This window comes from Daucus carota, chromosome 9 (assembly GCF_001625215.2).
Source record: "Daucus carota subsp. sativus chromosome 9, DH1 v3.0, whole genome shotgun sequence".
Classification (NCBI taxonomy): domain Eukaryota; kingdom Viridiplantae; phylum Streptophyta; class Magnoliopsida; order Apiales; family Apiaceae; genus Daucus; species Daucus carota.
Window position 1 is genome coordinate 6,647,726 of NC_030389.2, and position 71,541 is coordinate 6,719,266.

Consider the following 71,541-nt stretch of genomic DNA (forward strand, 5'->3'; position numbering starts at 1 on the left):
GACATTGCTACTCAGTTCCAGTTCTGGAAAGATTTTGTTTTTGCTGGTAAGACTGGAAACTCTCCTGAGAAGTGTAGTTCTGGAAGCCTTGGGTATGAGTTACGCAAGAGGATGTTTGGTTCTTGCGGGTCCTCTGATGTCAAGTTCTCTTTTACTTCTACGGATGAGGCTACTGAAAGTCCACGCCCACGCACTGCAATGGATGCTCTTAAGGAGGCTGCAGGCACTGATTCTGTGTATGCTGCTGCTGGAAATTTGATGATGGAACAGAATCGTGTTGCTGAGGAGCTTGCCAAGAAGCTGGATTCTGAGAAAGAGAAATCTGTGGACAATGACGAGGCTTAAATTTTTCCTCTTTTTAATGATTAAGGGGGAGAACATTTAGGAAAATAAAACTTTGTTGCTTAAGTGTTTATCTGCTATGCTTAAGTACTTATTGGCCCTATGTTCAGACTAAGTTGTTTTTGAATTTGGTTGGATATCAGGTGGTTTATCCTGATTGAATTTGTTAAGTTTTTTTTGGATATTTGTTGGTTGCCAGGTGGTTTATCCTGGTTTAGGATTCTATTTGAATTATCTATGCAAGTATTTGATTTAATAATTTTGTTTGCATAATCTGTTTAGTATATTATTAACTGCTTTGCATGAAATATTTGTTATATCTGGTGTATGTACTGAATTGATATATTTGTTAAGTTTTAATGATATTAGATTGCTGTATTCAGGGGGGGGGTATTATTACTTTTCCTAAATATGGTGTAATCATCAAAAAGGGGGAGATTGATACTCTCAAGGTTTTGATGATCACACTGCCAGCAAGCTAATAGCATAAAACTGGTGCTTGTTAGCGAGCTATCAATAATATAGGCATGTGCTAACAGCTTGATAAGTTTCAGTGTTATGTTCAACTGTCAGCAAGCTTACAGGTTATCATTCAGGCTTATCAGCGAGCTTACAGCGTGAACAGAATAACAAATGGATAAGGATCAAAGTCGAAAAGCAAGGAGATTTATTAGGAATCGATTTGTAAGGATTTTAATATTTATATATGACTTATATAAATATTAGAGCTCAGTTTTAAATCAGTATTTCAAACAAAAACGATTTCCTAACTTGTAGGAGTGGTTATCTCTATTTCGATCTTATCTTTAACAACTCCTATCCTATTTCAAATTATGGATTTTATATAAACGTTTTACTGAGTTTTGTTTACAACGTTTCTACGCTTTTTACTCAGTAATCTTCACAAGTTTAAACGTTCAAATTGAGAACAAATTATACGTGAGTTCGGTTGGAACAAGATCGTTGGAATTTGTTAGCAAATTGACCGTTGGATCTTTGTGTATATATATACTTGAGTGTGGTTGCCGTTTTCTAAAAAAAAAGGAGAACACACTTCAAGCTTCTGAAATACAACACACTTACATTGCAAAATCTTTACTTGAGCTCTAGTGCTTATATTTGATTATATATTTATATTGAGTTCATAGTTTCGGTTGTATTACACTCATACATTGTATTGTTCAAAGTGTAAAGTTTTGTTGCTGTGTATCGAGCTTGTGAAACAAGGGAACAAGGGGACTAGTTAGCTAGAAGAGTATACTTGGGAAGTATAGGTCTTGGAGAGCTTTTGGTTCGTGGTTCAAGGGTTTCAGCAAGCTGATAACAGGAACAAGGGATAAAGGGAGTTATATTATTGAATCATTGTAATTGTTAACATTATTGATTAATAATATAATCTCTTACCAGTTGGTAGGGGACCAGGACGTAGACCATTAGGGTTAGGGGTCGAACCTGGCTAAAATTCTCTGTGTTGCTAGCTTACTGATTATATCTGTTTTGCATTGCATCTGCATTGTTAGCTAGCTGACTGTTTACTCTGAAATTAACAGCAAGCTGTCTGTGACAGTATAACTATTCGGTAACAATTAAAAATCGGTCATATTAGCCATAACACCTATTCACCCCCCTCTAGGTGTGTAATTTCAAAGTAGCTTTCTGTTCTACTATTTAAGAGGATTATCTATTCTTTTGCATCTCTCTGTATGTTATAAAACAGATAAGGTAATGAGTTGATTAAACACCTGTAAATTAATGACAATATATTCTATTGAATCATTGAGACTCTGGGAATTTTGTAGTGTTCTGGATCATTGAGAATCTGGTTTTGAATTGGATGCGTTGACAGAGGTTTTGTAAAGGTTTTGTCAAAAGGTTTAAGGAGTTATTAGTCTAAAATAATGCATTAAATCTGAAGGTTATGATAAAGAAGAACACCAGACGAAATGGAAGGTTCAATTATATCTCAGTGCTAAATTTTAATGTACTTTATATGCTGAAAACTGAGTTTACTTGCAGGCTGCAGTTCATTTGTCCCTCATCCTAAAACAGATAAAATATTTATATGGTATGAAACGAAAATGACTAAATGAGTTCTATCAATGGAACTCCAAATTATCTAAGTAATTGCAATGAGTTCTATCAATGGAACTCTAAATAATCTAAGTAATAGCAAAGCTTTAGAAACAAACAAGGCCTTAGGAAATGTTACTCTTTGCAATTTTTATGAAGAACTGCTTCAGAACTTGAGCAAAATCTGGATTTTAACTTATTACCTTCGAATGAAAATAGCACCAACTTTAAACTTTATGGGAAAAGAATTTTTGTTTGTATCTTCTAATCGAACTGTTATAATGTATCTACTATATTGCTATCAACTTCTTCGACATTTTCTTCACGATTATGTTTTAGTTTAAGTTTAAAATAGTAGCCATCAACTTCTTAAACGCTTACTTTCAGGAGGAAGAAATTGTTTCAATCTGATAAGCCACTATGAAGGTCATGAGGAGTAAATAAAACGCAATTGTAGCCAATTTTTTACGGTAGTTTTAAAAGTGGTTTAAGGTTGAGAAAAAGTAGCTCAAAAAACCAGTGATCATATTTCAGACTTCAGTTCACATATGGTGCTGGGGTCTTTCTCAAATACTCGAAAGTGCTTTTATTGCAGCTCAGGTTGCAGCAAAAAAAAAAAAAAAAATTACACCTGGGAACTGTAAAATGTAACAGAGTTCCACCGAAGTCTAGTTTACCTACATAATTTATGCCAGTATATTCTATTCCCCTGAAGCTGTGGTGGGAATTTTGTAGTAGTGTTCTGGATCATTGAGAATCTGGTTTTGAATCAATGGATGTGTTGACACAGGTTTTGTAAAGGTTTTGTCACACAAGGTTCAAAGAATTAGCTTATGACCCGTGAAATGCACCGTTAATATATTAGTTATATTATCGTATATATTTTAAATTAAACTAATTTTATTGTGAAAATAAAATTCTGATAGAATAATATCGTTAAATAAATTTTCTATTTAATAGCTGAATAAATTCTTAATAGTTAAGTCCGTCAAATGGCTAATTAAAAATTAGGTGGAACATATATATTAATATTAATGAGAATGTTAAAATATGTATTTTTACATGTTATAATTTAAGGAGAACTATAAACCAGATATAAATCAACCTAATATTTTGTTATTAATAATTAATAATACAGTATAGAACATATTATAAATTAAAAAGACGTGTAAATCTAAAACTGAGCCTCATACTAACCTAATTTTTAATGATTCAGTTTAATAGATAATAAAATATATATTATAGCATGTTATAAATTAAGAAGGTCTGTGTGTCGAACACCAACTGGCCAGTCAAACTGGACAAACCGACCAACCATCTGAATTTCATGCGTCAGACTTTAATAGTATATTAATATATACTCCCTCCATCTCATATTATGTGTCTTGTTTGACTATTGAAGAGTCAAATTGACTAAACTTTGACCGCAAATTACACATATTATCCGACTTCAAAAAATTAAAATACTTACTTTATTTGAAAATATATCTAATACCCTTCAAAATCCATTTTTCAGATTTCTAAAATAATTAATAATTTTTATTTAATTAATGGTCAAATTGACCATCTAAGAGTCAAAGAGGACACATAATATGAGATGGAGGTATCTTTCCATAATGAGATGAAACATTAAAATTACATTAAACTTGACACCTCAGATATAAAAATCCATAATAACGGCACATATATGGTTACATTATTTAATCCAAACACCATAGTCCTCATCAATTTTAGTTATATGTAGAATATTGATAAATAAGTATTTAACAAATGAAATAATTAGATTAAATATATTTTTTTTTGTTAATAACATAGAGTAAAGTTATATGAATTTTGCATTTTAACGAGAATACTGGAGTGTGCAATCTTCAAACGTGGATAAAATATAATCTAATGATTCGAATTATAATTTTTTTTCCAAAGACATTTTTAAACATCCAACAACAAAAAAATTATACTATAACGTAATCAACATGCATAATAACTACTTTTATAAATCATAACACACTATGTTCAACATTATAACATATAAAAAGAAAAATGATCTTCATGATTATTATAGTTGAAAAATACTAATAATTAATTGCCAATGATATTTAAGATTACTTATAAGGACTAAAATTGTACAGAGTCCATATTTAAATTGGAGTATTAGAGTTCACATTTTTTCAAAATAGATAAAAAAATAATGTATTGGTCCACCTTTTAATTTAAGAGTCAAATGCATTTTACACCTTTTTGGTTTTAGTTAAATACACTTTGTACCCAATAGTTTTACGATAAGCACTTTGCATCTTTTAACTTCAAAACTCGCCACACTTTTTGGATGCGATTAATATGCCGCCTCCCTCTTTTCTTTTCATCCCGACAGGACTTCCACCGCTTTTTCGGTGGAAAGCCCCAAATCTTTCCGTTTAATTGTTTGTTCTTTGATTGTACTTACTTGTTTTATTGATTCTTAATAAATCTCCTTCTTTGGAGAAAGTTTTCTCAGATCTATAAGACCGAAACTTTTGACTTTCGTTCTTATTTGATTCTAGAAGGCTTTTTGGAATTGTGAGTGGATCGATTATATGTGTGATTTTTTTCTCCTTTTGTGAGAGTTGGTTTGAATTTATCGATAAAAATCTTCCAGAAATTGCATTTGTAGTTGATAGCTCAAACGGATTACTTGAAAAAGATGGTGAACACAGAGTAAGGATCTATAAATATATCATCGTCAATTTCAATATCGTTTTTTTGTCTCATCTTGGATATGAAGACAGACATGCTAATATATTCTATATTTGTTTGACTCGATCATTCTTGTAAATGCCGTATTGTTGTTATTTATTGAATTATCTCTTTCCCTTCAAAAAACAAAAACAATACCTCATCGATATTAATAGAGAAAATGGTTAATGGTCATATAAGTAAAACTATTGGGTCTATAATGTATTTAGCCAAAATCTAAGAGTTATAAAATATAAATAATTTTTTTCTCAATATAAAATATACAAAATATCTCCAATTTACTAATCATAACAATCAAAACATAACGAAAAAGTGTTTAAGGTTTGTAGCGAAATTTGAAGTTAAAGATGCAGCTAAAATAAATTGGATGAAAAATATTATTCGACTCTAAATTTAATCAAGCATAGCAAGTGGACCCATGAAGCTGAGGTGTTAAGCTCCCATTTGTCGCAACACACGAGTCCATGTTGTCACCCCAAACCACTTGATCAAAAACATTACACACACATGTATACACATACACACACTAAACACACACACAAAACAATATATCATCGCATGTGACCGGAAAAAATGCTCCGGCGAGTTAAAACCCATCGAAAAATCCTCACCATTCTCACACTTGTCCTCTGTATCTATCCTGTATCTATATACTCCAGACCCTTCGTCCTCGTCCTCTCTCAAGACGATCTCAAAGACCCATCTCCCTCCGATCCACTCTCGCCTGAACCGGCCGATTCCAACTCGGAATGGGACGAGTTCGGGGACTCCGATTCCAAATCCGACGACGAGCTCGACCCGGGCACATGGCGCCCCATCTTCGAGCCCGAATCCGACCCGACCCGTGACCCGAATTGGGAGGATGGTTACTACTCGGGGGTCCGGAGGATGATGGGGGCGGTGAGCAGGGGTGACGTCAGGATGATGGAAGAAGGGGTGGGGGAGATAGAGGAGGCGGCGCGTGGGGGGCACGCGCATGGGCAGTCAATGATGGGGTATTTGTATAACATGGGGGTGTTGAGAGAGAGGAGTAAAGCAAAGGGGTTTATGTATCATTATTTTGCTGCTGAGGCTGGGAATATGCAGTCGAAAATGGCGCTTGCTTATACTTATACTCGACAAGATGTATGAATTTGCTTATGTTTATATTTCTGTTGCTCTGGAAAATGTTGATGAGACAGGGAATTATTTTTATGCGTATAATGTGGATAGAAGCTATGTTTAGGGAATTTTTTTATGATGGTGTTTGTATATGTGGAGTTTGCTGGTTAGAATGTTAGCTTACTAACTCTTTTGAAAATTGTAAGGTGTTTTGCGGATTTGATGTGTTTATTTAGATATAGAAAATTTGGTTGACGATAACTTTGAGAGAGACTTATTTTTTAGTTACTTGAGTCTTTTCTTGTTAAGAACTGGAGGCCGCATTTTTGAGTTGGGAGCTGGTGTTATTTCGTATATTATGATTAGGGTTGAAGTGTCCTTCCACTCAAAAGTCCATTTTGTGATGACTGACAAGAGAATAGAAAGTGTCTTGAGGATGATCTTTGACTTGGTGTCTGTATATTATTTGGTGATTGGGGCTCGAGGTTTTGAATTGAAACCGGCTGGTTAAATGTTAAGTTGCAAACTCTTTAAAATATTAAGGTGTTTAGAGGGCTTAATCTGTATATCATGAATTTTCATATATTTTCGTAGATACGCACTTGTCCCTATAGATGGATTGGTAATGTACCTTTGGAATTGTTGCCTTTCCCTAATTGTGCTTGTCCAGCAAAATGTTATGTTCTGGTAGCTAATGTAGATTAATGTTACTTTTCAGATGCATGACAAAGCGGTGAAATTGTATGCTGAATTAGCAGAGGTAGCTGTAAATAGTTTTTTGATATCAAAGGACTCGCCAGTGATTGAGCCAGTCAGGATCCACAATGGGGCAGAGGAGAATAAGGAGGCTCTTAGGAAGTCTAGAGGGGAAGAAGACGAGGACTTTCAGATTTTGGAATATCAGGCACAGAAAGGGAATGCAGGAGCCATGTACAAGATTGGAATATTTTACTACTTTGGACTTAGAGGTCTTAGACGCGATCACTCCAAGGCATTGTATTGGTTTTTGAAGGCAGTGGAAAAGGAGGAGCCGAGGTCAATGGAACTTCTTGGGGAGATCTATGCAAGAGGGGCTGGAGTTGAGCGAAACTACACAAAGGCACTTGAGTGGCTAACGCTTGCATCAAAACAACAACTTTATTCAGCTTATAATGGAATGGGATACTTGTATGTTAAAGGTTATGGAGTGGAGAAGAAGAACTTTACCAAAGTAAGAGGCCTACTTATAGTAATTACATGTTCACCATATTTGCATTCTTTATCGTTTTGGGGATTGCATTAGTAGACATTGCATAGTCTTGCTATCTTATAAATAGTCTTCATGGTACAGTCTGATTTATGTTTTACCATAAAGAAGCTATCATATCTCATTTAAGTTGAGCTAGCCTCTTTCTGGGGTTCCATACCTTGGGACTTTTATGTTCATAATGATGTCTTACTTTAGCAATATATCGTAGTGTTATCGTTGTCAAGGCAGCTTTCAATTTAGTTTGAATAGTACTGATTTCTAGTTTTATACCCTATTTACAGTATAACTACAGCTTATAGGTGCTAAGAGTCCTATAAATAATGAAATACATACCTTGTTCTCTGATTGCACACCATTATTTGCCATCTTATTCCTGCTCAGAAATTTACTATGATGCAATGCACTTTTTTTTGCGCATGATTGTCTTCTTATCTACTGCGAAAATCCAGGTGTTGTCTTTATTCTAGTTATTTTGTATGTCTGTGTGTGTCTGGATGGTGGGGCTTTTAGATTGAAGAACTGCAATTGTGTCAAGTTCCGTAGCAGTTGTGGTTATAAGCATTATTAAGAACTCAAGTAGTTGTCAAGATTAAGCAGTCCAAGAAGTTAAGACCACTGATCCAGTTGTATTGTTCCTATTATGCCTTGAATTTATGAATTGATGTATTTTTAACCCAACCCCCCCCCCCCCCCCCCCCCCCTCCCCGATCTCTTTCTCTCAATCTATTCTAATGATCTGTTCTTTATGTTAAACTCTATCTTTATAAACGAGAATAAATAAAAAGTCACTAAACAGTTCAGGGCATCTCCAGTGCCACACTAAAACATTAAAATAATGTAAGTTCGACATTATTTTAGTGTAAAATCCACTCCAATGCAACATTATTTTGGTGTATAATTCACACCAAAAATTGGTCAACTTTACACCAAATTTGGTGTCAACCGTTCATTTGGTGTATTTTTCACCAAATTTGGTGTCTTTTGAAATCCCTACAATGCCCTCGGATTTGTGAACAAAACAAATTTATTCCATTCTGTAAGTTACTGTGAACTCATTTCTTTCTTCTTCTTTTTGGTTCTATTTCTTCTTTTTGACTTTTAACCATTTGTATATTGGACATTATCTTTTTTTTATTTGATAATATATAAGTGAAGGATAGATTTTACATAATATAATTATAAATGGATCATCATAGCATTAATATAAGTAAGAAATTACAAGGTAGTAATTTACTAAACTACAACTTAACACACACACACACACATATTAATAAACTGAAACTTCATATAGTAACTTTAACACATTTAAGACGTGATATATCGAGGCTGAACATAGAAATCCAATGGCTAAGATTAGTAGCATGTGCTTGGTAAAAATTAATATTCCATTTTATATGTAAAAAATTCTCTTTTGTGTAAGATATAGTGTCAATGAATTGGAGTAGGATTTATGGATGCGATGATTTTTACACCAAAGTAGTGCAAAAGTTGCACAATAATGATGTATTGCATTGGAGGTGGTCTCAGGAATGCATCAATTTCTGACAGAATTAGCTCATTGTTATATTATATAAGCTAATTCTACTAAAATAAACAAATTTGTCCCCGAAAACCATGGACAGACAATGCTGCTTAAAGGCATATAATTATTTCTATTGCATGTGCAGAATATTGTGTTTACATTATTGAAAAACTCTTCTCCCTTTATGCATTGAATATATGATATTTTACTAATATGTTGGTGCAACAATTGCTGATCCTCTTTCTTGCAGGCAAAAGAATACTTTGAGAAAGCTGCTGACAATGATGAAGCCGGTGGGCATTACAATTTAGGGGTACTATATCTGAAAGGGATTGGAGTTAAGAGAGATGTGAAGGTAGCTTGCAAATACTTCATAATTGCTGCTAATGCAGGTCAACCAAAAGCATTCTACCAGTTGGCTAAGATGTTTCACACTGGGGTGGGGCTTAAGAAAAATCTTCCTATGGTAAGTCTTTAAATGGTTTTACCTATTTGTTTGCATGCTCATGTTGCTTTTTTATGCTGACATTCGCAGGCATTCTATAGCTTTCTTGTTGTCATTATTCTACAGAAGCCCTTTTAAATTTCCCATATTTGTTCTTATGCTTTGAAGTAAACAAAATTTAGCAAAATTATAGACATACTATGCAGTTCTTTCTTTTGCTGTCGGGATCTTTTTATCTTCTATTATATATGTGTAATTCTGTATCTAAGCGACCAGTTGGACTGTTGATTGGAATAGGTATTTTAAATAAAGGGAATGAGATGGGTGAACATATCAATGTTGATTAGGAATCCCAAGGTTTAAGTAGGGACTGAGTAACTCTGATAATGGCAATGAAATTTCCCTGCTAATCGATTGACTCTCAACCAAAGACTAAGACTTTCCAATTCCTATCAACCAGGTTGAAATACCATGAACTAACCGGCCCTCTAAATGTGTTGTTTCATTCCTCGTGATAAATTCTTACTTTTTTATATATAATTTTGGTCGATTTAAGACGGTTATACTTGGTAGAAGGGCTGACTAAATTATATATTTGCCCAGCAAAGCTGTGCACTCCTTCCTTGTTTATTGGAGTGGAGAATTTTGCCTGTGAGAGTGAGACATAGTAATGGTGTAGATTTTACGGGGAGTTGTTCTTTAAGCATGGATGACAAAGCCTTGTGGGGTTATTCTCTAAAACATTCTAATTCATTAAATGGTTGAAGTTGGCCGATTCAGGTTGATTTACTAGGCAGAAAATAAAGAAATTTTTATTTTATACATGGATGAAATTGGTTGTGGTTTTTCTTGCCTTTATACTTTTACATGACTATTGAAGTTTTTCCTGTGATGCTATTTGTTTTGTTGCGCTATTTCTTTAGTTCTCAATTCTGAGTGATCTTTGATACAACTTCGACGTGTGTCTTTATAATGCTGGAGCTCACTTTGTTCCAGGCAACTGCATTGTACAAATTAGTAGCAGAACGAGGACCTTGGAGTTCATTATCTAGATGGTCCCTCGAAGCATACCTGAAAGGTGATGTTGGAAAAGCCTTCCTTTTGTACTCAAGGATGGCAGAGTTGGGATATGAGGTGGCACAAAGTAATGCTGCCTGGATACTTGACAAGTATGGGGAAAGAAGCATGTGCATGGGAGAATCTGGATTTTGTACAGATGCAGAGAGGCATCAGATTGCCCACTCCTTGTGGTGGCAAGCTTCTGAGCAGGGTAATGAACATGCTGCACTGCTGATTGGGGATGCATATTACTATGGTCGGGTAAGTTTTTTTTAAAACTAAATGCCTATCGGTTTGAGGGATTTTTTGATACTTGTGAATGTCTTTACAATTCTTATTTCATACTCAAAGTGGTTTATTAATCATGATTTCAGGGAACAGAGCGAGATTATGATCGTGCAGCAGAGGCTTATATGCATGCCAAGTCCCAGTCGAATGCCCAGGCTATGTTTAATCTGGGCTACATGCATGAACATGGTCAAGGACTTCCTTTTGATCTTCATCTTGCCAAGCGGTACTATGATCAAGCAGTAGAAATCGATCCATCAGCCAAGCTTCCTGTAACCCTTGCTCTTGGTAGCTTGTGGGTTAGAAAAAATTGTGCTGACAGTTTCCTGGTGAGTTCGTGATGTGTGGCATATATGCTTATGTTGTTTAATAGAAAACTGTGATGCGCATATTAATTGTTAAAACTAGGAGACAATTATATTATTTGACATGCACATTTGATTGTAATTTTAAACTGATTTCAATTATAGCCTGTTTGGATAAATGATTTCATAATAAACAATGGAATTCTCCAAATCACTTGTTTGGGAACCAACTGACGTTAATCAGAATTTGAATTTAATTCCACATTTATCTAGATAAATATCTTAAGACTCATCATTTTAAATACTAGATGATTGCTGTAATCTGAAATACTCTCTTATGTTGCTTTCTCTTCCCCCAACCTCTATTATCTACTATCAGTCTACCACCACCCTACACCAGTGTCAACTTCCCCAAGCTTTGAGTATCCAATAAAGCAAATATGAATCTGCAAATATGAATCTGTAGTTTATGATATACATAAATTATTCATTTTGAGAATAGAATATTTTTCTGAAACTTAAGATGTATAAAATACGTGCTCCTCAAGTAGTTTCTGTGTTGGCTTGTAGGTTGATTTCATAGATTCACTGCCTTACGTTTTTCCGAAAGTGCAATTGTGGGTTGAAAATGTGGTCCTGGAAGAAGGAAATGCCACAATCCTCACACTCTTTGTTTGTCTTTTGACTGTACTCTACCTTCGGGAACGACAAAGGAGGCAAGCAGTTGTCGTGGCTGGGGAGGCTGCCAATCTACATCAACCCAATGACCCCGTTGCACCTATAGGTTTGTGAGATCCGGATACTAACACTGCACCTTTCTTTGAGGTTCATCATATACTTGTGTAGAAATGATGGTCACTTCTTGATGTTGGTTCACCAGGAAGGAACTGCTTAATTGTAATGCAAATGAAACTTGTAAAACACGTAGGTTTTAAAAGGTCAAGGGATTGGCTTATATTTTCTTGTAGTTAGCATAAATTTTACAAGAATTATACTCAGTTTAGTCATGAAAAATGTGTAAACATATTGAAACTTCATTATCTTTGTTTATTTAGACAGCATAATATTCAAGGGACCAAGTGAAGAGGCATGTTTTGATTGTTCATGCTCTTTGTCGGTATTCATTATTGTGATTTGAATCTCATTGACATTTGTATATCAAGATTATGTACCGGCTGTATAACCTGAAAAAGAGCTGATGAAATATTCTGCTGAAAAGTATGTTGTTCCTCAGTCTATAGATTACTCAAAATTTGAAAAATGCACCCTACAAGGCATCCATACAGTGGAAGCAGTTTTTGACCTTCAATTTGGTCTAAATTTAGATCAAACCATCTTTCCAATAGTTTGGTTTAAATTTTGGTTCAAATTCATATATCAATATATCAAATTTCTACAGAATTCATGTAAAAATATAATAAGATTTAATTTGAAGAAAGATTATCTGAGCTTTAACCAAGGATGACCTTGCGACACTATGATATCCACATGAAGCACCCTGACTGATTTCCCATGTCCGTTTCTTTTTAGCTTTCAAACGGTGGGGCTTTTTTAAAATATTGTTATTTGTTAGGGTTTAGGTTGTGTTCAATTTAATGGAAAGATAAAGGGCAAGATAAAATGAAAAATTATATAAAAATTTTACGATAAAAAGTATGGAATAAATAGTATCTAAATAAGAATTGATTAAAATTTTCATTTTGTAATCAAGATTATTAAACAAATCAACATTTTCTTCGATAATAAAATTTGAATGATAACGAGATCTCATTTAAAAAATTGTGCTCCAAATCTCCAGAATAAAAATTAATTTCCGCTCTAAAACCATTTTTTTTAAGTTTTCATGAAATGGCGTCGAAAATCTTGAACCATGGAAAAATATTAGATCCCAAATGCGAAAAAATGTGAAGCGCAACTATGAAAAAATGGGACAAAATGTGCAGTGAGTTCTGGGAAAAAAGAAAAAGAAAGAAGAACGTGAAGCGTACTTATCCAGACTGAAAACTCTAAAAAGAAGTGAAAAATGACGCATTAAGGCCGATAAATCTTCCACGGCTGCCACGTACCCCCCGCTGCCGTGCGCTTGTATATTTATTATCTCGCTGTACAGCTTCTTCAAAACAAGAGCTAGCAGAAGAAAATACATTCAGGCCATAGCTTCATAGTGATCGAGATCATGGCGTTTCCGGCGCAGAAACAAGATAGTCAGCCTGGAAAGGAGTATCTCATGCACCCCACTCCTCAGCATGTACGTTCTAAGGGACTACAAACCATCGAACAAACTTCGTGTAATTTTTCGATAACCTTGTACTCCATCCGTCCAGCAGTTTGTTTACGTTCACTGTTTGCGGTTGAGTACGTTACACAACATTTTTTTAATTTATATTTTTAAATAAAAGTTTAGACGTTGAAGAATTTTTTTATAAAAATATCATAAAACTATATTTATAGGATCAGAGCTTCAAAATGTGTGTTAAAAATAATGTAAAGAAACTGCTGAGACCGGAGAATAGTGTTTTACATATTGCGAAATTTTTTAATGATGCGGGATTGTACAGGGTAAAGTAGCGCTTGTAACTGGAGGTGATTCGGGGATAGGCCGATCCGCATGCGAGTACTTTGCTCTAGAAGGTGCAACGGTGGCCTTCACCTATGTGAAGGGACATGAAGAGAGGGATGCAAAGGACACGCTTGAGATGTTAAGGAAAGAAAAGAGCTCGGATGCCAAAGATCCTGTCGCAATTGCGACAGCCGATCTAGGGTTCGATGGTAACTGCAAGAAGGTTGTGGAGGAAGCTGTGAAGGTGTATGGCAAGATTGATATCCTTGTCAACAATGGGGCTGAGCAGCACAAGGCTAGCTCGGTTGAGCAGATTGACGATAAGTGGCTCGAAAGGGTTTTTCGAACAAACATATTTTCCTACTTCTTTATGACAAGGTACCTAAATTTTAAAGTTCGAATGATATTTTAATCGAAACAGTTACATATTTTAATTGTCACTGTGGTATCAGAAGTCAATAAATTTTAAGATTAGGTATCTAAATTTTAAAGTTCGAGTTGTATTATAACGGAATCAGTTATATATTTTAATTGTCACGGTGTTATTTCAGAGGTCCCTAAATTTTAAGATTTGGAATTGTATTTTAGTCGAAATCAGTAATATATATTTTGATTGTGTCACGATTTATTGAACGGTGTTATTTCAGGCATGCTTTGAAGCACATGCAAGAAGGGAGTTCCATAATCAACACAACATCAGTGAATGCCTACATGGGAAATGCAGGTATGCTGGACTACGCAGCCACGAAGGGTGCAATCGTGGCGTTCACCAGAAGCCTTGCCCTCCAGCTAATAAGTCGAGGTATCCGCGTGAATGGAGTGGCTCCTGGTCCGGTCTGGACGCCTCTGATTCCGGCCTCCTTTGACCAGAAAGAAGTTGTTGAATTCGGAACTGAGGTTCCGATGAAAAGGGCTGCCCAGCCTTCTGAGATTGGCCCTGCCTATGTTTTCCTAGCTTCGAATGCTGATTCCTCTTATTACACTGGCCAAGTTCTTCATCCTAATGGTATGGAAGTTGTGATATAATTTTTAACAATATGGCATTATGTCCTGGTGTTTGCAGCAGCTCACTTGAATAAAATGTTGTTATGTTATGGCTTGAATAAATAAAAATAGTTATGAACAAATAAAGTGTATTACTGAGCTTGTCTGCTGGGGGAATCTGTTTATTGCTGATATGCATAATAAAACGTACGGGCTTTATATCAATTATCAGCTGGTCATGACTATCTAGCTATTACAGTTGCAAGTTACATTTTCTGTTATCAAAATGGTCGGATATAATTACATATATACGTGTTGATACAATCCATTTAAGCTTAGTTAGATACATGTTACAAATTACAATGTGTTTTAGTTTTGACAGGTCTTCTGTCCTCGTCGAGGTGAATGATCGTATCTCTGCAGACTTGGTAAGTTAATAAAACCTCTGCTTTCGTCAAAAAAATCAAAACCTCCAAACATAAAGAAAGTATCCTACATGGACAGGGACTTAAGTAAAGCAGGGCTTACCTGGGCTTAAGCACAGGGTAAGTTTTTAAAAAAAAGTTTAAAAGTTATATATATTATGTAATTTATATTTAAATAAACTCAAGCTCACTATCAATTAAGTCTAGCATTAATATAATCAAGTAGATTCTGAAAATAGAATAGAGAATATTGATTAATTGGGTGGAGTTCTCATTTTTTTTCCGTTCCTAGCATGAATGAAAGTAGATTTTTCTTCCCTATTCACTTGTCAAGCCCACCCCAACCCAAATTCCTGGTTCCGTCCCTGTACATAGAGAATCAGAAATTTGTTTTAGCTTGCAAGAAAATTGATAAGAAAATAATAAACACATTTTAATCAATATACTTATATAAAGGAGAAGCGAGGGGCGTGTAGGTGGCGCCTCTCACATCGCTACGTTCTATTTTTCTAATTTTCTAGAACTTTTGGATGAAAAATATCAAAAATTAGAACTACCTTTTTTAGTTTCGGGTATATTGGAAATAAGTTTCAGAATCCGATTTTGTTTCAGATTATTTATGGAATATGGTAGCTTGAAAGTTTTAGTCCGATTTTGTTTCAGATTATTTAATTATGGGAAAGAGTATTACAAACTACCTTTTTTAGTTTCGGGTATATTAAAAGCAAGTTTCAGAATCTGATTTTGTTTCAGATTATATATTTATGGAATATAGCAGCTTGAAAGTTTAATCTTATTTTTTTTCCAAATTATTTAATTATGAGAAAGAGTAGAACACAAGTCTCTCTTCACATATAAATACCCTATAAATTATAGAGTTTTGGATCATTTAAACACAACCTCCTCTCTCTCAATACCACAACTCCACCTCTCTTCGGTGATAGTTCTATTGCTTGAATTCTAACTCGGTGATGCCGTTCTTCTGCAACGATAAGTGAAGGCTGTTTATATAGTATTAAAAAAATAAAGGTTATTACAAGCAAAGATAGTTATGGATCGCGATGTGGGAAGAATATAGTCTTGACATGATATTGATGGATGATATCAATAAATTAACTATTAGTGATGTATGTTTGTTGGTTATTATTTTATAATATTTGTTTTGTTCATCGAACATGTTCGTTGTTAATTTTTATATGATTAATTTTGTATACAGGAAAATATGGTGGAGAAGCGAGGGGCGTGGTGGAGAAACGAGGGGCGTGTAGGTGGCGCCTTTCACATCGCTCAGTTCTATTTTTCTAATTTTTGGATGAAAAATATCAAAAATTAGAACTAACTTTTTTAGTTTCGGGTATATTAGAAGTAAGTTTCAGAATCTGATATTGTTTCGGATTATTTACGGAATATAGTAGCTTGAAAGTTTTAATCTGATTTTGTTTGAGATTATTTAATTATGGAAAAGAGTGGCACACAAGTCACTCTGCACCTATAAATACCCCTATAATCGTAATGTTTTGGATCATCTAAACACAAACTCCTCTCTCTCTCAATACTCCAACCTCACGGATTTAAGTCAGATGTTTTTGTGCACAATCAATCCAAAAAAAATGGCGGAAGGTGACAATGTAAGAACATGATTACTTTTAAAAAAAATTAAAATAAAATTAAGATTCGTCGTGCTTTAAATTGTTAATTACATGTATATTTTTTTTTTATTTTTTCACCATGAATTATAGTCCAATTTTAAAATTTTATATATTAGTATTGGTATCACATCAAGATTTTTATAATACAAAATTTATTTTATCCTACAAATATTAATTTTGAATCATCAATATACTTTTTATAAATAGTCACAAAATTAATTTACTCTACAAATATTAATATTAAATCATTAATATAATTTTTATAGGCCGCCGCAACGCGCAGGTTCTCAACTAGTTATCTATAAGAGAATTCCTCTAACCTTGTCTGCAATTTAATTGATGTAAATATTATTCAGTAAATTATTTTTCAAATCTTCTGTTACTATTTGGAAAAAATTTAGCCCACAAATAAAAATTTACATTAAAATATACAAAGAAAAATTCTATAAATAAAGCATCCATAATAAACTTCAAAAGTTATATATATATATTATATATATAATATAGGAGGAAGATCCTAAGAAAACTCAGCTTATCAAGAAAACCGAGAAACCCACTTAATCACCGTTGATTTTATAATCATGATATAAATTACTGATTTATCAAAAAATCAATCAAATCTAATTCATAAGGGATATTATAGTAACCTTCAACATATATTTAATGCATTCAATTAGTACATATATTTAATGCATTCAATCAGTACATTTAATAAGATATGTAATTAATTGATTTTCTTTTCTATATTATCTCTATCTCAATCAATCAATCAGTATCAAATTTGAATTTCAAATTTCAAAAAATTCATCTTGATAAAAAAATGATCGAATATCTTAGAGAATCTTGTTTATATATTTTGCGTTATTTTGTGTATGATAACGAATCTCTTACCATTGTTATAACGGATCATCTAATAATTTTGTTTATTACGATCTTTTAAGTGTTTTACTAATAAATTTAATATTTTCCTAAGATTCTCTTAAATGCTCTATTTATTTAAAATAAATTTTTTTCTAGGATTCTTTCAAGTGTTTTACTCATTTAAATATATTTAAGTTTTTTTGAGATTCTTTTAAGCGTTTTACTAATTTAAATTGAATATTTAAAATAAGGTTTTTCTAAGATTCTTTCAAGTGTTTTACTCATTTAAATCTATTTAAGATTTTTCAGATATTCTTTTAAGTGTTTTACTAATTTAAATTGAATATTTTTTTAAATATTTTTATAAGTGTTTTACTAATTTAAAAATATTTAAGATTTTCCAAGATTCTCTTAAGTGTTTTAATGATTTAAAATTATTTAAGATTTTCTAGGATCCTCTTAAGTGCTCTAATAATTTAAAATAAATTCTTTTCTAAGATTTTCTGAGATTCTTTTCAGTACTTTACTAATTTAAATTGAATATTTTTTTAAGATTCTTTTAGGTGTTTTACAAATTTAAAAATATTTAAAATTTTCCAAGATTCTCTTAAGTGTTTTACTAATTTAAAATTATTTAAGATTTTCTAAGATTCTCTTAAGTGCTCTATTAATCTAAAATTTAAAATAATTCTTTTTCCTAAGTTTCTTTCAAGTGTTTTATTCAGTTAAATATATTTAAGATTTTCAGAGATTCTTTTAAGTGTTTCACTAACTTAAATTAAATATTTTTTTAAGATTCTCTTGAGATTTTTGAGATTTTTTATGTATACGACTAATGTGAGATTCTATAAGGTATTTTATATCCATAACACACAAGCCTTATTATTTATATAAATTTGTAAATGATTAATGTGCTAAAAAGATTTATGTATACTATTTGGACGAATCTTTCATTCAAAATATATAATTTTAATGCTAAAAGAATCCATCATAAATATTTTAAATATTTTTGACATAAGTTATTCAATGTTTAAACCCTTAATTTTTATTTATATATTGTAAAATCACTTTTAAAACACCTTTGAGAATCTTAGAAAGAACACTTTTAAATCACTTTTAAGGAACTGTAATAGGAATCCAAAGGTGACACAAAGAACAGTTTTAAATGTGATTTAAAGAGTTGATGTAAAGATTACAATAAAGAATAATTTCAAGAATCTTAAATCTCCATGATTAATATTATTCACTTTTTGTCATACTCTTTTAATTTTATTACCTTTTATTAAAGATTTTATTATGTTTTAGTAAATATTCTTTGAAATACTTAATTACAAATTTGATTTGAGAAATCTATAAATACGATAAAATTTTGAAATTCTTTAAAAAATTCACCCTAAACATTTTAACATCATCAGTGAATTCGTTAATAGAATCTTAATATTATTCTCGAACTCTTATCAATATATTTTCCTACAAAAACTTAACGTTTTATACTACATTTCACGGTAAACATTCTAACATCATTAGTGAATTGATTAATAGAATCTTAATATTAATTTTTTAACTTACCGCAAAAATAAAAAAACATAATACATCATATTTTTTTATTAAATAGTAAAAAATTAATTAAAATATTAAATAGAAAATATTTATTATCATACCAAATGTTCGTAAAATCTAATAATTTTTTGACAAAAAATATTATTAAAATATTCTTATTAAACATTCTTATTAACATCTTACAAAATATACACATTATTTGATTAACATAAATAATAATATATACAATTTATTAATTTTTTTTCTATATTATTCATATCTCAATCAATCAAATAGAGCATTTATTGTATATTAAATTTGAATTTCAAATTTTAAATTTCAAAAGATTCACCTTAATAAATAGAGAAGTTTTATCACATTATTTTAGCATTTATTTTTATTTATGATTTTTTAACGTAAGAGGTTTGTTAAAGTGTTCCTTTTGATATTATTATAATTTTTGTATTAGAATTCTTTTATATTAATTAATTTGAGATTCTTCAAATTAATTATTAAAAGTACTAGGAGAGTCAAAAGAATATCATAGGGAAAATAATTTATACAAGAAAAATCTCAAATTTTGAAAGAGTTTTGCATGTCACAAATATTTATTATTAAAAATAAAAAAAAAATCTCAATGAATCTTGTATATATATTGTAAAAGAATCTTGTATGGTGTTTAATAGTTATATTGAGTCATAACATGATCATTACAAAGTTCCGATGCATCGGATCATTTTTTTCATGTAGACCCGTATACACTTATTAAACTCGAATAATATGACAATATTGATTGTGGGATATTTTTGACGATAATCAAATCATTTTAACTATTTTAGATTATGGAACTCAAAAACACCATGTGGTTCTACAGATTGATATCAAATGTTGAAGACGCAATGGAACTCTTATAAATTACATACTTAAGAAACAAATCCAATTCTAATTAGAAACATAATTGCAGACTTTTTTTTATAAGCAGTAGAAATTATATTAATAAGCGAATAAAATTCAGAATACAAGAGAACACAGGTTGATTATAAATATAACTAGAACACAAACTAGAACACCCAAAAGTTAACTCAAGATCAACTTCCACCTTAGTAAAGAACCTAGTATTCTAAGAAGATCCTTTAGAATCAGCCAAGCTTTCCAACTCGAGGAGAACCTGATCAACATCCATCAAGTCTTTACTCACATCGCGGAAACAGGAAATCAAAGAATCAAAAGGAAGGACCTTCGAGGAAAACAGAAGCTCTTCAGAACCTAACTTAGCATTCTCTAAAATGTTTAGATCATGGAGATTCCTGATCATTTTATCCTCCAGACTTGGGAACTCACAGAAGAACCAATTTTCTCATAAATTAGTCTTCCGCTTCGTTCTTCTTCGGTCCAACTTCTTCCGATTTCTCTTCCAACAACTTTCAACCTTCCTCGTCAGCCTCTCGTGCCTTCTTCTCATCTTCATTTTTCTTTATTGCTTGCAACTTCAAGGGATTATAATATGCAACACCCAAAAAAGCCACCCCATATCCGGCCAAATTAATCGGAGTCACTTGATCATTATCACCGATCACGAAAAAGCATCAACAACCAATTCTTACCTACCCCCAACATTCATAGTCAATTCAGAAGTATTCCGAACAAGCAAAAACACAGCAAGATTCAAAGCAGGTGCACAAATTGAATTTGTCCCCAAAAATCCAAAAATCAAAATGGAAACTCGAAGTCTACCCCAACACTGGGAACTCGACAATCAACCAAGGCACTGACGGAAACACAAAACAACATGGTGAAACATAATAAAGCGGAGTATTTGGGTTCAATTCAATCCCTATAGCAGCCAACGGAATCTGAATCATTACCGCTGATGTTGTCATGGAGATTCTTCTCCGCCATTGAATTCTGAAAAAGATTGGATGGTTCTGGAGATTATACGAACGTGATAACAAATAAATTTTATAAAGAAGTTGTAAGATCCATGATAATGGGACGTAGTATAAACCTTGAATCGATGAAGTATAGTGTTTCAACGTGGCTGTCTTTTTCTTACAACGAGAGAGATTCTTCTCAGAGGAAATATATATGTAATGATTTTTTGTGCTATGATTGAATTGTGGCAGATGCCAAAAATAAAAGATTCTTAATTAATCAACAACAGATTCTTCACGATTTTGCCCCTGTGTGTGTTAGATTAGGATGTATATTTGATTGATTTCAATTTGGGAAATAATTATATATGACAAAAATAATCAACGGCATCTAAGAGGGTTCCTCGGTTTTCTTGATAACTTGGTTTTCTCTGGAACCTCACTCTATATATATATATCCAAAGTTCCAAAATCATGAAGAGAGATAAAGAACTCTCAGGATACACATGAAGTGGCAAGCAAGTGATGTTGTCTCTGTTTTTTAATATATGACGTTTGACTTTTTGGCACACACTTTTAAGTGTTTTGACTAGATATTTAAAAATATTATCTTTGAGATTTTCTTTTTCTAAATAAAAATATATAATCCAAAATTTTAATTCACAAAAAAAATCAATTAAAAATAATAAATTTTACTATACGGTCAGCCCAACTAAAATTACGTGCCCAAGTCAAAAGTGTCGTATAAAAAAACAGAAGGAGTCCTGATGTTCATCCATAAATCCTTACCAAGCGAGTACTTCCGCTACGTGTCCTCACTGCATGCATCCTCACATGACACGTATACTTTCCTCTCCTGACACGTGTACCATGTTAAACCTGTCCCTCTTATTTTTATATATTTTCCTCTGCATGTAACACACATATATATAGTTTGGTCCGGATATGTTAGTCCTCCAAGAGTGAACTGTTTTGTACTAGTAATTACAAAAACAATCACAAGAAGTGTATATCCGAAAAAATGGCTTCCGGTGGACAATTTCCTCCACAAAAACAAGAGTCTCAGCCGGGGAAGGAGCATCTCATGGACCCTTCTCCTCAACATGCTTCCCCACACTACAAACCAGCTAACAAGCTTCAAGTAAGTCAAATCTGTGATTTAAATCATTTTTAGTCCGGGCTGTTTCGAAAAGTTTTGGTTTTGCTCAGGGGACACACGGCTCTCTTAAAATTTTTTTTTTTTACATTTTTTATCATTCTAAATTTTGCAAAACTATAAAAATGTAAATTTAAAAATATATAAGTGTTTTTTGAAAATTTGCTTGGAGCCTCTAAAATCCGCTCCTGGTTTTACTTGCGATGAAGTGAGTGTGTGTTATTATGTACAGGGCAAAGTGGCGCTTGTGACTGGTGGTGATTCGGGCATAGGCCGATCAGTGTGCTACCACTTTGCTCTGGAAGGTGCCACCGTGGCCTTCACTTTCGTCAAGGGACACGAGGACAAGGATGCGAATGAAACCCTCGAGTTGCTGAGGAAAGCTAAGAGCTCTGATGCCAAGGATCCGATAGCGATAGCTGCGGACCTTGGATTTGATGATAACTGCAAGAAGGTTGTTGATCAAGTGGTGAATGCGTTCGGGAGGATCGATATTCTTGTCAATAATGCTGCTGAGCAGTACAAAGCGAGCACGGTTGAGGAAATTGATGAGGAGAGGCTTGAAAGGGTTTTCAGAACTAATATCTTTGCTTACTTCTTCATGGCAAGGTATTGTTTCTGAAAGGTCGATTGCGGAAATTTAAATACTCTGTTGCAAGTATACCTTTAACATCACACGCGAAGACATCAATTTGTTTTTACGTAGACATTTGTTTTTAGCCAATGTCTAAGGGATTTAATCTGTTTTTACATAGACGTCTGTTTTTAGCCGATGTCTAAGGCTTTTTTCTAGTAGTGGTAAGATATAAATGAGATTTTGTACTAATAATTTTGGTGAATTTGCAGGCATGCTTTGAAGCATATGAGGGAAGGGAGTGCGATAATCAACACGACATCAATAAACGCGTACAAGGGAAATGCGAAGCTGCTTGATTACACTGCGACGAAGGGTGCAATTGTGGCATTCACTAGAGGCCTATCTTTGCAGCTGATAAGCAAAGGGATTCGGGTGAACGGAGTGGCTCCTGGTCCGGTGTGGACGCCTCTCATTCCATCTTCCTTCGACGAGGAAGAAGTGAAGCAATTCGGAAGTGAGGTTCCTATGAAGAGGGCTGGGCAGCCGTATGAAATTGCGACTGCTTATGTTTTCTTGGCTTCCTGTGATTCCAGTTATTACAGTGGCCAAGTTCTTCATCCAAATGGTAAAATAATACTTAATTTGCAAAAATTAGATAGATTGTAGATTCTTAAAGGCCAAGTGTTATGTTGTTTTTATTATTGAAATTGCAGGTGGTGCGATCGTGAATGGTTAAATTGTGTGCAAGGGATTGCAGCTGTTGTTTCATCACAAGGGTACACGATGAATAAAGAGTTGGAGTTGTGTTTTCAAGTGTTCTGTGTTGTGGATTTTCTACTGGTCAAGTTGGAGATGCTGTAGATTAACGTTAAAATATGTTCGCGTGTGTGTGTGTTTTTATTGTTTTTCAGTGTGTGGTTCCGCATCGTGTACACTATGAACATTATGTATGGGTATTCACTGTTCAGGCTCTTTGTTTCTGATCTTGCTTCTCGTTTTAGGTTTAACCTCTCGTTACCATATATGTTTGTTTGTTCCCTGTCATCACAGCCTTAGTTAAATAATTAAAATGGAGAATTGAATTTGTCATACAATAAAGAATAGCGTTTGATGGATACATGTATGTATCAACTATTCGTTCCGGAGGAGAATATTTCATAGTAAAATTTTTTCATCAGTACACATTAGCTTTTCGTTTTTCAGCTAATCATTTTCAGGTACTAATATCAAGTAAATTGTTTCATCCATCGATATATCTATTCACCAGCTATTCACCTACATATCATTAGTATATCATTAGTTATTAGTTCCATTTCATTAAAAGTTTTAAACTAAAGCAAATGTTGGCTCCTGTTGGATTCAGACACTTGATGGAATGTAATCTTCCATCTCATTCATTAGAAGTTCCAGACTAAAGATGTTGATTTTGTGTAGGATTAAGGTTATGTTCACTTTTAAAGAATGGGTTCACTTTGATCAATGAAGTTTCAAACTAAAGAAGATGTGATCAATGAAGTTTCAAACTAAAGAAGATGTTGAGAAGATGTTGACTTTGTGTAGGATTAAGACCGTTCACTTTCATCAATGGGATGGGTTCATTTTGATCATGGGATGGAGGCGAGACTGAAGTAAAAAATATATAAAAGTTTTATGGGTTGATAGAATGGGACGAGGCGAGATTGAAATAAAAAACATATCAAAGTTTTATAGACCGGAGAAAGAAGGGACTAGAACATGAAATCGTAAGTTCCCAAGCAAAGGCGAGATTGGAACAAAAAACATATAAAAATTTTATGGATCGGAAAAAGAAGGGACTAAAATAGAACATGAAACTGTAAGCTCCCAAGCAGTGGGAGGAGTCCTGGACTCTGACCGCGTGCATGTTGAAGAATGAGCCGGTGCCTCATAGGCAGTGGCTTGGTTAAGAGAACCCACCGGAGCCGTAGCGAAAGCGTGTCTGCATAGTACAATTGTCGTTGTTTATAACCCGAACCTGATATATCCATGACCAGGATGAAGCTTGGGTGAAACTAAGTGGAGGTCCGAACCGACTGATGTTGAAGAATAAGCAGATGAATTGTGGTTAGGGGTGAAATGCCCCTCGAACCCAAATCTAGTTGGTTCTCCCCGAAATGCGTTGAGGCGCAGCAGTTGACTGGACATCTAGGGGTGAGGACTAAATATAGGAAATATTATGAAAAAATGAAATTAGCATTTCTTATAAAACATGTGAGTTAGAAATTTAATTAAAATAATTACAATGAAATGATTGAAGGAACAAAAAATATAGACATTCCTTGAAATATGTGATTCAAAGGATGTCTCGTCTCGGAAATTCTTCTTCATAGTCCCAGGGTTTCATACACTCCAGGAGGAATCGCTACAGGGAAGCTCAAACTGATGAGAACAATAGTCCTGTGAGGAGGTTGAGGTCACGTTCTCCCGATCAGTGGAGATTCGTTCGATCCCAAGCTTATACACCTTAAAATTTGGACCTGAAGATGTTATGACTCGTATTGCCAGGTCAGAATACTTCTGATCCCAAGGACCATTTAAATTATTATGAAAATTTGATGATGTGTCACAGGTACAACAATATCACGAGGTTTCGTCCGTATGTCTCAACTTTTAAGTCCTCTGCTCGGACCTGGTTTTGCACTTTTCCTCCCCAGAGCATTCACTCTTGGGTCGAATTCAAGACGATGTTCTTCGCCAAATTTCTCATCAATATCCCTCAAGCTTTGCACACTGTTTCTCTGGAGAATGTTAAGGAAAATGCGGAGAATCCCCACGCAGTTATATTCTTTAGGCTTTGTTCAGTCTTGATTAATTACGTGCTACGGACATATATATCGAATAGTCGATTGCTTAATATTTCTCTGGAATTGATATATTATCATAAGATTGTCATAAAAATAGTTATTGTCATAAGATTGGAGCGAGAGCATTGGAGGCCATTGGAAAGCACTGTAAATCGCTTGCAGGGTGCTTGAACACGCATCCATTAGATATGCGTGGAAAGCATGTACAGAAGGACATGGCTCATGCCATTGCCACTACCATGACAAAGCTTAAGCACCTCGAGCTGACTTACATTCGTCTTGATAAAAAACTAGTTTCCTAGAGATCATCTGTAATTGTCTAAATCTTGAGGTTATCGTCGTGCTTGGGCGTGGGGATTCCGAAAAACAAAAAACTTTCTCAAATTGAAATGTCAACTAAAAAGAAATTGCGAGAAGTGTTAGGGTCTATTTGGGAGTGCGGTGAAAAATTGTTATGCGGTCAGAAAAAGTGCTGGTAAAAAAAGTGTTGTTGTGAAAATTAGATAACTGTTTGGTAATATTTTTGATATTTGCTTATATTAAGTTATAATATAAAAAAAATATTTTTTGTTGTGAGGTTTGATAGTGAAATTTGTAACATCTTCCTGCAAAAGCTGAAAGCAGCTTTTTCCAAAAGCATGGGAGGACCTGCTTTTTCTAAAAGCAGCTTTTCAGTCAAAAGCTGCTGTTCTGAAAAGCTGCTTTGAAATATACCAAACAGTTTTTCACCTGCTTTTCAGCAAAAAGCTGCTGTTGCTGTCTGCAACAGCAACCCCAAACAGTACCTTAATGTTTCTCCAGGGGAATAGTTGTTAACTACTATATAGGATTGCATAAGTACTACTATAAAGGAGCTAGAAAAATGGAGTTGTGGTGTACAGAGAAAACAACATGAAATTAAGATCAAAGTCGGAGAATGAGATTGATCTGTCTTTAACACTAATAAAAAGCATCTTACAATGTTTTATTGAGCTCTATATATATGAAAATCAGGACGAACCGCCAAAGCAAATCTGAAGACCATTTCCTCCAATTGCTGCAGTTAAACATTGGTATCCACACGACTCTAGCTCAGCTTTTACCTTGTCAACAATTGTCTTGGATAAAACTGAAGCAAATAGTTAAGTAAACAGAAGTTAAAATAATACAAGTCCAATATGATTTTGACAATAAAATCATGTGCTAAATGATTTTAGTCAGGGATAGGTACAAGGCCTGGAAATAGTAACATTTAAATCCCTGAACTATGAATCCAAACACATAGTATTTACGTGGTTTAAGTAAAAGAGACCTTAAACGAGTTTTGATTTAATTATAATATATGGATGGAAGAAATATCCTATTCTCCAGTGCGGGATTTAATCAGTATTGTATGACACAGTGGAGTATGATCCTCAGATGAGTTTCTATGTTCTGCACTCCTATTGTTCAAATCAACCACAACTCTCTATACCAGTACTTCACATGTAATTGTCAAATTGTTTTCATATAAAATTCAGCAATATAGTCTGTCGTCGGTCCAACTCTTGCATGAAAATCAATCAATTACATGTATATTTGAATGTCCGTAAACATAGTTAATTCTTTGATAGGGACCAATCCCAACTTGTGCTGTGAAAAGTTTGTAGATACATAAGAAAGGGAATAAAAGCTAAGCAGTGAGACTAGGATAAGAACCAATGGTATTGATCAATGCAGTAGTCTAGGTTTTAAAAGGAAGAACGAGATGACAGGCTAAGACTCGTTAAGTACTTGTTAATTGAATGTGAGAATAAAACTATAAGCATGAAAGTGGATAATGAAATTATACTATTGCAGATATAAAAGCATTTTGAAACATAAAGTGCAAGACTAGCTTTCATAAGAGTGAAAATGGATACTTGTGGGCAGCAGTGTCAGAACGCAGCCTCCACCACCAGCTCCTGTCAATTTTGTAGAAAGCTTATATTTCAACGTTGTTCGGATAACAGTTTCTATAGAAGCGTGGCTGACACCCATACACTGGAGCAATCCCTGATTCATCTCCATCAATTCTTCTAATATCACTTCTTTTTCAGTTATGGCAATTTCATCGACAGCAGGGGATTCAATTATAGTAGCCAGTTTGTTGCTAATGGAATCAACAGCATTAAACACAGCAGTCATAGCATCTGGATGCCTGAGTTTTCTCTCAGCAACACTAGCAACTAATGCTTTTGTATTCCTCCCTACTTTTGTGTTAGTTATTAGCATTTTAAGCAGCATGCTTGACTTGATGCGTGTCAAAGCACCTGATCTGAACTTGATCATGTTTCCTGTTACACAAAAATCAATGTCCTATTTTCGTTAAATGAAAGAACGAAAGCTCTGTGTTTGATATGACTTGTTCTTGGGAGTGTAGATGCATTTTATAGAATTCACTGAATTTCATATATGTTAATGACGCCCTAAGTCCGTGTCATCCATCAGATTCTTCTGTTTCCCGGACTAGTATCTTGTTGCAATATATTTTACAGAAGAGAAGAGTTGAAGAAGGAAATATAATTAGTTCATGACCTTAGTGATTAGCGAAGGTATCCCTCGCGAATTTATCAAGCAAAAAATTTGATGAACATGTAATGGCAACCATATTAACTAAAAAGAGCCATGTTTATCTGAAAAAGGCATATTAGGGAGTTTTGAAGTTTGAAGTACTTAAAAAATTTTCAGTTCGCATATAGATATCTTCCAAATATTTATGCATCATTTTTCCATATAAGAAAGGGTCCTATTCATTAGTAGTGACCTTCAAAAGATCGGTGATAATATACTTTGATTAGCTCGAATAACCCTCTATATTATTCATCAGATCGTAATATTGTATTCATCTTCTAGAGCTATGCTTTGCTTATTCTAAAAATTGTCAAATTTCATTTATTAGAAGTTATATCTAAAAAAAAAGGTCAAGCCAGCAAGCCTAAAAGCTTTCAGTAATAATAGAACAAATTATGCATTGCTAAGTGCTAACACCCCACATATACAACATGCAAGAAAGCATCTAACATATGAAGATTACCCCTATATAGATATCTTATAATGCAACTAGTGGTTTAAATATCACATACCAAATGTGCTAACAGTATTGTCTATCCCTGATGGCTTCCCATGGATTAACCTTTCACCTTCAAATGCCCATTTATTCACCAAGTCCAGCTCATTATCCCCAAACGTAAACCAACCTTTGTTGTTAAGATCCAGATTTACGGTACCTGACAGAGCAATAAAGACAGCTGACAAGGAAACACAGAATGATGCAGATGAACCCAGGCCTGATCCAAGAGGAAGCTCAGAAGTTATAATGACCTTTGCTGGCTTAAATCTGGCATGTGAAGTGAACTACATTTTAATATATGGAGAATAAAATGTAATGTAATTGACGTTAATATTATATGTACCCTAATATACAGGTATACAGCCAAAGAAAAGCAGTCACTCCAGCAGCAAGACCAATTTTTGCCTCTGGAATATTATGCTCTCTAACTAGAGCTGCAATTATCCTGAAACTCTCCGGTGAGCAAGCTGTGGGTGACAAAGGAATGCAGCCACTGTCTACAGGAAATGTTTTCTTTAATTTTTTAACTGACCACGAGAATTCTAGATCCAAGTCTTTCAGTTCAAGTTTTAGTGTATCGTCATTATCTGCTAGAAAAGAACATCAATGATTAAAGTAAATTTATTCGCAGATGTAACTGAAAAGAAAAAAGAAAGAGGACAGCTGATAAACATATTGATGAATTAATAGCATAAATCCAAGCTTAGTTGCCCTTAGAATTCTAGTCCTCGTACTCATACGGGTCTAATATACATTTTTAGTATTTGTAGTGGTAGATTAGAATTATGGGAGTATATGCAAGTAGAAACCTCTGATTGCACGGCTAAACATTGTGATAAGATGTGAATGAAATTATTGCCAATGTCAAATTTAATGGTAAGGCATACAACATCAATATACAGAGGAAAATTTCTTTAACATATCTCCTTAACAAGGAATCATTAAAATAATATATACAAACTTTAATAAGCTCTTAACATCCAATATTCTGACAGTCCAGTTTCAACCACTGTGGAACTAAAATTACAGAGATATCTTTATTGTCAATATAAAAGGCAGGAAAAGAAAATATATACCCAAAACATCAAAATAATACTGTAGCACTGCATATTTCTTACTCTATCAATGAATGATTTTCTGCTTATTATACACACACACACACACACATATATGTCATTGCTCAAAGAAGAACACCTTTAGAATAAGAACAAAGAAGAATACTATAGAATCTCATCTAAAATTTGAATTAGATTCTAATTTCAAGTTAATTAACCTTTCGTCTTGAATAATAATAGGATCTAACATGTTTAACAATAAATATGGATCAAAAATAACATGATTCTATATAAAATTCATCGTGTAAAAATTCTATTCTGGATTCTATTAAATTTCATATTAATATTTTAGATGAGCTTGGATGCTAGATGTCTTATAGGATATATATAGGCAATTGGTCAAATACAAATCACTAAAATACAAACTAAAATACTAACCAAGGAGAACCACCCCTAAACAACATCATCCACCCTATATATGTCAACCCCCACCTAGGGTCCAACCCAGTGTCGTTAAAATCGCGATTAATCACGCAATTAATCGCACTTCACGAGTAGGCGAAGGTTCTGCGAGTTGCGTTAGAGCGATTTAGCGCGATTATGAAATTGGCTAAAAATCGTGCTTAACTCGCGATTACTCACAGAAACTCGCACAAAAAAGCGCATAGCGTTTTCCAAATAAATGCCAGAGATAATATGCATTGTTGATGGCATATATATATCGGTTTTTCTATGGTGTGCCCAAGGGCACACACTAAGCACTAAATTTTATGAGTTTGGTGCATTCTTATTGGTCATGTAATCATAAATATGGATGGCCCCCTGCATTTACACCAAACTCCACCAATCAAAATCCACTAAACCCATCAAATTTAGTGCTTAATGTGTGCCCTTGGGCACACACTAGAAAGACCCTATATATATATCATTATGTAATTACATACCACCACTTTAACACCTAAATTATCACATACTGCCATCAAATACCAAATCAGTCTATTCTCTTTAGCTATACTAGTCCTCCTTACCCCAAAATGCGATATCTTGGCTGCTTATCACCCGCGCCGAATTCCAAACTATCCGAAGTTCAGATACACAAATGTCAAAAAGGGGCAACCAGTCCTAAGCTACCAACCATTACCACAACCTCAAAAAGCACTTTCCAAGCACATAAACAACCGGGTCTAAATCAAACACCTTTAAAAACCAAGAACTCAACAACACAACATAAATACCCAAAATCACCAAATGGGTTTCTTCCCCGCATAATTTTAACCAAACCCAATTCAGCCTAATCCATGTGATCACATAAAACTAGTAAAATCAACTAAAAATTTGTAAAAACAGGCACACGAGAAAAGCTTGTATCTTTGTACCTGAAAGAGGTGGGAAGTGCAGAGATGCATAAGTGTAGAGATCAATGGAGGCAGCCACGGCCGTTGATCCGTGAACGACGGCGTGTTCTCCGGCGAGGATGATTTTTCCGGGAGCTCTTGCCCTCACCTCCATGGATATTGTTTAAGATTGGATTGATACAAAATGTATTGCGTGTGTATTTAATAATGTGGTGAAGTAGAAGTAGTTGAGAAGAAAAACGTTAAATGTGAGCATCCATGAGATATACACATCATGTAAATTGTAAACGTTCAAGACATAGATCCTCGGTTTTGGTTGTTCTTTTTAATGATTTTGAAGCGGGGGGCTCAGTATTAAAAACACAAATATGCTCATCAAAATATGTATTTTCTGATAAAAATATTAGTGTTTTGATTTTAATTTAAAATATTTAAAAATAATATTTTTAATTATATGGTCCAAATAAAAAAACATGGAAAAGGTGAATGAACTAAGAGGAGGAGAGAGTGCTTCTTTTAATATAATTTTATCATTATTAATAAGATTTAGTTTGATAAAATAAGGTTTTCTCTGTCTAAATAAAAGGGAAAAAAATGGAGTGAAAATTTTAAGAAGAAAAACAATATATGAAAAGAAAATACTACCAAGCTGATAGAAGGGTTCAAATTTTTGTGAGGAAACATGATTAAAAAAAAAGAATAAAGATTTTCTTTATATAAATCAAATTTCTAATTTAAATAATTTAAAAATGAAATAGAATTTTTTATAAAATTTTCAAATTCATCTAAATAAGAGTACAATATAATAACTAAATTTCATCCTAATTATATTTCCTTCTCAGAGAACAGAATCTTGGCTCAGCATATTGCTCAGACAAACACTCCATTGTTGACCAGAGTGAATAAAAAAAAAATAAGACTACTGTCTACTGTGTTATTTTCATGTGGTGACAAAAACTGTTGTATCTTCCTCGGAGGCTATTCTTACCGGAAAAGTCATGTGGTTATTCTTGTCGGAATAAGTTATGTGTGATTATAAATTATAATAATATTAAATATATATTTAAGTGAAAGGTTCATTTTTTTTCAAAAATATTCTCAGAAATAGTTCACATAAATTAGGGCCGGGAGTAAGTAATTTATGTCTTGTTTCAATTTCTGTTAGTTAATAAAATAACTGAGATCATAAAGTAACCAAATGTCACAATTTGCATACAAAATGTACACTGAATTTACAATGCAGGTTCCTAGGAAAATCCTAAGCAGGACAGGACAGGGTGTCCTGTAATACGCGTTTTGAAAAATTTACAATATATATTTTGTCATGGACACGAGGCCCAAATTCAATGGTTGCCAACTCAATTTTAACTGCTGCTTAATTGCTCAGCAATTTCAACCTGCTCTTGGATGGTTTCATAAAGAGACTCCACAAAATTTAGTAAAAATCCATCACAACCATGTTTTGCTACCAAGGAAACTGACACAGGAAGATCATTATGAGTTCCTAAAGGAATGCTAACCTGCAAATCAAAACAATATCTAAAAACAAAGTACATTAGAATTATAAGCTTTGAGAGAAAACAAACCTGACCCCGAAGATACCTGGCAAAATCCAGATAATGCTGCTATTGATAAAAAGCTAAAATAACTCCTGTCGCGAAATGACTTTGATGAAGCTAGTGCTTCCGATTGTAGCTTTGGAGGAGGCCCAGTAACAGTAGGAATGGCAAGGATGTCACGATCCTGTGAAAATCTCAATTATTACTTTGGCATGCATAGAAAAGACTTATAAGCTTCTATTTGACTTCCTTTCGGATCCAAATGAAGTATGTGATTCACAGTCATGTAGCAATGTGAATTTTCAATCTTTTATTTAAGTGCCAATATCAGTACGAACTTAAATATATTTCTCGTGTGCAACTACACCAACTTGGCATCTGAATACTTGCAATTAAGTTTGTGTTTGCACTTGTGCCTCTTCTTGTCTATTTGTGTGAGAGTGAGAGACTAACCCCTAAGAGTGCATTCAGAGCATCACGGAACTCGGTCTTAACTGAGTGGCAATGTTCAATATCTTTTTCTGTTGTTCTCAGGGCTCCCTGTACACGTTCTGACATTCTTGGTTCAAAATCAGGGTTGACAGTTCTGACCCATTCACCATGATTATTCTTGAGCTCGTACCTACATTTTGAAAAAAAATGGGATAGGGATTGGGAGTCAAAAAGGGAATATATGATTTCTCAAAAAGACCATTATCAAACATGTATATTCCCAATTACAGAATTGTATGAGAATAAAGATTGATTCAAGTGCACCTTACAAGCAGACGCATTGAGTACGAAAGAGATACCAAACATTCTGTATCATAATCTTGATTTCCAATGTGATTATACTGAAAATGCTTTAAACTTGGAACATTGTTTACAATGTATTCGTCAAGTCTAACATTCTTCAGAACATCACCTACATTAGCATACAAGGAAGACCAATGTTTAATAAAAAAAACATAATACAAAGAAAGGAGAGATGTAGTCACTGACATAAGATAGTATCTTTACATGTATTGGCTAACACCTCAAAGTAAAAACAAAATTTATCAGTAGTCTACAGATGTCAACTTATACTCGAACAGAAGGGTGTCAATATATATAACCTATTACCTCCGAGTAACTTGTTTACTGAATTGACAAGAACTCCTGCTACCCGATTGCTTGGAAGGTTGACAAGATTAAAACAATCTTCAGCAATAATAACATGGGATGGTCTCACAGGATCCATGGGAGGAACTTGCAACAGTATGCATCCAACCCGGTTCAATAACACAGGATCCCTAGCAAACCATCCTGTGAAATGATAGCCCTTGTGGGATTACTTTCCAAGCATCAAAGTATTGTGATATCTAATACAATTGTTTCCAGACTTTCTCTTTTCCAGTTTAACAAAAATCTGGCTTCCTGTAGTTTACTAGTATTGTCCTTTTATTAATACAAAGTGGAAACAAATTTTGTTTTTTCTTGTTGTAATTAAAAGCAACTTTTTGGTTGTTTTTTAATTCTGATAGTGATCCAAAAATAATATATGAGGACTTCTTCATTTATAATTTTTAGTGTATAATTGTATATGGAGCAAGATATATTACTTCACTTTTGTAACGCATGATTATGTCACCTGACCCGCTACTTGCAAAACTGTGTACACTAATGCTAAATTCATGTGCACCTTGATCTAGCTTTATATATGTGTACTAATAAGTATAAGAGTTAAGGTTAAGCTGTTCAGCATACTCACCAACAGTATCAAAACTCTGTGCCATGGGAATAACACCGGTAGTTTCAATAACTCCATGAGAAGGCCGAAATCCAAAAATCCCACAATACGATGCAGGAATTCTTACACTTCCTCCAGTATCAGTACCTAGGCCGTTGGACTTCACATCAGTTAATTCATATGTCAAAATGATATACATATATATTAGAATGATAAAATCTTACCCAAAGAGAAATCAACAATTCCAGCTCCAACTACAACAGCAGATCCACTAGATGATCCTCCAGGTACCCGATCTGGTGCACATGGATTGGTCGGTGTTCCATAATATTTGTTTTCTCCACTTACTCTGATATAAAGATACTATCAGTATACACTTTTTGAGCATATTGAACATCCTAGATCTATATTTTTAGTGTAAACTCAAAGTCTGAAAACTTTTTACAAGCTCAGGGAAGCCATGTGATATGCATTCTCTATTATTGATTTACTCTAGCATTGAATATCATTTGTTTTCAATATTTTACAATTCAGTAAGCTTCAAAATCAGATAAACAACACGAAATTTGGTTATTTAAAACTAATATTCTCAACATTACACAATTTTGGGTACAATGAAGCGTATCAAAGTAATCCTTGAACACCGATGATTTGCATCATTCTATGTGGGCAAGTACTAGAGAAGCTCGACTGTAAAATCACACACTAGATATGGAAGAAAGAACGAAACTGGAGTATGAATCAGATATCATGTGGAGATGCAAGTCTACCCATATGCCATTTCGTCAAGGACAGTCTTGCCAACACATGTTGCACCTGCTCTTAATAGAGCCGTTATAACTGGGGCAGTTGATGTAGCTGCTGAATGTGTGCGAACCCAATCTGGGTTTCCAAAACCAGTCACATATCCGTCCACATCAAATCTGATATCAAAATTTCATTTACAGTGATAAGAAATACTTTCCCTTGAAAAAACATTTCCCATTACCCAAAAGTAGATTATATTTTTTCAATCAACCAAAAGGGTCAGATGAATTCTAATTTTGGCGAATGAAAAAAAGCATAAACCAAAATGTGCTATATCCATCAAGAAGATTACCGAAAGACTATGCAGAGGAAAATCTCAAGATTACATTTAACAATAACTAAAAGTCTAAACCACTGAGCATCTCCAATGGTAAAAGCCCTTAGCTAAAATTATCTAGGTAGGATCTATATGGTATCTAGCTGACACTTTTAGAGTCCAACCCTCTATCCCCTTAGCAAAAAATATAGTCAACCATGTTTCGTTGGTTATATTACTATATTTGTCGAACCAAGGGAGCCCATAGGTATAGTTTTACATAAGCATAATTATATATAATCCCATTGGAGTATATATTGGTCCCCTAGGAGATGCTCTTATAATCCTGTTGGAGTATAAATCAAACCCTAGGAGATGCTCTTATAATTTAAACATACAATATATGCAGAACTGGGATTCAATCATAAATTTCAAGAATTTGACTGCTTAAATATCTGAGCTTGAAGTGAGCTTGTGTGTGCTACTCCTACAAAAAACTATTTAGTTCTACACTCGATTCTTTAATTATACCCACAACTTGTGAGGTTTAATCCCAACCCATTCCTATAAAGTAACAGAAAACATCATAACATATGATCCTATGGGTTATATTACAGGGAAAGCTAGAGGTGTCAAATTGGGTACAAAATGACACGTGTCATATATTTATCGGTTATAACTTAAATAATAATAAATAGACCCCCTCTATATGCATTAATCTCCCTAATCAAATCATTCCAAACTGTCACGTCACCGGTGTCACATTATTTTGTAACAAATTTTGTATCCAATTTGGTACTTGTAGCACTACTACTCTATATTACAGATTAGGTTTTGGATAAGAAACTAAAGATATGGTCCATAGATTCTTTACAAAAGTAAGTTTAAGAACAACTCCAACTTAGATAAGTTGACTTGTCCCAAGCTCCATTTTCCTAGACAAACTTTTACTCCAACAGAATCACACAGACATAAAAATTTACAAAGAGAACCAAGTTGATCAGACATGCAAATAAAAAGTTAGGTGAGTACTTGCATATCTTTGACAGCAAAGGTGAGACCATTTAAAGGAAGTTCTTGAGTAGAAAGAGATGGAGGAAGCTTCAATATGAACTTCTCTATGAAAGCTCCATACTGTGATAATTTTGCCATGTTCTGATATTCTCTCTGTTCCTCACATCCAGGAGGCCTTTTCTTTTTAGTGAATTTCCCTAGACTGCACGTGTGTGTGTTTTACACAAACCACACGTCTGGTCTAGTGAATTATTTCTTAAATTAAAGAAATTATTGATGGAATGAAGATGCAGATAAACTACAGTTTTTTAAATAATTAAACGAATTAAAACATTTTTTTATAAAAAATTGCCAATTTACTCAAAAAATTTCCTACAGATTTATTTATTTATTTTAAAGTTATTAAACATCCTTTAAATTAAATTTTCAAATTTGAAAAAGTTGAGTAAAGGAATAACAAGCTTAAAATAATTGTTTGCAATTATCTTTAATCCCATATAAAGAATATTCAATAATGATGGTATAAAAATTAATATACTACATCCTAACAAGTACTTCTAGAACACAACACCCGAAGCTTGATGGAACCCGATTTCTTTTTCCAAAGGCATATACTGCACTTTATATGTACAGATTATATATATGATCCAAAATTAAATATACAGTACCTGTATTTGCACCAGAAAACAAAACAATTTGTACAGTTACAAATTGAACAAGTAACCTTTACATGAGCATAAGCTACAAGCAAGGCATTCATTTCCTCTCTACATTGCGAAGCTTATCATTTATCATTCAAAGTCATCATCATTGAACAGACTCAAGGAGGGCACTACAGGAACATTTTCATGAATCTCATCATGATCATCATCAGGGGTTATTTTATCATTTTTCCAACCCAGATGTTGGATGTAAACTTTATCGTAGGCTTCAATATTAAGACCTGAAGCTAAAAAGAGCTCCAGTTCTTCTACAAACCTATTTGTTCTGCCTGTCAAGAAAGGTTCTGCTGCTTGTGAAACCATAGCCTTGAACTCTTCCCGTTTTGTTCCCGGTGAATCTCCAGGAGCTGTTTTCTTACTTCTGAAACAAGTGGAAGCCTGTTGTCATAGTGAAGCCATAAAGTAATACACTTGCACCGACTTCTCACTACATTATTCATTTTCAAAATCTTCAGTTTCTTCTATACTAATTAAATTAAGTTAAAACATAGGAACAATCTCAACACAACCCTAGTTTTGTTTCCTACGATCTAGTAATTACAGGATCAAAGCAATTTTCAACTCTATTATTTTGCCTGTCCAAGCATCTGCATAAGTCTTCTTTTAAAGTCATCTCTCCTGCAATTTAAAAGAATAAGAAAGGTACCTTCCCAGGGAGTCGATGATTCCATGCAAGTGGTGAGCTATGATATCAACATCTTCCTCCTGCAAAACCAGTTCAAAATACTGTTGGAGTGTATTTAGAGGAACTCCCAACTCTTCTTATTTCACAGTATCAGCATTGATGTCTTGTTATGTAAAAGTACTAGTTTACAGTAGTGATACACACTTTAATAATGTATCCAACGAGAGCTGTCTCATACATACATGTGTATATATGCCCACATACAGTTGTGCACATGATTGCAGGGTTAACACATCATATTTTCAATCTTTCCAATGACAATCTCAAGGAAAACAAATTCTATTGATAGATGCCAGAATAAGTGTCATACTAATTTATAATGCTCAAAACAGTATTACACAATCATGATGAACATATACCAGCTTATTCCAGTAAAAGAGATATGCCTAAAACTATACAATCTATGATGACACACTATGACTAGTTTAATCTATTATTTTTTTAATTTCAGTTATAGGTGGCTAATATAAAAGACGAAGCTTGAAGATATACACAGGAGTTGACTAATAGTGACTCCCTAACTCCATCAACCTTTGCACGCTGCTGCATATTAACTCAATCCTGAGTTCTATTACAAAGCACCAAAATTTAGGTGGATTAAGAGGTAACTCTTAAATTGTACTAATGCATTGAGGAAAAGGAGAAATAATATCTCCTGGTAATCTTATACGTTAAAATCTGCCTTAATTTATAAGTTGAAATATGAAAATCAGCCATTTTCTGCTTTTTATATGAGCTATCTAAACTTCAAATTCATAAATCCGCCCCTGATTTTCATACTATGTAACCTCCCCTAATTTTATTTTATGTTTATAGCTGCATTTGGGGGGGGGGGGGGGGGGGGAGTTTGCGATTTGGATCCTTAGTCTCACATGTAGATCATCCGGATGCGAGAGAAATAAGAGTGTATTTGAGCAAGAAAGTTACTTCAAACATTCTTTTTAATAAGCCTCTTCAACAAGTCTTATTATTTGTTCCGAATCTTTGCACTTTGACTATGTAGCTTAATAATAGCAAGAAAAGAAACCGACTTGAACAACAGTTTTTGTTAAGAACAATAAAGCTTTGAGGCGGTATGAACTTTGTGACACCACTGACCCATTTTGGTAACCGAAATTGACGAAAGAAATAAATGGTTGGTTGCAAAGCTTGACGGAGAAGATGATAAAGACGAGGATAAGTATGTTTTCTTCCGATTAACTATACAAACAATGTTGTTGTTGCTTCTGGAGCCAGAGAGCCTCGTTACTCTACTAAGAAGTTAAAACTGAATATATCAAGTCCTAAATACCAGAGAAGTTAAAAGATAGAATGGCTTCCGGATCATCATCTAAATGGTGGTGAACTCGTTCAGAAAAACGATAAAGATGTGTAATTTATTAAGGATCTGAAGTGTAACATAATTGTACAGAAAATAATTTTGTAAAAATATTGATGAAGATGAAGATTACTACTGACTTAGCTCTGCAATTTTTTGTTATTTTCACTTAAAGTCATGCTAGACTTTGAATCTATGAGCTGAATTTGGTTGTGGTCAGGATTAACCGGTAGAATATTATACATTTATATGTTAAACGAATTATTTTATTATTAGATATCTCAGTACTTATACTAAAACATGTCACACGTATTACTTACACTTTCTTATATACTTTCCTTTGGGAATAAAATATCTATTGATTATTCTTGAGAATTGAGATCCATATAATTTTTCCAATAATTCTTGTTTTCATAAACTGTCCAGCATCAAATGGGTATTAGAGCCAAAAATTTATTGTTCAACGAGTTTCCTGTTAATCCTTCTTTTTAGTGTTCATCGCACATAAACTCTAACAGCCTTCAATCACCTACACTGCAACACCACCACAACACCACTGAACCACCAGCGTTTCACCCAACAGAATCTAATCGCTGCCAGTAATACCCATTTCCCAATCATTGATTGCAACCCAACCTGACCCCGAATCCCTGATTCTCAAATTCAACTACACTGGACCCTAGACCCAACCTTTAGACACCCCTCAATTGCAAATCTTAAACCCTAACTCCACACAAGTATACCAATTTACTAGACCAGAAGCAACGGGAATCAAGGAGAGCTGGAGAGGTCAGAAAATCTAGAAATATATACTACCCGTTAAGGTTAGTATCTCAGTATTTTATACTGAAACATGTTAGAAAGATATTAGACATAAGACATATTAGTTACACTTGATTATATACTTTTTTCTTAGGAATAAAATATCTATTGATTATTCTTGCAATTTATATATCTCAATTGTTGCTATAGTTATTATTTTCATATATTGCCTTGCATCAGGTTGTTTTATCCTTTATAACAATTTAGTTTTGCTTATAAATCTATTATTATGTAAAAATTATATTGCTGTACATTACATACCATCTAGGCATCCTCGTATGTATCATTACTTCTCTTTGATGCATTTGAGCTCAACCTTTGCACTTTGCGCGTTTAACAACATTGTGATCAAACGATTCAAATCATCAGAACACACTTTCTATGCTATATTATTAAGCCGAAACATTAAAAGTTTTGGTCGGGCATTTGGGCCTACCACTTCACGGACTTCTTTATTTTAAAACTTATTAAATTGGGCCAAATCTACTTTACTTTCAGTATTTTAAAGATATTGTAATCTAAACACATCTCTTGAACCTTTTTAAAACTATATTTTGACGGGCCTAATTAATAAAAAATTATATTAACAGACTGCTATGCACCCTGTAGACCCACCAGTATTGATCACGTATGCAAGGAGGCCCAAAGGAAGGAATGGACAGGAAGCCCAAACAAAGACTGCTCCAGCCCAAGGAAAGACCTAATACTAGAAGGGTAGTCTAGTCATTTATGTAATGAAGTTGGTGAAGAGATATTAATAGGGTGAGGAGGAGAGACTAGGGTTTTATGCGTATTGTTGTGTGAAGTTTACATTCAGGAGAGAGCCACCTCTCGAAAGTGGAGCTGTAATCACTATAATATTGCCGTATTATCTATATATATAGTTGAAACTACAGCAAATTGGTATCAGAGCGAGGTTTAATCATGGGTGCGCCACCTACAAACCAGTTTCGCATTGAGCAATTGGAACAGGGCATGGTGGATCTGAGGGCGGCGATGGCCGCGCAAGTCGCAGAGGCTATCACTACGGCCTCTCGTAGCATGCAGAGCTCTTTAATTGACCACCTCACACTAACCATGGACCAAACAGTGCAGCGTTTGGAAAGCCGCATCGAAAAATCTCGTGAGGAACAAGAGCAGTTCCAAGCGGAGATCCGCTCCACAATCTCTTCTCTGAAAACGTCCGGATCCACACCCGGAGGGGGTAGCTCAGTGGGTCCCCATGGATTTAGGTCGGGTCGGAATGGTGGGTCTGGGTCGAATCGTAGCAACGAAAATTTTGGGGGAAATTGGAAGGTTAAGAAGTTAGATCTGCCTATTTTTACGGGTACGAACCCTGATGGTTGGATTCTCCGGGCGGAGAGGTATTTTCAGTTCTATCGTTTGGGAGAGGAAGAAACATTAGAAGCTGCGGTGGTGTCGTTGGACGGGGATGCGCTTCTTTGGTATCAATGGGAACATGGACGACGACCCATACGAAACTGGGCAGAGTTGAAAGGTATGCTCCTTCGGCAGTTCCGACCTACATCCTCCGGCAGTCTCCAAGAGCAATGGCTCCATCACCAGCAGACAGAGGGGGTAATTGAGTATCGTCGTCGATTTATCGAACTTATGGCTCCTCTCACTGGGGTACCTGAAGAAATTGGGTTAGCCCAATTCATCAATGGGCTAAAAGCTGATATTAAGGCCGAAGTACGAGTTCTAGGCCCCCTCAATTTGGACCATGCAATGGAGCTGGCTGTTAAAGTCGAGGAGAAGCTCAGGACCAGTGCATCGCGCAAGTTCGCGGGACACACAGTAAGCTCTACGAATACAGGTAACTCTTATGCCTCAACTTTTCATTCTCAAGCTAGTTTTCCGGGATCTGGTAGTCGGTCTATGTCTGTATTTTCCCAGTCAGCATCATCACCCTCCTCCCCATCTGTTAAGAATTCTGGTGGAACCTTGGGGGCTAAACCATTAGGGGAGTTTAGGAAATTGAATGATAAAGAGTTACAGGCGAAAAGAGAGAAGGGGGAATGTTTCAGGTGTGATGAGAAATGGTCCATTGGACACAGATGCAAGCGAAAAGAGCTTAGCGTGATTTTGATGCAGGGGGAAGATGGGGATGATGAACCAGAGGAGACCCTTGAGACTGTTTTGGGGTGCCCTGTAGGAGAAGAGGAACCTCCATTAATTCAGTCAGCAATATCTCTGAATTCAGTTGTGGGAATCTCGAGTCCGAAAACACTCAAATTAACTGGAGAGATTAAGGGTAGCAAGGTTGTGGTGATGATTGACCCCGGTGCCACGCACAATTTTATTTCGAGTACGGCTGCTAAACAGTTGGGGTTATTGGTGACAGCCACTGAAGGGTTTGGGGTTTCTCTTGGCAACGGGGAGACAGTGAAAGGAGAGGGGGAGTGCAGAGCCGTAGTGTTACAATTACCCTCCATCACAGTGATAGAAGACTTCTTACCATTGGAATTGGGGAACTCGGATGTTATACTTGGTGTACAGTGGTTGGAAAAGTTGGGTACAATCTCCATTAATTGGAAAACTCAGACTCTCAAATTCATGGTTGGAGGGCGGAATGTCACTTTGAAAGGCGAACCGGCGTTGGGGAGGTCGTTAATTTCGTTGAAAGCAATGTTGAAAACAATACGTAAAGAAGGGACTGGATATTTGGTGGAATTTAACCAATTGGCAGCAGTGGAGCAGCCCAAACAGCAGGATGAAGGACCTGTAGTGCCTGAATTTTTACAACCTATATTGAGCCAGTATGACCATGTATTCCATATGCCTCAAGGATTACCACCAGCACAAGGTCACGAGCACAGCATCACCCTCAAAGAGGGCACTGACCCTGTTAGTGTGAGACCATATCGCTATTCACAGGCTCAGAAAAGTGAAATAGAATCCCTCATTACTGATATGCTCCGAGCAGGTATAATTCAACCGTCCAACAGCCCATTTTCAAGCCCTGTAATTCTGGTTAAGAAGGACGGATCGTGGCGTTTTTGCGTGGATTATCGAGCCTTGAATAAGGCCACTGTGGCAGACAAATATCCTATTCTCGTAATTGACGAGTTGTTAGATGAACTCCATGGTGCTACGGTGTTTTCAAAATTAGATCTCAAGTCGGGTTACCACCAGATTCGGGTCACAGCTGCCGATGTCCCGAAAACAGCATTTCGCACCCACGAAGGCCATTATGAATTTCTTGTGATGCCCTTCGGGCTAATGAACGCCCCGGTTACCTTCCAAGGTCTAATGAACATTGTGTTTAAACCCTTCCTGCGACGATTCGTGCTTGTATTTTTGATGACATATTGGTCTATAGCCGGGATATGGAACAACACCAGCAGCACTTAGCCACAGTCCTGCAAACTCTGGACCAACATCAGTTATATGCGAATTGGAAAAAGTGTGAATTTGGCCAACTCCGCTTATCGTACTTGGGTCATGTTGTCTCTAGCCAAGGAGTAGCAGTCGAGGATAGTAAAATACAGGCCATGCTGAAATGGCCAATTCCGCAGAATTTAAAGGAGCTGCGTTCATTCCTCGGACTTACAGGCTATTATCGGAAATTTATTGCTCGTTATGCTGCCATTGCCCAGCCCTTAACCGATCAGATGAAAAAGGATCAGTATCATTGGACAGAAGAGGCCACCACAGCTTTTGAATCATTAAAAACTGCCCTAACACATGCTCCAGTTCTAGCTATGCCGGATTTTTGTAAAGCATTCGAAGTGGAAACTGATGCTTCGGGTTATGGCTTAGGTGCGGTGCTAATCCAAGAAGGCCACCCGATAGTGTATTTTAGCAAGGTTCTAGGATCTCGGGGACGCTTGAAGTCTATTTACGAGAAAGAACTAATGGCCATCGTCTTGGCTGTTCTCAAGTGGCGACACTACTTATTTGGCAGGAGATTCACAGTCCGAACCGATCAGCAAAGTCTGAAGTTTTTGTTGGAGCAAAGAGAGATAGGGCCTGAATATCAGCACTGGGTTAGTAAGCTGATGGGATACAACTTCGAGATTCAGTACAGGCCAGGGGCTTCCAACAGGGTTGCAAATGCCCTATCTAGGCAACAGGCCCCACCAACTGAACTTTGTACACTGTTAACAGTCCGTGGATTGGTATGGGAGGAGGTACAGAAATCAATTCAGGGTGACCCTTTTATCACTAAACTCATGGCAGATATACAAGAAGGTAAAGCGGTTCCTCAAGGGTACCGAATCGAGCATGAGGTATTGAAGTACAATGGGAGGTTGGTTATACCCAGCAATTGCAAGCTTACGTTAGAGTTGCTGAGGGAATATCATGACTCTCCCATGGGAGGGCATTCTGGAGAGCTTAAAACTTACCAACGTATAGCAGCTGAGTGGTTTTGGCCTAAAATGCGCCAAATGGTTAGCCGTTATGTTCAGGAGTGTGTGGTCTGCCAACATGCTAAGTCGTCCTCTCTTAGTCCAGCTGGCCTCCTCAGTCCACTGCCTATTCCTTCCACTGTTTGGGATGAAATCTCGATGGATTTCATCGAGGGACTACCCACCTCCGGCGGGGTTAATTCTGTCCTAGTTGTTGTCGACCGGCTCACTAAGTATGCACATTTCTTGCCTCTTCGCCACCCGTTTACTGCTCAAACTGTAGCCTCGGTGTTTGTGAAAGAGATCGTTCGTTTACATGGGTTTCCAACGGCAATTGTGTCCAACAGGGACAAGGTCTTTTTAAGTTTGTTTTGGAAAGAAGTTTTCAAACTGCAAGGCACCACCCTTAATCGCAGTAGTGCGTACCATCCACAATCCGATGGACAAACGGAAGTGGTTAATAAATGTGTTGAAACCTACTTGTGATGTTTCATTAATGGCAGGCCTAAAACTTGGGCAACTTGGCTGCCATGGGCTGAGTTGTGGTATAACACATCACATCACACCTCCACTGGCTACACCCCTTTCAAGGCACTCTATGGACGCGACCCTCCTACTATCGTCAAGTTCATTCCTGGCAGTACGGTTTTATCTTCTCTAGAAGACCAATTGCAAGAACGTGATGCAATTTTAGATGACTTAAAGGCTCAACTGGTGAGAGCCCAGCAGCGAATGAAATTTTATGAGGATGCTTCGCGTCGAGAAGTGGAATTCAACCCAGGAGACTATGTGTATCTCAAACTGCAGCCGTATCGGCAGAATTCTGTGACTCGTCGTACCTGTGCTAAGCTTGCTGCACGCTATTACGGGCCGTTTAAGGTCCTAGAGCGAATCGGGACGGTGGCTTATAAGTTGGAGCTGCCACCTTACTCTCGTATCCACCCAGTGTTTCACGTGTCGCAATTGAAACGGGTCTATGGATCCCCAACGGCTCTTCCAGTGCTTCCACCCAACATCAGTGATACATTGGTCTGGGAAGGCCGTCCAGAGCGGGTGTTAGGGGTCAGGCAGGCTAAACAAGATGCAGACATGGAAGTCTTGATCAAATGGGAAGGATTACCTGAATTTGAAGCCACTTGGGAGCAGTTCAATTATCTGGATGAGCTATTTCCTTCTTTCCACCTTGAGGACAAGGTGGCAGTGTGGGTGGCGGGTAATGCTATGCACCCTGTAGACCCACCAGTATTGATCACGTATGCAAGGAGGCCCAAAGGAAGGAATGGACAGGAAGCCCAAACAAAGACTGCTCCAGCCCAAGGAAAGACCTAATACTAGAAGGGTAGTCTAGTCATTTATGTAATGAAGTTGGTGAAGAGATATTAATAGGGTGAGGAGGAGAGACTAGGGTTTTATGCGTATTGTTGTGTGAAGTTTACATTCAGGAGAGAGCCACCTCTCGAAAGTGGAGCTGTAATCACTATAATATTGCCGTATTATCTATATATATAGCTGAAACTACAGCACAAACCTACTAAAAATATATTAATCCAAGTTTATTCATAAGCCTATTATTCTATTTATAAATTTGAAACACATAATTCTAATACAAATACATTCTTAAACAAAGCAAATACATTCTTAAACAAAGTATAATATAAACAAAAACTCTAATTTTCAAATATAAATAATGAGAGAACAAATATTAAGAATCACCCGTGCATCACACGGGATATAAACTAGTATATATATATTGAAGCTACTAATACCTAAGTTCTGGATTAACAACTCAATTAAACTTCCTATAGTTTTTGTATTTTTAATAATGTTTTTTTAATTAAAGAGGTGCAGGATTAAAGGTAATCACAAATAACTATTACTACTCAAAAGCATGCATAAATACCACGAATTGCCACAATATTATGCATTACAAGGTGTAAAGTGTAGCTCCATGCTTGCACATTGTTCTGAATGGCTTGCAACCAACATTTTAATATTGTCGGTTAAAATATTTAGTAATAGTTGAGGACGTTACTTCAATTTGTAAACTAGTATATCCTTGTCCTCTTTTGGGTTAAGTGATTACTTTTATCTCATGCAGTGTATTAAATACAGGGAATATACAACATAACATAACATTCTATATTCGTGATACAACATAGTCATGATACTTAATCAAGGGGAACAGAACTCGGGCATTTAAGAACAACCAAATGATAGAGATGACAATAATAAATAAAGGTATACAGAGATAGATACTAACGAACTAGTGAACCTGAGTTAAAGCTTGAAGTTCCCTCCTCAACCAGTTAAACAGAAACAGATTCTTCTGAACATATTTGTTAGACTTCCAATACAGTGAAACACTGAATTTCTCATTTAATATACCTATTCAAAGTCAATTTATTATAAATGTAAAATTGCTCTCTAACTTTGATCATATATAATTTTAATTCTCCAATACAGAGACAACACGTTGTATAATGTATAAATGATGAGCAGTACCTGGTTCTACGTAGTAGCACTGCAATCTATATTTGTGAACATCAGAAAAGAAGGCACTGCAACCATTAAGAATGATGAAAAGCACATTCAGAAACTACTTAATAAGTAAATATATATGCAATAAAACATAATAAAAATCAATATATTAATACATCCAAAAAGTGGTGAATCTCTCCACCTATTTCCAACATTCTGATCAAAGTACTGTTTATGAAAAGAGATTCCATCGAACCCATGTATGAGAGAAAAGTTTTCAGTCTGCACATTGAACACAGTTAGGAAAGGACACAAATGACCGTGTATAATATTGTTATACCATCTAAATCTTTATTACTCGTACTGAAGGTTTGATAAACACGATATGAGTTTGGATATAGTAGTATATTAGAAGAGGATGCTGCCTTTTAGCAGATATCACATATTTATTTAACACGAGTCTCAAAGTTTCCCAGCCCAACTCAAAGTACCTAGCCCCAAAACCTTGCTTTCGTGTAAGATTTTAAGGTGCAGCATATTCAATTGTAAGGAACTCTATATTTCACAACTACGGAGATGCAGAAACACCATCATATCATCTACTATATGATACTAGCCTAAGATCTAACAAGACCTCCAAATTTTCTTTAGATATACTCATAAATTAGTATAGGTTATGCAGAAGTACATAATATCTCTATTTTTTTACACCTTGTCTTTGTAAAATACCTAGGGATCAGTGCCTTTTTACCGAGTCCCATTCTATAGGTTGCAACAAAATTCAAAACAATCAGAGTCCGTCATAGATCTAGCCATCTACGAATTAAAACCTCTATTAAACACAAGATATTTTTTATATTGTTTTGCACAAATTCTTAACATGTTATGTTTGTTGGATGAAATAGAACATTCATGAGCAGGAGTAAGTTTGGCCATTCTATGCATTATTACACATAATTTTCGTTCCTTCCATCATTTCACATTACAAGTTTAACTTCAGCTACATTCTCTCCATTTTACAAAAGAATGCACAATTTTCAGGTTTCACGCAATCATCTAAGTACATGACTAGAAGGCAATATCAACCCACCCACCCCCCCCACCCCCCCACCCCCACCCCCCACCCCCAACATCGCAACATATCTTTCACTATATAATTTTTGCTATACAAATGGAAAACATTGCAGATGCCACTATCAATCGAAACTTGCACATCCATAGTTCTTAATATATTTCATTTCATTCTAACTATTCTATTTCAACCTACCAAATTCAAATAAAAATTATATACGTACAAGCAATGAAGCACAGGCCAATTTAAATTCCATGTGTAGAAGGTCATAAAAGCATAGAGCATTTACTACTGTAGAATGATCCAACACAGATGGTTTATAAATAATAATATAAGCAAATGAACTTAAATTATTTGTTCATCTAGAATAGCTAAACGAGGAAGGTACACAACTATGCTCACTTTCCTTTTATTCTTTAATTATGCAAGACATGAACCCAGCACTAGTCATGTGGTCTTGACTGCAAAAACAATATCAATATATATACCTGGGCCTTCACTCCAGATGCAACATATAATTATATCAGTACAGACTACAGAATCACACAGCATGAAATAGAGTAATGTCTACAAATCACATAATCAATTCATTGCTGATCAATTTCTAACATATAATTGCTTGAATTTTTTCAAGAAGAAACCGTTTACAGCAATACAACTATTTCTTTGGGCAGAAAGAGCACATCAAATTTCCACAATTTAGTATAAGAGTGGGAATTTTTATAAGGGTCGCATATGACCTTGCAAAGAGGGCACTTCACAGAAGAAGGTGGCTTAGAATGCCTGCCAGCAACCACTTGTGACCAACGCAAGATACAATTGTAGCAAAACTTATCTGCAAGTAATAGTAGTAAACAATCAAAAAGAACTAAAGAAAAAAACACAAAACACACGATTACAGTACAACACTAGTAAACACGGCTCTAACGTATATACTAAAAACCAAAACGTCTATTACCAAAAGGAGCAGTTAGCTGCTTAAAATTCTCCCCTATGGCTCGAAGAGGGCCTCTATTATAAAATAGTTCCAAACACCCCTCAACAATTATTGAAAACCCCAAATAAAAACCCATAATTTAGGTACTAGTTCAAACGAAAATCAGACAACCAACCGTGAGCACCTTTTTCTATGCTGTGTTCCGCGAAAATTGTTACTAAAATTATCCAACACCTAAAATTACAAGCTCTCCCGCATAACTAATAATTTAAACGTGACACATATTTACGCAAATCTTCAAATGAGAACCCGAGGACCACGAAAGTCGAAACCATAAGTTGTTTGCACCTACTCTATGCTTTATTTCCCCAAGTTTGTTACCAAAATTAAATTCGAAACTAAAACAAGAACTAATTGCTCTAATGTCATCATCTAAACTAAACGAATTGTTCATAAAACCTAACTTTACACAGAAATGTACACACAAAAGCATAGTTACATACACATATACATACAGAAACAAAGTGATAAAAGGGAGACGTACGGAAACACTTGTCTAGATAGGATTCATTCTGGAAAGGTCCGATGCAGATAGGGCAAGTGTTTGAACTACCGGAAGATCCGCCGTCATTATCGCCGTCGCCGTGATTCTCCATCGTCGCCGGTGGGTTTTTTCACGAGTACCCCTCCATAAGTATATTTAAGTGGGTTTTATATCAAACTGGTCACAGGTTACGTAAAAATATATCAGTTGACCCATCCATTCATATGTGACTCATTTAAGCTATCATAAACCAAATATATAGGTGGTGTTTGGCCACGGCTTTTAAGCCAACTTCCGGGCTTATAAGTTAGAAGCACTTATTTCATATTGTTTGTGTAATAAGTCAAGAAGCACTTATAAAAAGCTGAGAATGCTAGCTTTTGTTTCAGGACTTCTGCTTATTTCCCAAACACTTTAATCACTTATAAGTCTTAACTTGCTTCTAACTTATATTTCACTTATTTACTTTAAGCAAGAAGCACTTATTTTAAGCTCAGCCAAACGGCCCCATAGTATCATTTTACCCACAGCACTATTTATACCTCTTTACTTAATCATTTATCAAAAATTAACCGTTTAACTTTTTACTACAAAACCACTTCGAGTACCTTCGTAATTGTATCTGGTATTTATCAAAATAATTTGAAAATTTATAAAGCAACATAACTAGGGTGATCATATAAATATATTTTTATAGCTATATATATTTTTAACTACGTAGTTACGTTATTTTAGAAATTCCCAAATTATTTTGATAAATACTAGAGACAATCATGAAAGTACTCGAAGTGGTTTTGCAACAAAAAGTTAAACGGTTAATTTTTGATAAATAATTTAAGTAAAGAGGTATAAATAGTGATGGGAGTAAAATGATATATATTTGGTTTACAGTGGCTTAAATGAGTTACAGATGAGATGGGTGGGTCAATTGATATATTTTGACGTAACTGGTGGCCAGTTTGATATAAAACCCATATTTAAGTACCCGGGTTTTCGTTAAAACAAAAAATGGGAAAATTGATTTTTTTGCCACCCAATTTATTATGTTTTTAGAAACTTACCACTCAATTAAATTTTTTTTCCTTTTAGTCACTAGAGTTAGGTTTGGATTTGTTTGTAGTCACTAACTTAGGTTCGGACATGATTATTAGCATTGTGATAATTTGTTGTAACATCATTAATACATAGCGATAGTATATAATATTTTGATAATGTGACGTATGTTTATATCCTTATATATAGCAATAATAACATAAAAGAGGTGATAAAATAATATTTTAAATCATGAAAAATCATAATTAGAATTTTAGAAATAAATTAAATCATCAATATGTAATCAATGACTTCACATAATTCATCCTCTCCCCAACTAAACAAAGTCTAATTGAGTGATACGATGCATCATCTTTCATTATTAAAGTTTCAATCGACTAGTTCAGCCTAAGATCTCTCTTAAATATATCCTCATAAATTTTAATAACTTTATTTTATTATAATTTTCAAGATAAAGATAAATAAATAGAGAGGAAAACTTATTCTTCGATGATTTATAAGATTTTCTTTTTGCGTATAAGAAATTTTTATTCGGAAGAAAAAATAAAATAATTTATGAGATTACATCTTTTAGAAACCGTAAAATCCGTGTCAAACTCGTATCATCCAAGATAAATGATCTTGAGTACATAAAAGTATAGACATACATCAAATCATCAAAATATTACAGATTACTACTATATTTTAATAATACTACAAAGAATTAATATAATGCTAATAATCAAATCCGAACCTAATTTTAGTGGCAAAAAAATATCCGAACCTAACATCAGTGACTAAAAGATAAAAGAAATTAGTTGAGTGGTAGGTTTCTAAAAACATAATTAGTTGTGTGACAAAAAAATCTATTTTCCCAAAAAAAAAAAGTGCCCGGATTTTAAACATTTCGAATTTTTAAAAAAAAAATCGAGTACTCCCATTTTAGTTGTCACATTTTTTTTGTTGGTCAAATTGACTAATTTTTGACCAAAAATTACAAGTCACTCCTTCATTATTTTAAAAAACTGAAAATTACATCTTAAAAGTTAAAATAGATTAAAAGTAATTTGCGGTAACATATTTTTTTTTATTTTTTCAATTAATAAAATATTAATAAATTTCAGTCAAACTTTGGTCAATTTGACCGGCATAAAACCAAATGTGACAACTAAAATGGGACGGAGCGAGTACTTATTTATCTAAAATATTACAAGAATTCGGGATTTTTTGGAAAATTTAAATTTGTATATAAAATTTCTAACTTAATATGCACAAGTTCATGATACTTAATTATTGAATTTAATATCAATAAATCCTGACTTATTACTTAGAGCAACTCCAAGACCGGTTGTTAAGAGATTGTCGATATGTATGTGATATGATATTTTTGTGCCAATTTATTGAAACTCCACGATTATCAAGGAGTTGTCACACAAAATTGCAAAAATTTGGCAATATTCATTTACTTATATACATGGATACAAATTCTTTTTGAAGAAATTAACAAATCACCTAATCCAAAATCAAATCACAGCTATACATGAATATCGAACAAGAAAATAAATATACCAAATTAAATATGAAAAAATATAGGCAAGTTTAAATATGGAGACTGGGACACAATACTGTGGATATGAGATCAAACTTTAGCGCATTGTTTTGCTCGACTATAGAGCATTGCACTGCAAGTCTGCAAATTGCTGAGCTTCTCCTTCATGGCCTCAACTTCTAGTTTCATGCTCTTCAAATCGTTGAGAGAGTTCAACATTTTCTGGCCCATGTTCTTTGTGACTTTCATAATTGTTTGCGACTTTGTTCTGTAGTAGTCTGATCCAGCAGTTGTCATGGAACTTGTTACTTTAACTTGTTCAAGAAGAATAAAACGCGTGATGATGTTTAATGGCAGCCGGTCATTTCTCAAGGCATGACTCCGCGCTTCTTGTGATAGTTTGTTGTATTCAATGGCTCTGCAGAGACCATTTCTTTCTTCTTCTGTCAAGCTAGGATGTGCCTACAGGCATATAATGAATGTTAAACTAATGAACAACTTGAAAATATTGAAATTTGAGGAATATAAGAGCATCTCCAAGGGGAGTAGCTAAATTGGTTAGCTAAAATAATATAAAGTAATGATCATGTAAAATTTGTTGAACCTGTAAGGTGTTGTACTCCAATGGTGTTAGCTATAATGGTTAGCTATATCTCAAAAACAGTATTTTATTGCTTTTTTCAAATTGTAACGGTCATATTCCAACGGCTATATTCCCACGGACATATTTTAACGGCTATATTCCAACGGTCATATTCGAACGGTGTTTTTGGGTGAAGATATGTATAATTGATACTGTTTAGTGCCAGCTGGACAGATATAGCTCAGAGGGAGTAAGCGTTGGAGTTGCTCTAAGTGCAGTTTAGACACATTGAGGCTTTGGAGCAGATTTAATTTAAAGTAGAGCTTGTTTGCCTGGGCTTAAAGCCCGGATTATAAGTCATTTTTTGACTTTAAACTAAAAAATGTCTATTTGTGTAATAAGTCAGAATTCGGCTTAAAGTCAGAAATAAGCTCAGCCAAACGGGCTCCTAGGTTGTAGTATTTTGTGATCATAATTGGGACAATGTAAGATTTACATACCTTGAGGTACATATCAATGGCTCTATATAGGTGATTGTCACAAGTACGACAACTTTTCGGCAATGCTTCTATGAGTGACTGAAAAACTTTTGGTGGGAGATTGTCATCGCGTGCAACTAGTGTAAGATATTCATCAATCAATCTTCCAACCACCTGTAGTGTTAAAGGTTTAACAGAATGGAGTGAAACATAGGCCTCTGCCACTTTACAAACAATTCCGACATCATATGATGTGTCTCCATGTCTGTAGTTCTTAATCAGTAGTTCGTAGGGATCACAATTTACTAGCATGACTGCTAGCCTTCTTTCGAGCTTCATTAGCACTTTAGAATCAAGCTTGACAACCTGGCCTAATTTGAAAAGATGGAGTAGGAAATTGTAGGAAACTGAATTGTCGTCTTCAGGAAGCAATGCTATTAAACTTCTGATTGTTATTCTATATAGCCGGACTGTTAAGTTTTTGTGACTCAGATTGTCAAACTGGAGTGAGATTCTGGAAAGCCACTTTGCTGTCCAAAGAGCGATGCATGATCCAACAAGCTCTGATCTTATGCCTTTTCTTTTACACGAGAGAATCACTTCGGTGAAATGATCTATCCGGAGGAGCAAGAGGTCTTTAAACCACCAACCATCATGTAAATTTTCAGGATTAGAGTTATATTCGTTTTCTAAAAGTTCAAGGCACTGGAACTCAATACCTCCGCATTTAATGGCGTGTGAGTCAATAGATACCTTCCAAGCAATAGATTCTGCGCAGCGCTTCAAGATTCCTAATTCTCTGGCACATGAAGTGATTGTTTCACAGCTTCTAAGAATGCGAATTGTGTCTTTCCATGATGAGAAGATGACAAAACTCAAAAAATGCTCCGTTTTCTCTATGAGGTTTCCTTGTTCAAAATCATCACTCATTTCCAACAAATTTGCAGCACAATAAAGTGGGGCTATGTTAGGTGCTGTTAATTCCACCTTCATTCCATAACAGAACTTCACCACCAATTCAAAAATTTTGTATCCTCCTGGAACGTTGTCAATACGAATACTAGAAGCTGTCTCTCCGGTGCTTGTTCTCTGAAATACCAGCCTATTTATATATCCACTTCTGGAAACCATGGGTAGCTGAAAAACAAGATCCGATGGACTTAGAGTCACAACTAATACAATAACTAAAAAAGATTCACAAGAGAGTTAAAATGTCGATAATTTTCCAGGAAAATTATAGTGGGGAACATAATTTTGCTGCTTACTGAAACATAGTTCTAAGACAAGAAATTGGACAATATTTACATGATATTACTGCTGAATCTAGCAGAAAATAAGAATTTTCAGAAATGAATCTCTAATTTTGAAACAAATTCCTAAGGAAATTTGTAGCTTTAAATTGGAATGACTGAGTTTTAAATAAGATACTGAAATGCACCTTGTGCAAGTGAAAGGTAGTTTCATTTATCTGTATAATGAAGTCGCAAACAACATTAGTCTGAACACACCTACATGTAATGAAATATGAATCATAGTCAGTCCCGAATATAAATTATACATAAAGAAAGTAAGTATATAAAGATTCTTCACACACAGAGGAGATCCAGAATGATTACCGAGAGTGTAGTCTTTTTTCTATAGATGTTGCAACAAGAACTGCATTTTCTGGATAGATGACACATCGGTTACCTTTCTTCCTGAAAACCAGCCTGCGAGATGGTTTCTCTGCCTCACGTTCAGTACACATGTTCGTCTTACGCAATGGTTTGTATGTCCTAGATTCAAAAATGCAGTGTAAGGCAAATTTGTAATCAGTACTAGTTGCTAAATGATGACAGTCACACACACAAGTCTTCACTTATATGTCTCAATAATATTCAGATATGTCTATTCACATATAAGCATCATTAAATTCCGAGGGCCACAACCCTCTCAGATATTAGTTTGGAAATTATGGTTTAATATTGACTCGAAGATGAGCTCCTAGTGATCTTCTCTTCGATGCCAAAAACATGCTTTCAAGTGAGAGGGCGGATCAACTATAGAATAAATGCATGATATTCACAATATGTTTGATTTGTGGTTTCAGCTGTTCACACGTTGATGGGGAAATAATATCTCAGTAGAATTATTATCATGCATTATAGATGGAGATTTTTTTTTTCCCTTGAAATATATAGAAAAAAACTTGGTAGGCGATGACTGATGGAGAAAGAGTTTAATGACTGAACTAACTATTCAATGTGTGCTTCCTTTTCGTTTTCACCCACAGAATATTCTTGTTACATCACCATCATTAAATTCTTGAAAATATCTTAGTGACTACATTTATCTAAGATCTGGCTTTCTGAAGGTTTATTACAACTGTTAACGGAGGAATCTGGTGATAACAAGATTCGGGGAGGGTTGCTGGAACTTGTGGTGGACGATGACGGCGGACGACGGAGTATGGGTGTTGATTTTGGGTTTGGCTGAGATCGTTTAGGGGATTAGGGTTTTCTCACAAGATCGAAGGAGTATTCGCTCTTGCAAGGGTTGCGACCTCCCCCAAACAATGTGCCTACGTACCCTATTTATAGGGATCAAGCCAGACGTAGTTCTTGGGGAACAAGTAACCTAATCAGAATAGGTTTCTCATTCCTTGGTTCCAGCGATGAGCCACCGCCTTAGATCAGACGGACGTGGGCTTCTGGAGCCCAGCCTCCTCCGAGGAGCATGGAACTAGGTGGGCTGACCAGCACTAGCCCACGTGGACCTCCTCAGACTCAGCTGTATGGGCTAGCCCTCCGTCCTCTCTTAGGGCGAGGCTGATGGTGGGCCTGGGCCCAAGATAAAACAATAATAATCAGACCTGGGCCGCCAGATGCTGGGCCGCGTGACTTGACCCACGCTAAGGGCGAGGATCCACATCGGGCGAGATTCCATATCGGGCGAGGATCCATACCGGGTGAGGACTCGGCTAAAGACCGGGTCTTAGCTGACGCTGGGCTTTGTGCTCTGGACCATGCTAATGGCGAAGAAGGTAAGCATTGGGCGAGGCCTCATCACAGAGGGCGAGGACTCCTTGAAGATTATGGCTGCCAATCATTGGGCCGCGAGGTCCGACGCGTACCTAGGACGAGGGTCCATATCGGGCGAGGACCCTTACTGGGCGAGGACCCTTCTGCTGACCCGGGTCCATCTGTTGCTGGTCTTTACTTTCTGGGCCATATAGATGGCGAGGTCCATACAGTGGGCGAGGACGATCCCGGAGATCGGTCCTTTCCGTGAATTAAGGCGAGATTTATGCAATCATCTTCCGAGTCGATATTTGGCCATAACAACTACCCCCCAAGCCCTTGAAGCATAAGTGCGAAAGGGTTTAAAGAAGCTTCAGGCGAGGAAGATGGTTAGTGTACTGGTTTCCGGTAATAGTGCTCTGGCGAGCTCCATCCTTGGGCGAGGACTCCATCAAAGAACCAAGTCGTTTAGATAATCAAGTATCACATTCTGGACATGACTCCAGGAGAGGACTCATTGAAGGCGAGGATGGTATAAGTCTTCCACTCCGGTTAGCTACTTGCCAAAATCAGCAACGGGCGAGGACTCCGTTAAGGGGTCGAGCTGAAGGTGAGGCTTAGTCGAGTGAGATGATCAGCTGAGTGAGAGGACGGTCAGTAGCTGAGTGAGAGGACAATCAATAGCTGAGTGAGAGGACGATCATCAGCTGAGGGCGAGGACGATCATCTGCTGAGTGAGAGGACGATCATCTGCTGAGGGCGAGGATGATCATCAGCTGAGGTTGACGAAGCTCATCAGCTGAGGGAGAGGACGATCATCAGCTGAGGTAGACGAAGCTCATCAGCTGAGGTAGACGACGATCATCAGCTGAGTGAGAGGATGATCATCTGCTGAGGGCGAGGATGTTAGGTCCAATCAGACGTAGAAGGGGGGGGTTGAATACGTCGTACCAATTTCTTCGATTTAATTTAATTGCGGATAATCTTGTTTTAGTCCATGTTAAATCAATCGTAAATAAATAACTCCAGCAAGTCGGGGAATATTCTTATATTAGAAATAATCCTCGGGTGCTACAAATTCCAACACAAGTGTCGGCTGCAGAGACTACAATCACTGTATTACAAACTCTCGATAAATACGATCTTCTAATTTAACTCTCGAGAATGTGTATAGTGTGTGCACTTACAAAGTGTGTAGTAGTTTTCAAATGAAAACACAAAGCTCTATTTATAGGCTTTCCAACAACTAACCATGGTTAACGAGTTCGTCCTGGACGACTTGAGTTCGTCCTGGACGGATTCGTTTAATAAAAATAAATCTAACTCCAAATGTATGCAGGAAGTGGCGCCAACTTGATATACATATATATTTGTATATATATATAACAAAGTTGCGCTTCAATCACCACTTACTGCATTGCCTTCACTTAGAATAAATCTAAGTACATTGTGTGAAGGGGGAGTGCATGAGCAGGAGGCGCAACATTTGACTTTTGGTCAAATGTTGCGCTTCAACATTCATTATACAGTGTCCTCTTGAGTTTGTACATGGAGAAACCTTCAGCCATCCAAAGTTGCGCCTAGATAGTGAATTGGAGGCGCAAACTTTGACCGAGTCAAAGTTTGCGCTCCAGGGGATCTCCTCCATTGCCCTGTGGAGTTCTTCGACTTAGAATTAAAACAACTCAAGAGAATTTTAGCGCCAACCTTGACAAGTCAAAGGTTGCGCCTTTGACTTTGGTCAAAGGTTGCGCCTTTGACACAGTGGAGCACAGTAGACATATATATGACTTAGAGAATTCTACAAGTATTAAACTTGCGCCTCATATATGCATATATATATATATATGACTAATTGTGTTAATTTAATTACTTGAATATATTTGTATTCAAGTAATTCACAATTAAAGAAATATATATATATATATATATATATATATATATATATATATATATATATATCACTGAATCCCTTGATGACTCCTTTTGATCTTTTAACTGACTTGATCAATGATTCGTTGATCGAATCCACTGAATACTTTCGTACGTCCTGACGTCCTGTGCACTGGTCTGGTTCACGAACGACTCGAACTGAAATAATCCTTTGAATCCTTTGCTTGATAATCTACTTGATCAGTCATTCCGGGTTAGATGTTGCTTCGATAAATTTGATAATAAATAATCAAATTAAATATACTGGAATCTTCTGGTCTTTGATACTTGATCTTCAGGCAATCTTGATAGCAGAAACATATTGAACTTTATTCTTCACTGAGGCTTGAACATATTAATGAACTTCTTTCAGTGGACGGATGCTCGTCTCAGATATCTTGATTGTCTTCGTCTGTTCGTATCGAATCTCCAACCTGTAGATTCCTGTATTATACTTACGTATTGTTTCCTGTCTTTTGTTGTGTTGAGTTATCGTAATTACAGTTACGTTACATTATGCTTTACAGAGGATGATCATCTGCTGAGGTAGACGAAGCTCATCAGCTGAGGTAGACGACGATCATCAGCTGAGTGAGAGGATGATCATCTGCTGAGGGCGAGGATGATCATCTGCTGAGGTAGACGAAGCTCATCAGCTGAGGGAGAGGACGATCATCAGCTGAGGTAGACGAAGCTCATCAGCTAAGGTAGACGACGATCATCAGCTGAGTGAGAGGACGATCATCTGCTGAGGGCGAGGATGATCATCAGCTGAGGTTGACGAAGCTCATCAGCTGAGGGAGAGGACGATCATCAGCTGAGGTAGACGAAGCTCATCAGCTGAGGTAGACGACGATCATCAGCTGAGGTAGACAACGATCATCAGCTGAGTGAGAGGATGATCATCTGTTGAGAGCGAGGATGATCATCAGCTGAGGTTGACGAAGCTCATCAGCTGAGGGAGAGGACGATCGTCAGCTGAGGGCGATGACGATCATCATCTGAGGTACACGAAGCTCATCAGCTGAGGGAGAGGACGATCATCAGCTGAGGTAGACGAAGCTCATCAGCTGAGGGAGAGGACGATCATCAGCTGAGGTAGACGAAGCTCATCAGCTGAGGTAGACGACGATCATCAGCTGAGGTAGACGACGATCATCAGCTGAGTGAGAGGATGATCATCTGTTGAGAGCGAGGATGATCATCAGCTGAGGTTGACGAAGCTCATCAGCTGAGGGAGAGGACGATCGTCAGCTGAGGGCGATGACGATCATCATCTGAGGTACACGAAGCTCATCAGCTAAGGTAGACGAAGCTCATCAGCTAAGTGAGAGGACAATCAACAGCTGAGTGAGAGGACGATCATCTGCTGAGGGCGAGGATGATCATCAGCTGAGGTTGACGAAGCTCATCAGCTGAGGGAGAGGACGATCATCAGCTGAGGTAGACGAAGCTCATCAGCTGAGGTAGACGGCGATCATCAGCTGAGTGAGAGGACGATCATCTGCTGAGTGAGAGGATGATCATCTATTGAGAGCGAGGATGATCATCAGCTGAGGTTGACGAAGCTCATCAGCTGAGGGAGAGGACGATCGTCAGCTGAGGGCGATGACGATCATCATCTGAGGTACACGAAGCTCATCAGCTAAGGTAGACGAAGCTCATCAGCTAAGTGAGAGGACAATCAACAGCTGAGTGAGAGGACGATCATCTGCTGAGGGCGAGGATGATCATCAGCTGAGGTTGACGAAGCTCATCAGCTGAGGGAGAGGACGATCATCAGCTGAGGTAGACGAAGCTCATCAGCTGAGGTAGACGACGATCATCAGCTGAGTGAGAGGACGAACATCTGCTGAGGGCGAGGATGATCATCAGCTGAGGTTGACGAAGCTCATCAGCTGAGGGAGAGGACGATCATCTGCTGAAGGCGAGGACGATCATCAGCTGAGGTAGACGAAGCTCATCAGCTGAGGTAGACAACGATCATCAGCTGAGTGAGAGGATGATCATCTGTTGAGAGCGAGGATGATCATCAGCTGAGGTTGACGAAGCTCATCAGCTGAGGGAGAGGACGATCGTCAGCTGAGGGCGATGACGATCATCATCTAAGGTACACGAAGCTCATCAGCTAAGGTAGACGAAGCTCATCAGCTAAGTGAGAGGACAATCAACAGCTGAGTGAGAGGACGATCATCAGCTGAGGTAGACGAAGCTCATCAGCTGAGGTAGACGACGATCTTCAGCTGAGTGAGAGGACGATCATCTGCTGAGGGCGAGGATGATCATCAGCTGAGGTTGACGAAGCTCATCAGCTGAGGGAGAGGACGATCATCTGCTGAAGGCGAGGACGATCATCAGCTGAGGTAGACGAAGCTCATCAGCTGAGGTAGACAACGATCATCAGCTGAGTGAGAGGATGATCATCTGTTGAGGGCGAGGACGATCATCCGCTGAGGTAGACGTTATCTTCAAAGGATGACTCAAAATTTGGCTATAACGACTACCCCCCAGTTCCTTGTAACATAAGTGCGAAAGGGTTTAAAGAAGCATCAGGCGAGGAAGATGGTAACTGCTCCCCTGTTGTTGCTCGTCATATATCAAAATTTTCGTCTTGGCTCAGAGATTCTTGCAAAAATGGTGTAAAAATCACATTGGCTACACAAGAGACGCCAGCAGAATTCAAAAGTCCTGCCTCGAAGCGTGAGAAAACTGGCCATTCGGGGCGTGCCACGTGGCTTTGATGTCAGTAATTGTAAGTCTAAATGTAAAGACAACCCTATCTGTTACATAGGGATGATAACTCAACAATAGAATAGGACAAGTAAATAACACTACGCCTGCACCGGAATCGGAAGATACGAAGACAAAGGTTGAAGAAGCCATCTACAGTCTTGAAGGAATAAGTTCACTGGAAGAAGTTCATTAATATGTTCATGCCTCAGTGAAGAATAAAGATTGAAGTATTCAAGATTGTGGAAGCAATGAAGATGTTGTCCAAGTACTCGAAAGATTTCAGTGCAACCCCTGAAGCAAGATATTTCTATATATCTTGGTTGGTTATTTATAATCAACAAACTGAAGCATAAACTAACCCGGAATGACTGATCAAGTATATTGTTAAGCAAAAGAATTCAAGGGATTATTTCAGTTCGAGTCGTTCGTGAACCAGACCAGTGCACAGGACGTCAGGACATACGAAAGTATTCAATGGATTCGATCAACGAATTAATTGATCAAGTCAATCGAGCTACTCCAGAATTTGCTGCCAAAGGAACTTATTAATTAGATATATATGTATATATATATATTAATTGTGAATTATTTGAATTTAAATAATTCAAGTAATTAATTAAACACAATTAATTATATATATATATATATGTATATTTAATTCATATGCAAAATGGAAAGACATTAGAATTTTTCTAAGTCGCAAGTCTCTCTACTGGAATGCAAGGCGCAAGCTTTGACCTGAAGTCAAAGCGCAAACATTGACCGGGTCAACCTCAAGATAAATGACTTAGAAATATTTCTAAGTGCACCACAGTACACTGTGTACCACTACTACTTGGAGCGCAAACTTTGATTAAGTCAAAGTTCGCGACTCCAAGTTTTAGCAACTCTAGTCTCACATTCTAAGTGGCTGTGCTACACTGTGCTACTCCTGTTGGAGCGCAAACTTTGACCAAGTCAAAGTTTGCGCCTCCAACAGTGTCCACTACTTAGAATTGATTCTAAGTCAATACACTGATGATCCATGGCGCCATGTTTGACTTCCCAGGCGCAATCTTTGACCTCTCAGTGAAGAGTGGCGCAAGTTTGCCAATTCTTTATTTGGCTAAGTCACAGGCAACACAGTGGTGCTCGAGCGCAACCTTTGACCAAGTCAAAGGTTGCGACTCTGAATTGTCCAAAGCGCAACTTCAGCAATTTCTTCTAAGGCATGTATATGGAGCACTGTAGAGCGCAACGTTTGACCTGGTGGGCGCCAACTTTGACTCTCACAGGTGGAACAACTGTTAAATACATATACATGTATATGGAGCGCAACTTTCATATACATATACTTATATATATATATATATATATATATATGAAAGTGGCGCCATCTACTGTGTTTATGGAGTTAGATTTATTTTCATAAATCTAATTCGTCCAGGACGAACTCAAGTCGTCCAGGACGAACTCGTTAACCATGGTTAGTTTATGAAAGCCTATAAATATGTGATTGTGGTTCTCACAATTCATATAACATCCTTTGGGATGAAATGGCCAAGTGCTCTGTACGGCTACTCCCACTATACACACACCCTAGCCTAGCTTTGTAATAGAAATATCAGTAGTGGTTAGAGTTTGTAATAGTGAGAGTAGTGGCCATTGTAGCCGAACCTTCGGGTTTGGATTTATAGCACCTTCGAGGTATTTATCAATATACAGATATACCTTGGAAAATATTGTGTGTTGGTTTAATATTTTCATATCCTCAGAAATCGACCCAATAAATATCCGGAACACGAAACCCATTACAGAACTGCAATTTGCTTATCCGCAAGATTCGAAAGAATTTTAAATTGTAGTGAGTATCGTATTCAACCCCCCCCTTCTACGATACTTTGGACCTAACAATTGGTATCAGAGCCAGGTTGATATACAAATCAGGATCCTAATCGTACGGAAAATCAAGAACCTAGCTTTCGATATTTGATTAGGGGAAATGTTCTTCCGGTTTGTGTTGCTGAATTTGTCCGTAGGCCTAAGCAAGGATTATCTGTCGGATATTGAACTTTGGACCGGGACTTATAAATTTATACTTTAAATTTTAATAAGTTTATTTTATAAATTTGACTTAATTTATTTTAAACTTATTAATTGAGTTTATTATGAATTAATTAAATTTATCTTATAAACTTAATTAAATTTACTTTATAAACTTTACTAAATTCATTTAATAAATTTGCTTAAATTTATTTTAGACTTGTAAAGTTTACTCTTAGACTTTATCAAGTTTATCATAAATTTTTATAAATTTATTATTTAAATTTGTATAGTTTATGATTTAAATTTAAGTTAAAATCTAGAATATAAATGGATATAAGTTCAAGTTCAAGGGTTCAATTTGATTTGTTCAGAAAGTAGTGATTTAATTGGAGACGAGACACTTGAATATTTTCAAAAATTAAATTTATCTAATAAATTTTAATATATTTACCAAATGAATTTGAAATAAATTTATTCTAAACTTATTCAGTTTATTATGAATTTATTTGAATTTATTTTTTAAATATAATTAAATTTACTTTATAGATTTAACTAAGTTTATTTTATACTTTATTTTCTTTTATTTTTTAAAACTTATTTTTAAATTTATTTTCTTTATAATTTAAACTTAGTTTAAATAATCAAGTGTCCCGTAACCTTTTTAATTATTCTACTCCAAGACAAATCAGATTGACATTTAGTTGAGACAGATCAGGCTGACAGATTACAAGACAAACACCGGGCTTTCAAATACCAGATTCTCAGAACCGGTAATGGAAGTACATTGATTACCCAATCCAATTGATTTCTCAAAGGATTATTTGAAGCAGTTTTCCATGTTCGACAAAGATGATTGTGATTCGAAGAAGATTCCATTGAAGACTAAAGAAGTTTTTACGGATGAATCTTCAAGGATTTCAATCTAACTCAGTGATTCATGGATATACAATTACACAGTGAATTGTATCAATGCTAAATCCATCCAGAATCAACTGAATCAAAGACAGAAAACTGTGGAGGTTTATGGATATAATTATCGAGTTACTACCGCACCAAATCAGTTTCGTGCATTTATGTCAGAACCTTAGGATTGAACAGAAGAGTTTGTAACTGCTGAATTTGAGGAAGCTCAAGTCGACGAAAGTTAACACTTTTGAAGAATGTGAGGACAGAACTTCAAGGATTAGTATAACACTGTCTGAGAGGTTTAGTCATGTCAGATTCAGATGGAATCCATTGGTTTCAAGTGGAGACTCTTCGGGGTTCAGTTCGACAGGTTGTTTGAAAACTGAGTTGGTCAGTACACACAATATTGTTTGGTATCTTTAGCAAAGAAGGGTTGCTATATATATTGAAGCCTCGACAAACAAGGATGATAGGGCTTGTCTGAAATTCAAGTGGATGTTTTGAAAGAAACATCACAACAAGTTCTTATGCTATCTTAGGAAAGGTGTGAGCTGGATCAGTTGCTGATGAGAAGGATAATTATGGTTATCTGGCTATCCTAGCATTCTCTGAAGATGACTCAACTCGCACATCTCAGGTACGAATTCTTTCTAACTATGCATTACATATTTCTTTATATTCAAAGCATGTTATAAATCTCTGAGTAGAATTGTTTAACACACAAGCACAAGCATGATAGCATCACAATAGATAATGTTGAACTAGTATGCTAGATCACTGTTCTGGTAACTAGGATTGATGATAATCTTGTGCATGTGTCTTTAGCAGATTCTTAACATGTGTATGAATATATAGGATTTGATTATTTGCAATGGTGAGATTAGAAGCTTTCCTTTGGAACACGACTCTTAGTTTTAGGGGTTATGATCCTAGCATATATAACTTTGTTAAAACACTTACTTTCAGATTCCCTAGTACAACTAGATTTGCTTATTTATCTGAATTGTTTTTTAAGGATTTTATTTTGTTCTATGATGGAATGTCTACCTTGTGTCAGTAGAACTTTTAGAACTTCATGTTAGATCTAAAACTGACTTAGGTAATAGAGATAGTATAATGCCATATAACAATAGAGTGAGATTAGTATGAATTGATAATGTGATTATTAATTTGTCTATGATCATTATGCTTTTAGGAGATTATTGAATATCTGTAATTCTACTTGCTACCTGTTGCACTTGTGTTAATTGGTTTAAGTAGAGAGTACCGAATCTTCTGAATTGCATAACTGCCTGTCTTGCTCTTGTCTTGTCTTATCTTTGATTGGTTGCCATGTGTATTCAACATCATGTCTGCTTATTTTCATGTCATGAATGCACGTCTTTGTACTTGCATTGATTTTAGAAAAGCATGTTTGAGAATCACATTAGGGCAATGTCTAGATAAGAATTAGCATGTTAAGGTTGCTTCTGTTGTTACCATTGTTAAAGATAAATCTCTAATCCATTCGGACCCAGTTATGCTTGGGGACCATAGAACTCTTTCCATTTGTGATTGCAGGTTACATATGTTCCATATGATTTTTGGTGCACTCTGTTTGCTGAGTAACTGAAATCATATGATTCACCAAAAGTACCCTGTTAGCAAATGTGATCGTGTGAGCAGTTCCGTCAATAATCTTTGAAAGATGACAACAAAGATTTCCTTGCGGGACATGCCTGTTTTCCTGGAATGTCATCATGGAAACATATCTTTCTTGAAAGAGTCAAAGCACACAAATTCCTAGCATCAGACGGTTCTCTGACAAAGGACATTATGTCAGTTCATGGAATAGTGTTTTATCTTAAATCAAGAAGGATGTGAATTTTGCTCGTAGCTAATATGGAACTTCAACTGAAGATGGAGTGAGCTGTTTCGATAATAAAGCTTCATCAAATAAGTGTTAGCTATAGCATCTGAAGCTCTCGCACTTTTATGTCAAAACAAGGAGCTCTTTCTATTCGTAAGAAGAGAATTGGTGAGAGGACTACCTCATCTGGAATTCAAATTGGATGAAGGATATGAGTTATGTCAAAATAGGGAAGTCGAAGGAGCATCGCACAGAAGCAAAGATATGATCAACATTACTGAGCCGCTTCAGATGATACGTATGGATTTCTACGGATCAACTAATGTCATGTCTGCAAACAAATCCAGATATCTTTTTGCGATGATCATTGACTACTCTAGATTATTTCGTGTTGTTCGTATGTGTTCAAAGGACAAGACATCACAAATAGAGGTTGATCAAGATGAACCCTGATCATTGATAAATCCAGAAAGACACCATTCTTTCCAGTGGCCAATCAGAAGTAAACACTAACTCTTGGTATGTGTTTGGAGGAAAATGCCTCTTTGAAAGTCTTGCATTTGAAGATCAAAGAATATTTTCCTCGGCTACTCAATGGAGTCTACAGTCTACAGGGTGATTTTGATTAATCAACAGAAGGTGATTGTAAGTCTAGACGGGACGTTGAACAACACTTTGCTCCAAGCTGTTAAAGGTGATATTATTGGTATAATGATGATTCAGATCCAAGCGGAATCTCTTTGCAAGGATAAGGATTATTAAGGAGATCCCAACAACAGCTTAGGGGGAGCATTTGGTGGATCCACTAGTCAAACTCAACACCAAATTGAAGATGAACAGGACATATCAAGAACGTATCTGCTTAGACAAAGGGTTTGAAATCAATATCATTCTCGGGTTCTAGTTCTTAAATGTTCCTAATGGTGAAGTGAAGACTAGGAGAGCTATGGTGAAAGGATGTTATTTCTTTGGGTTTCAATCTGAAGTGAAACTTGGGGAAGATTCAAAAGCTCTTAATGGGATCCAGATTGAGTGATTGCACAGCAAGATGATCTCAGTCAGTTTGAAAGCAGATTATGCGGAGTCTGATACCCTGACCTAATAACAATTCAGTACTTAGTATTTGTCGGGTATTTAGATTCCAACTGGATGTTTTTGGCTCTGTTACGAGGGACAAGACAAATTTGGTTGCTTAGAGTTACTTCAAAAGAGAAGGTTATGAAGATGACAGAAATAGAATCTTCAAGTTCAGGACTCTACATCTTAGAGGACTTAACGACCTTCAAAATTGAACTAAAGCGCCATTGACGAGACTTGGGTTCAGGATATTACAGTGAGCTAGAAGATGAAGCTTCATACAATATTTCAAGGACTTTGCAGTTGCAGATCCAACGGAATTTGTATACCTATTTCTTCACCAGCTCTCTATGAGTTGCTATCCAACACCTGATGATCGTCACAGACATGGTATGACTTCTTACTAGCATATTATCTTAATATCTGTTTGCTAGAGTCATATTTGGTATCCAAATTATTACCTCTCATGATACAAGGCACACACAATACAACTATCTGTGCTGTAATACCATGATTATATTATATGTGGACTAACGCCACTTGTGCAAGATAATTGCTAAGTGAATGCAGATTAGTGATATGATGAGTTTGTTGGAAAGTTGCAATTTTTTATGGTCTACTAGTTAGCCTAAAGAATGATGGCAATAAAAGGAAGTCAAGGATCTTTTGAATATGCGCATTTTGGAAAATTCTAGACCTGCCAAGACTTATGCCAACAACCACTGGACTTCATCAGTACAAGAAAGTAACATCAACTGAAATGTCAAGTCTCAGAGGTATTCAACTTATCACTTTACTTAACTGCAAGTGGATCACATACTATACTTTCTATAAGGTATTACTTCTTTCATGAGCATGTCTATCGTATTTCTTGAATGAATTCATGAGTATTAAATTGTCTATACATAGGACTTGTGAATTTATTTAAAATCCAGTACCTCGTGCTTTTTGCTATTCTATGTGATTGCCATGTTTATTGTTTTGCATGCTTAGATGGTGATTATATGTTTTAGCATGAGTGTTTGTTATTTCAAATTATTTAAATTATGGTGCATGACAATTAAGTGACTTATTTGTTCATGATTTAAATGATTAGAGATGACATGAAGCATGACTTAATTATGTTATTTTTCTTGATCTATACCTTTTCAACAATTGGTATCTAGTAGAGAACTTTGTCATAATATGGTCGTGATATATCTGTATTTGTGAACATACTTAGGATTATTTTCTAGGTTGAATTCACTTTTATAGGTATAAAATCTGAAGCATGACTTATTTGTTTCTAGACTTGTGACTTGTATCAGTAATTGGTATGTGGTTAGAATCTAGTTAGAATTTAGTCATGATATACTAGTATTTGTGGAGTTACTTAGATTCTCTCTAGGCAGAATCCATTTATATTAGTGTATATATGTGAAGCATAGCTATTTGTGTTAGATATTTGATGATTTATTAATTGGTATTTTATTTCATGTCTAACTGCATATAGGTGTGATACTTTTAGTGTTAGTGATATTTTGCATGCTTATATGTAGATCACTAATATTAATTGTTAATATTTTCTGCGAGGAGTTGTGTGAGTTTACTTGTACTCAATGCTTACATGTATAGGACTTGTGAACTTTTCTTCAACTTTCCCTCGGGCTTACGAATATCTTTGTATGATTGTCATGATTTTAGTTGTTATATGCTGATCTGATAATTATATGATATTGCGTAAGTAATTATTATTTTATCTTAGTTAAATTGTGATCCATGACAATTATATGCTTATTTGTTTCATGATTGACTTTGATAGATTAATAGAAGCATGATTAATTCACGTTTTGAAATATTTAATTGGTATCTCTTTTTGATGCTTTATTGATGTTTTATTTGTGAATTGATTGTGATGTATTGGCACTGGTGAAATACTGTTGCATATTTCTTAAAACCACTAGTGCTAATATATTTTAGGTGTTTAATATTCTGAGTACAAGGGAGACAACATAATCTTTATTATGTCTCATATTTATGTTCTAGAGTGGTGAGTTTCTTCAAAGAAATTTTCTTATCAATTGATTTCAACAATTGGTATTCACTACTCTATTTCATAAATATTTCTTAGAATATTTTGCATCTATACATGTAGCGTCATAGGACGAGACATTGATTATCTTGTATTTGTGTACTTGGTGATCTTTGTCACTTGCAGCATCTGTTTTGACGATGTGCTAGTATGATGCCTTTTTACTAATTATTGTGATGAGTGCTTTATACACTGTAGCGCATAAATTTTCTTGTTTCCTTTTTAAATTGTAGTGAGAAACAAGAGTCTGTGTCTTTTTCAAAGACAAGTTCATTTAAAACTTTTATGCATAGATTCAGACTCTCGTACTCAAACAAGTTTTTAATGGAAAACTTTGATTCTTTCATCGGTTGTGATTTTCATTCTTTATGAAAATCATTTCACAGTCATAACTGATTCATTTTTCCCAAAAGATTAAATGCAATTGTTCTCATTCAAAATCATAGATTTTCTAAAATGCATTTATATCTCCTTCTGTTCTTCGGAACTTAATCAGCCTCTTGGCTTTCCTAGATAGTCATAAGGTTGAAAACCAACAATCTTTATCCCAGACTATAAAACCAAATTCAGAACACATCCCAACTTTCCCCCTGGAGTAATAAGGAACTTTTCAAACAAAAAGTCAATGAGGGAGAAACTGTACTTGTTGCAGCAAATAAGGATGTGAGGGATAGTGTACCCACAGCTCTACCTCTCAAGGAGAAAAGGTGTTTTTGAACTTGAGGTAACTGTTGCTCATCTGTATTCTCTCAAAAGAATATAGAGCTGAAAAGGCAATTAAACAGTCTCTGGAATCATTCTCTCAAAAGGATGAGTCCATTGAAATTCGCTCGTCAGCCAGAGCATCTTGTATTGAGTCAAGCACATCATCAGTAATCACTCTGATGAAGAGCCTAAACAAAAAATCTTATGGACACAATACAAGAGAGTGCACAGTAAGGTTAAAGGTTTTGTTCCTGAAGCAACTTCTTCATTTACCATTTTACGGTAGATAAGATGGTTGATGCCTTTACAGGTGTAAGGAGGAAACGAGGATCTCAATTGCCAAATCTTCAGGATTCTCGTCTCCCTCCCCAGATAAGAACAGATCTGGATCCAATCGGAATGGATTTCCTATTTATAGGAGATCGGCAACTCTCTGACTATGAGTCAATTTATTGATGAGTCAGTTGAGGATCGGGGATTTATGAAACCCCATTGCACCGCCAGTAACCTCTCTTGAAGGGGCTATATATGGTGATTTTCTCATGCAGGTACAGAAGACCATACTTTGAGTGCTGAGAGAAACACTGTGAGCCAAACACTGAGAGTTAAACACTTGGTGAGATTCTGAGAAGAACTAGTGAGATATCAGAATGAGAAATATGTGAGCATGAGTGAGTGCAAACACATAGGATTTTGAGAAGAGTGAAACACTTGTGAGGTACATATAATAATAATTGGCATTGAAAGCTCACAAGTTGTTGAAAGAATTGACGGAAGCAACTATAGTTCATTCCATTTCACGGTGTGAACCTATGGTTGATGATTCTCTTGAATCAAGTGTCCTCACAGACATTGAGGAGGACTTAGGCCTTTGCCATAATTAAGCCTTTGTCTAACCTCCCAGAGCAAACAACTCTGGATCCTTAATTGGATAAGCCACTTAGTGGTTGGCAACTTGTGGACCATGATTCGGATTTATCTGATGAGTCTACAGGGACTGGGAATTACGAACTCCCATTGCACCACCGATGACCCCCTTTAAGGGTGGCTAAGGTGATTTTCTTGCAGGTACTCAGCATTTTGGAAGCTCAGTATTTGTGTGGAGGGATACACTTACAGAACTCGTGAGTGACACCCTTACCCAAAAACCGAGAGAAATTTGAGTGTTGAGTGATACACCTGCAGAACATTTTAGTGAGACACCTACTAATTACCAAATTTATACCTAAAGACAAAGTGGATGTTGTTACTGGAATGTTAGTTTTACTCATTACTTTTCCGTTTGGAACCTATTCTTTCAGCATAGGGACCAACCCAATCAAAGTAAACCCTTCTTCTGAACTCTTTCTTCGACCCCAGCTTTAGCGTTGTTTAGTTCTCTACGGGGAGATTATCTTTTGGTACAGGAAGTATTGTACACATTCCTTGACCTATTTGATACCACATATCCTTGGAGGATTCCACAACTAAGGGGGAGAATATATTTAGGGGGAGAATTTATGAAAGGGGGAAGAAAAAGTAAGTTAGCTTTCTTCTGCTGTCTACAACTAAGGGGGAGTAAACTACTCTTTAGTGGTGTACTGCTGAGGGGAGATTTATCTTTCAACTAAGGAGGAGGATTGATCTTTCATCTAAGGAAGACAACTACTTATCACCAAGGGGAACCTGATCAAGGTAACGGGAGGAGAAGTATAAGGTGATACATTTATTCTTCAGTAAGTGGTAGACAAGAACTTATTCATTACCACTGGAGAATTCAATGAAGCTGCTGATTATTCTTTGCATAATGGAATGTTTTGAATTCTCTTCAAGACAGACTATGAGGATTATCTGGCAGGTAAGCAAAAACCATAGAAATGAAGGTGATATGCACATCTGTTATTTCTATTCATGAAATCTGGAAATGTATTATATGATCCAGAAACTTTGTAGCATTATTTACTAGTCCAGGACTTTACTTTTTCTAGTGTTAGTTGAGTTATCCTCCAGAGGATTTGCTTGTTATGATTAACAAACAAATAGGGGGAGATTGTAAGTCTAAATGTAAAGACAACCCTATCTGTTACATAGGGATGATAACTCAACAATAGAATAGGACAAGTAAATAACACTACGCCTGCACCGGAATCGGAAGATACGAAGACAAAGGTTGAAGAAGCCATCTACAGTCTTGAAGGAATAAGTTCACTGGAAGAAGTTCATTAATATGTTCATGCCTCAGTGAAGAATAAAGATTGAAGTATTCAAGATTGTGGAAGCAATGAAGATGTTGTCCAAGTACTCGAAAGA

At 35.8% G+C, this 71,541-nt stretch overlaps 6 protein-coding genes and 1 pseudogene across 13 annotated transcripts; 3 read left to right on the top strand and 4 right to left on the bottom strand.

The window, feature by feature from the left end:
* Positions 1-5,625: 5,625 nt before the first annotated feature.
* On the top strand, positions 5,626-12,219 carry LOC108202897 (ERAD-associated E3 ubiquitin-protein ligase component HRD3A). Its single transcript, XM_017371500.2, has 6 exons — positions 5,626-6,270; positions 6,965-7,456; positions 9,268-9,483; positions 10,459-10,782; positions 10,896-11,138; positions 11,685-12,219. Exons 1-6 carry the CDS (start codon positions 5,719-5,721, stop codon positions 11,904-11,906), a joined length of 2,049 nt encoding a protein of 682 aa, XP_017226989.1. The 5' UTR covers positions 5,626-5,718; the 3' UTR covers positions 11,907-12,219.
* Positions 12,220-13,290: 1,071 nt separating this feature from the next.
* Positions 13,291-14,722, top strand: LOC108201167 (glucose and ribitol dehydrogenase-like; annotated as a pseudogene).
* A 7,254-nt stretch (positions 14,723-21,976) lies between these two features.
* LOC108202244 (glucose and ribitol dehydrogenase) lies at positions 21,977-23,710 on the top strand. Its single transcript, XM_017370636.2, has 4 exons — positions 21,977-22,144; positions 22,392-22,768; positions 23,006-23,361; positions 23,450-23,710. Exons 1-4 carry the CDS (start codon positions 22,025-22,027, stop codon positions 23,470-23,472), a joined length of 876 nt encoding a protein of 291 aa, XP_017226125.1. The 5' UTR covers positions 21,977-22,024; the 3' UTR covers positions 23,473-23,710.
* A 2,724-nt stretch (positions 23,711-26,434) lies between these two features.
* LOC108200591 (mevalonate kinase) lies at positions 26,435-31,368 on the bottom strand. 2 transcript variants are annotated; one of them, XM_017368800.2, is made up of 5 exons: positions 31,060-31,368; positions 28,972-29,218; positions 28,642-28,895; positions 27,439-27,852; positions 26,435-26,666 (listed from the first exon to the last, which is right to left on the bottom strand). In XM_017368800.2, exons 1-5 carry the CDS (start codon positions 31,190-31,192, stop codon positions 26,548-26,550), a joined length of 1,167 nt encoding a protein of 388 aa, XP_017224289.1. In that variant the 5' UTR covers positions 31,193-31,368; the 3' UTR covers positions 26,435-26,547. The 2 variants fall into 2 exon arrangements, with proteins under 2 accessions (XP_017224289.1, XP_017224290.1); XM_017368801.2 differs by having other exon boundaries at positions 28,972-29,215; positions 31,060-31,335.
* An 818-nt stretch (positions 31,369-32,186) lies between these two features.
* On the bottom strand, positions 32,187-36,701 carry LOC108201847 (amidase 1). 2 transcript variants are annotated; one of them, XM_017370170.2, is made up of 9 exons: positions 36,401-36,701; positions 35,076-35,228; positions 34,530-34,654; positions 34,327-34,452; positions 33,699-33,881; positions 33,354-33,501; positions 33,051-33,219; positions 32,641-32,781; positions 32,187-32,558 (listed from the first exon to the last, which is right to left on the bottom strand). In XM_017370170.2, exons 1-9 carry the CDS (start codon positions 36,430-36,432, stop codon positions 32,403-32,405), a joined length of 1,233 nt encoding a protein of 410 aa, XP_017225659.1. In that variant the 5' UTR covers positions 36,433-36,701; the 3' UTR covers positions 32,187-32,402. The 2 variants fall into 2 exon arrangements, with proteins under 2 accessions (XP_017225659.1, XP_017225657.1); XM_017370168.2 differs by having other exon boundaries at positions 32,190-32,558; positions 36,405-36,696.
* Positions 36,702-36,850: 149 nt separating this feature from the next.
* Positions 36,851-49,535, bottom strand: LOC108203111 (uncharacterized). Of its 6 annotated transcripts, none has more exons than XM_017371854.2 (7): positions 49,313-49,535; positions 48,572-48,666; positions 46,962-47,041; positions 46,784-46,839; positions 46,554-46,666; positions 37,751-37,809; positions 36,851-37,465 (listed from the first exon to the last, which is right to left on the bottom strand). In XM_017371854.2, exons 1-7 carry the CDS (start codon positions 49,422-49,424, stop codon positions 37,174-37,176), a joined length of 807 nt encoding a protein of 268 aa, XP_017227343.1. In that variant the 5' UTR covers positions 49,425-49,535; the 3' UTR covers positions 36,851-37,173. The 6 variants fall into 6 exon arrangements, with proteins under 6 accessions (XP_017227343.1, XP_063940626.1, XP_017227344.1 ...); XM_064084556.1 differs by having other exon boundaries at positions 36,851-37,462; positions 37,751-37,830; positions 49,313-49,506; XM_017371855.2 differs by having other exon boundaries at positions 36,851-37,462; positions 49,313-49,504.
* A 2,325-nt stretch (positions 49,536-51,860) lies between these two features.
* Positions 51,861-54,952, bottom strand: LOC108202135 (root phototropism protein 3). The gene is made up of 4 exons (XM_017370518.2): positions 54,572-54,952; positions 54,394-54,463; positions 52,977-54,092; positions 51,861-52,355 (listed from the first exon to the last, which is right to left on the bottom strand). The coding sequence occupies exons 1-4, from the start codon at positions 54,700-54,702 to the stop codon at positions 51,984-51,986; spliced, it is 1,689 nt and encodes a 562-aa protein (XP_017226007.1). The 5' UTR covers positions 54,703-54,952; the 3' UTR covers positions 51,861-51,983.
* Between the last annotated feature and the right edge of the window lie 16,589 nt (positions 54,953-71,541).

Coding starts and splice junctions, on each gene's coding strand:
- LOC108202244 (XM_017370636.2), top strand. CDS start 22,025: ATGGCTTCCGGTGGACAATTTCCTCCACAAAAACAAGAGTCTCAGCCG. Junction 22,145..22,391: donor AACCAGCTAACAAGCTTCAA/GTAAGTCAAATC, acceptor TATTATGTACAG/GGCAAAGTGGCGCTTGTGAC. Junction 23,362..23,449: donor CCAAGTTCTTCATCCAAATG/GTAAAATAATAC, acceptor TTGAAATTGCAG/GTGGTGCGATCGTGAATGGT.
- LOC108200591 (XM_017368800.2), bottom strand. CDS start 31,192: ATGGAGGTGAGGGCAAGAGCTCCCGGAAAAATCATCCTCGCCGGAGAA. Junction 27,853..28,641: donor CAATACTGTTAGCACATTTG/GTATGTGATATT, acceptor TTTGTGTAACAG/GAAACATGATCAAGTTCAGA. Junction 26,667..27,438: donor TCTGACACTGCTGCCCACAA/GTATCCATTTTC, acceptor TATTTGCTTCAG/TTTTATCCAAGACAATTGTT.
- LOC108203111 (XM_064084555.1), bottom strand. CDS start 49,424: ATGGAGAATCACGGCGACGGCGATAATGACGGCGGATCTTCCGGTAGT. Junction 48,667..49,312: donor CTATCTAGACAAGTGTTTCC/GTACGTCTCCCT, acceptor TATTACTTGCAG/ATAAGTTTTGCTACAATTGT. Junction 46,667..46,783: donor GTGCTACTACGTAGAACCAG/GTACTGCTCATC, acceptor GACTTTGAATAG/GTATATTAAATGAGAAATTC.
- LOC108202897 (XM_017371500.2), top strand. CDS start 5,719: ATGCTCCGGCGAGTTAAAACCCATCGAAAAATCCTCACCATTCTCACA. Junction 9,484..10,458: donor TTAAGAAAAATCTTCCTATG/GTAAGTCTTTAA, acceptor ACTTTGTTCCAG/GCAACTGCATTGTACAAATT. Junction 10,783..10,895: donor ATGCATATTACTATGGTCGG/GTAAGTTTTTTT, acceptor TCATGATTTCAG/GGAACAGAGCGAGATTATGA.
- LOC108202135 (XM_017370518.2), bottom strand. CDS start 54,702: ATGTGTACTGAACGTGAGGCAGAGAAACCATCTCGCAGGCTGGTTTTC. Junction 54,093..54,393: donor CTACCTTTCACTTGCACAAG/GTGCATTTCAGT, acceptor CTTGTTTTTCAG/CTACCCATGGTTTCCAGAAG. Junction 52,356..52,976: donor CCATTGATATGTACCTCAAG/GTATGTAAATCT, acceptor ATATGCCTGTAG/GCACATCCTAGCTTGACAGA.
- LOC108201847 (XM_017370168.2), bottom strand. CDS start 36,520: ATGGCAAAATTATCACAGTATGGAGCTTTCATAGAGAAGTTCATATTG. Junction 34,655..35,075: donor CTTGACGAAATGGCATATGG/GTAGACTTGCAT, acceptor TCTTTATATCAG/AGTAAGTGGAGAAAACAAAT. Junction 33,882..34,326: donor ACAGAGTTTTGATACTGTTG/GTGAGTATGCTG, acceptor ATCATTTCACAG/GATGGTTTGCTAGGGATCCT.